The sequence below is a fragment of the Larus michahellis genome, chromosome 14, assembly GCF_964199755.1.
Source record: "Larus michahellis chromosome 14, bLarMic1.1, whole genome shotgun sequence".
Classification (NCBI taxonomy): domain Eukaryota; kingdom Metazoa; phylum Chordata; class Aves; order Charadriiformes; family Laridae; genus Larus; species Larus michahellis.
The window spans coordinates 12,204,730-12,276,818 of NC_133909.1; the positions used below are offsets into that span (position 1 = coordinate 12,204,730).

The following is a 72,089-nucleotide window of genomic DNA, read 5'->3' on the forward strand; positions in this document are numbered from 1 at the left end:
TGTTTGCATGTTTCGCTTCTTTGATCCCAAAGTCCATGGCTGCCCAAATATGCACTTCCATGCGGAGGAACGGCATTCCCCGTCCAAGTCAGCCCGGTGGGAAAACAAACAGTGAGGGAGCAAAACAAACCTATAGCATCAAAAAACATCAATCACCAAAGGTGTCAACTGCAGAGGCATTTGTACTCGCACCATCAAAGCCAAGCAATTGTTTTCCATCCAGCAAAGTTGGAAGGGTTATTTGTTTTACCATATAATTTAAGCAAATGTGGTTGTGAGACAGGGCTACTATGACGTAGATTTATCTTTTAAACATCTTGAGAATCCCACAACTCTGCTGCTAAATATTTAGAGAAGATAAGGAAACGGGCACAGAACACACAAGCGCTTCTGGTGGGGAGGGGGAGCTTGTTAACAGCTGCGTGTTGGAGCACAAGAAACTTGCAGGTGCACACATAAGTTTAAAAGAAGGAGAGATGGGTCCCTTCAAGATTGTAACTGCACAGGGAGATGCTCAGAGTCTGGAGGAATCACTCTCCAGTAACGAAGTTGATTCAGTAACTAGAATCTGCTTTTAAAGCACTGCTGTCACAGGGAAAGAAGCTAAACTCAAGCCCTCTCAAGGGCTGAGACACTACGAAATCTTCAAGATATCCATTTAAAAATCAGTGTGCTGAACTCCTGATATCTGCCTCTTGAATGAGACAGTATCTGCTCTGCAAGAAGATTTCCTTCAGGGGCTCAGATCCCGGGGTCGCTTCCATGGCCAAGGCCATGCCAAGGCTTTCAAAGACGTTGTGTCTGGGGTACTGTTTGCTTAAATGCTGCTGAGGGATTTCAGATCAATGGCCTTGGAGAATAAAATGGGGAAAGTAGGAATTTTTACACTGAGCAGCCAATAGGCCACAGGCTGGAGGGGATGCTGAACGCTGGGAAAGCAGTTTTAGTGAGGGCTCAGTGGGGGGAAAAAACCCCACAAACCTCACCCCTATTTCCCTGTCCTTTCTGGGTTTTCTATTTCCCATCACTTTTGGGACAGGTCCAATTTTCTTAGATTTTTTTATGATTCCCTCAGGTGAAAACTGCAAAGGAGAGCTTGAGGACGTGCAGCCATCTTCCGAAAGCAGCAGGATGATCCAGAGACCTGCTGGAGGCCACAGCCCCTGTCCCAGGTCACCTCCTCAGCCACCGAGACCCATGTCAGTTCGGGTAAGGGACAGGGTGAGGAAGCTTTCCTTTCACTATGGTTACATTTGAGACTGAAGAAATCATTTATTCAGGAAAGTTTGTTTTTTCATTTTAGAGTAATGGCTAACATGCGGTAGTTACCAGTAGTTGGTACTTAGTTCGTACTTTCTTCCCATCGTTTTATAATGGGAGACTGGGAGTTCCCACCCTTCTAAACCCTGTTGCTTTTGATCAACACGATTTCCTCCTCTTGGAATTTCCTCACTTGTCAAATACTGTTTAAAGACCTAATCATGCCATGAAAGTACTGCAAGACCGTTAGGGCGGAAGGAGCATCGTCACTGCAAAATCATATCAGTTCTATTATTTAGGATACGATGGCCAAAGCTGTGGTTATCGGATCACATCAGAGCAGACAACTCTTTTCTGAGCAGCACAACTCCCAGCGCGGGTGGGAATACATCGTATTCAAACCATCCTGAGCTCCCGTATCTCTCAGCGCTTTGCAGTCCCACGAGGACCTGCATCGTGTCGCCTTGTGGAGCGAGGAGGGATGAGGAGCTCCCACCTGCTGGACCGTGAACAAGGGGATGTCCCTGCTACCAGCCGATGCCCAGGAGAAGAACATTTCCAGATTACACTCAAGGGAGAGGCTAGGAAGGAAGGGATATTGTTTGTTTCTCTTACATCTCCCTCCTGCACTAGAAATTTTAAATTGGTTTATATGAGTTGCAGGCTAAGCTAAACATTTTAACTTGTCAATCAACCTATGTTTGTTGACCTAAGATTGGCAGATATGGGAGACAGTTATTAGGAAAAAAAATGAGCACAGTGGAAAAATCTTTTCTTGGGCTTTGTTTCAGCTATATCATCTTGGCATCAACTCTGAGTCTCCTTTCCTTACTCAGTTAAATAATGCTGTAAAAATAAACACACACAATCAGTTCATCTCCTTAAAGAGACACGTGTGTGTTTAATAGCGTTTAACTTGTTTACTGCAAGGAACTCACAACTCCTCACTTTATTTCACTGATTAAACCCTTCTTTGGAGGCAGTGAAAGTTAAGGAGGTTTGACATCTGCATTTTGCTGTGCCTTTAGCATACCCCAGAGCAAAACATCTTTTCTTTGGGGGAAGGGAGCCGGCAGCTACTGCTGGGGAGCTCTTTGCAGTCGCTTTGCAGGAGGTTTGTGTATACCCCCCCTTCCATTTTGCCTCAGGAAGGTTTGACGTAAGTTTCAGGAAGGAGCAGATTAAAGCAAGTGGAACCTCAGTACTTGCGTTCGTCTTTCCCGATCAGCTGCTGACTTGAAGTCCATAGGATCTGCTGGTCCTCAGCATTAGGGAAAGTCAGACACCAAATCAGACACCTTCACATCAGGACCACCCGTCGGTCACCCATCCAGTGCATTTACTGGCCACTCAACACGTATTTCTCTAAGCTGCTCACAAGCCTCTGCAAGCGTTGACTAAGCAAGCATGGGTGACCACGCATGATGGTCCACTGCAGTCCCTGAGGCCACATTACACAACGCAGAGAAGTTCCCCTCACTCTGATTATTCTGCCTGCCAGCATGATGGCTTCTTGTGGTCCAGCCTTGTATTACAGAAGAGAATGGGAATAAAGCCCGGGGGAAGCGGTGGTAACCAAACAGGCTGACTCTGCTTGGGTGAGGGTGCGGAACGACACGGGGTATCATCATTTTTGGGGGACTGCACAGAAATGTTGGGGAGTTGCTATTCCCCGGAATACAACACTGCTGGTCCTCAGTTTTTGAAGCAAAAGGATGGGACAGAACCGCCAAAGCCATGTAAAATTGATGTAAATAAGAGCACAACATTCCCAACAGCCCTTTTCTCCTTAAAAATGAATTTAAACTACCCTCTGCAGTTTATTTTAACCCTGGGCCACCAGCAGAGCTGGTGTAGACCAGTGTGGTTCTCTTGAAGTCAATAAGGTTTATATCAGCTGAAGATTCCCTCCCTCGATCCTTAATTTCCAAATATTATTTCTTCTTCTAGCAGGCATTAAAATTGCATCATAGTCAGATGAAAATTGACTTTAAGGTCTCAGACAGGCAATTCCCACAGGCCGGAGGTGTCATAAATGTGGTTGAATATTTAGCAAAGGGCCACCGCTGGCAGCAGGCTTAGAAACGCCTTTCATACTTGGACACATACTGTACATAAGTAGAAGATGACTCTACAGTTCGTGGTAACCTACCTCCACTGCATTCCTTCCATGAGATTTAGCAGCAGGTCAGTTCTGAAAAATCTCATAGCACTGGCAAAGAGACCGGGTCTGACCCACCTCTGCCATCAAACTTCTGTCGCGGATACCTGTGAAAAATATTTCCAGAGGAGAACAGCTGTGTATTAAAGATCACTGACACCACTGTAAATGATTGCAGTAGATACCAGGCGGTGGAGGGTTAGGCTAAAGGTTTTGGTGTCAAGGAGAGCCTGAAGGTCACCTCATAGGGAGTGGCGATGTGTTAAAACAAAACACAGAGAAAGAAAACGGTAATCAAGTCTGCTTCTTGCAAACAGGCGTTTCCAGCTCCCTGGCAGTGAGAAAGGGTGTTCGGCTCCTATCCCCAGCCACCGCAGGAAGGGCAGGGTGTCAGCCCCTGCTACAGCAGAGGAAATGCACGTTACGGATGAGGATTTTAGCTCCAAAATAATGGGCTGCGTGTTGCAGCAGCAAGGTCCCCTCCTTGGGAGGTTTATGTGAGCTAATTAGGGTCGTAAACATTTAGGATCTGATTGAGCTCCAGCCACCGTCTGAGTCAGGAGACAAATGCCTTTGCTGCACCGCTTTCCTCATCTATAAGAGGGGACAACAGCGCTTAGGGCAAACCTGTCCCACCTACCCCAGGAGATGCATCACCCCAGGGGATGGGACACGCAGCTGTATTTGTTGTATGTTGGACCAAGGAAAGGAGTGCTCTCAGTTTGCTTCTGTGTCACACGTGCACCCCGGAGCTGGATCTGGAGGCGGTGGGTAGAGACACCTCCTTGGCCCCTGGAGTTTGGCCAGAAATATGAACAAGAACATCTCCTCCCTCCAGGTATTTGTCCTGCTAAGGTTTAGCTACTGGAACGTGCTCACTCTGGAGGCTGCTGAGATCCTCCAGCTGACAGAGGGAGATGCCTATTCCTTTAAAGCTGCCCATGGTAGAGAACATATTCTTCCTATTATCCCGGCACTGCATGCATTTCCAGTTGGTGTTCAGGTGTTTATGTGGATCTATAAAATCCCACATAGTTTGGCTTCTGAAATCTTAGGCATGTTCTGCAGACAACGTTGCATTCACATAACTCCAGCCATGCCTTTAAACTTGCGTAATTAACTACGGGATGCACACACATACACACACACACACACACACACGGAGCTCAAACTTGTATTTTGCTGGCTTGATCTGCACCAAAAGAGCCGTAAGGCACAGCTGAAATAGAGATACAACATTCTGTCATCCTTGCTGGTGCCTGTTGAAATTGTTGCTCTGATTCCTCCCCAATTACAGTTAATGTTACTGAGCTTAGACTTCAATGAAAGCGTAAACGAGCGAACACAGCTGAATATACTGCTCTTGAAGTAATATTTGTGCATGTGCCCAAAGGCTTAGGGACAAGCACATTTTAGATATTGTAAAGATAAAATAATACAAGCCTCGGAAAAAATGTTTGAAAAGTTTAGGGGAAATATGTGTTATTTCACATGGGGCATAATACTGCAGTCAGCAGCGAGATAAGATTTCTTTAAAGAATAGCGTTCAAAAGCATTTCAGACATACATTTACCCTGACTTAAATACTCATCCAAGGTGCTGAAATTTTGGTCCAGGGAGACAAGAACTGGCTGATTTCATATCGGACACATGATTTCTGTAGGTCTGAGCTGAATTAGGTGCAGGTAAAGATGTGGCTGAAATAGCCGGCCAAGAAGACCTTTTGATGCACCACCAGGAACTACTTTTGGTCCTTTGTTAATCGAAGTGCCATGATGTGAGAAGATCGGATAAGATGTCAGATAAGATGTTTCCTTCGCTTCAGGATGCTTCTTCCAAGAGAGGGGAGGGGAGAAGGGAGATGGCAAATTACAGTACAGTCCCAGCAAGGAAAGGAGACCAAGGGCAAGGCATTTCAGTGGAACTACCTTAAGTTCTGATGAACTCCAACAAGCGTCCCCCTTTCCGCTCAAATAGCCAAAGGACCCGAGGTGCTGTAATTACCCTGCAAACCCGTGTGTCATTTGCTGGACCACAATATTTTTCTTGCTCACTGTGCTCTCTTTCTTAGAGACAAATTTGCTCTGTTGATGAAGACATGAATTATCCTGGTAGAGGCTTTCCAAAAAAACATTTTATTTTAAAATGGCTGGGGAAAAACCTAAACGATGCCAATGCAATCTATTTATTTTGTTTTAGAGAGGTGGTGTCCTTCCTCTTTATGCCAGTGACATTTAACTGCAATATGTATATGAGGAGCCTGATGAAAGCCTCCATGTGTGAGGAGGAAGGTCACAAGGGAGATGAGTTTGCAGTCATTAGCCCTGGCCGCAATTGCAAATCTACCTCAGAGCTTAACACACCTTGTTACAGTGGGTTTTCAGAAGATGGACTGTAGGATTGAGTAACCCCTGGGTGGTCCTTCAGGGTCAGATGAAGGGGTATTTCCACTAGCTATATGTCAGGAGGGCTGCTTTTAAAAGGGCTTCAGTTTCCAGCAATTCGGCACCGAGGCTGCTCGCCTTGCCGGCAAGCTGGCACCCACCGGGTGACTGCAGAGACAGGTTACAGCCCCGCGGGACCCAGCACCCCCCGGAACAGCCCTCGAGGGGCTCACGGCATGTCCAAACCCGGTGGGTTCTCTGCAGCTCTGTGCCCAGCTGAGCCCAGGAGGGACGGCAGTGGCCTTCTGGCTACCAGGAGCTGAGAGAGCGGGGAGAGAGGAGGTGAATGGGGGCTGGAAACTGGCCCAATTAAGAGGGACAGCAGCCCTCTGTGTAAAAAGCAAGAGAATAACAAAAGGAAGAGAGACAGATAGTGCGTTTGCCTGTGCAAACGAGAGTGAGGAGTGAAGGGCAAGTTCTGGGCAGTGTTTCCACCTTGGGTCAGCTCAGGCTGTCGATGCAGCTTCCCCTTCAGTGGCTTGTCACCCATGCAGCCACCAGAACCTGCTTCCCCGCCAGACACACACCACAGCCGCTGGGATTCAACCGTTACGAGAAAGGTCTCCTCCTCCCGGCATCTCCCGCCGCGGCTCAGAGCGTGGTGGGTTTGGGTCAGGAAACCAGCAGCAGCCGGGGAGGGAAAGGGGTGCCTGTGGGCTCCGATGTCTCCTCCAACAATTACTGGACTTCTTTTGGCTTTGTGTCTCAGAAACAAGAGGTTTGAGGCTCTCTCTTGAGCCTTCCAAGCCCTCACAGGATGATGCTTCCCGCCTCCTCCTCGCTCCCTGGAGCTTTACTCTCTCTTTTCTAGGAACCAAAGCATCAGCCCAGCTCCCCACTCGGCATCCCCTGGGAGAACAACCAAAACCACCCTGGGAAAGCCTCTGCAGCGCACTCAGGTGTGTGCAGGGCCGGGGTGCGCAGCTGAGTGTTGGCAAAGGCTGGATCTGCTGCCTTGGTCCCGCCAGCCCGCCGATCGTGGAGCTGCGGCGGCTGCCCGAACCTCACGCCTGCAGCAAGGAGGAGCCCTTCTTACCAGGAAGGATAAGAGGAAAGGGAAAGGAACTCTGGAGCTGGGACATAACGTCCTGCAAAGCCAGGATGGTGAGTGTGGATCACAGGGTCTGCCTTGCTGTGCTCTTCTTCCCACCGGCGAAACGCCGCTGCTCCTGCTGAGCTCTGGACCTGCTATGAAGAAAATTGCAGCCACTGTTGTGTCCCCAGGGAGACAGACGGCCGCTCCAGGGTTTTGCTTCACTTCCAGCACTGCTTGCACAGGAGACTTGTTTTCACCCATGGGAGGAGGAACCATCTCTGGAAGCGAGAAGACAGTGAAGCCCTGCCCGCGGCTTCGCCTCCCGTGCTTGTCACCGCAGCCTGCGCGTTCGTCCCACGCTGGCAAACCGTTGTGTGGCTTTTTGCAAAGGGTTGGAGTGTGCTGACTTGGCAGCTCCCCTTGGTTCCCTGGAGTACTGGGTCGTCGAGCAGATCACAGGCAAATATTTAGACACCAGCGCACACAAACGGGCATTCTCTCAGCTCTTTCACACAGGGATACAATATTTAATCAAGCCCTGGGCAGAAATCAGCAGCTCTGCATTGAAGAATCATTATATAAAAGACTCTGCTGGCTGCTGGCTACGGAAAGGAAAGCGGCTGCTGTATCACGCAAACATTTCCAGCCTATTTCTGGGTGTAGGTCTTCTGGGGCTTCCTTATTTTCTGTCTCCCCTAAATTTTCCCATGTCACCACTTGCAAAACTCAGCTGACACAACTGTAATGGCCTCTTCTGGTCTTAAGAGCAAGACTCTTCTCCATTATTTTTTTTTAAAGCTCTATGAAGTCAGAAGGGTCCTGAATGGGAGAGGATGCCTGTTGTCCTCTTAGCGTCTTACTGAAGTGCTAACTGTAATTGACACGAAATCTCCCGTAACAGTTCTTCTTGTTCTGCAAATGTTATAGGGACAAAACAAACGAAAAAATGGCATTACTACTGCCGAGAGCCAAGCAGCAACATTCTTAGACTCAGCACAAATATTGGCGGATATAGTCAGCCCTAACTGCAGCCGAACGAGCAGGCGAGAACTGCAGACTGTTGAGAAGTTAAAAAAGAGTTGAAATAGAGGTAGGACTTGCCCCTGTCCCTCACTCAGACACAAACAGCTTGTCATCGAGGTTTGGGATTTTTGGTAACACATACACAGCTTGCCCTGATGAAGAATACGATGGCTGTGGCACTGCTGCGGAGCCTGTTCCCTCGCCAGGTCTCCGCTCCCCTGGCAGATGTTTTCATGTCGCTGCTGGAAATGCAGCTTCGGCCGCCCCGGCCCCTCAGCGAGAGCATCTCCTCTGGGATACAGAGCAGAAGGTTGGAGGCTTCTGGGCCTGAATCAATACAAAACTGGAGGTCTGTGGAGATGATAACTTGTACAACTGTACTTTGGTTTGAAACGACTCAGTCTGCTCTTTGCACTGCTTGCCAGCAAAGGAGGGCCGTCTCCAGGAGGTCTGTCTTGGCTCGGCCATGCCACGTTTGCTTGTGCATCGCCCTGTTTCTAAGTGGCGTGTCCCCAGCTGGGCCACTTGGCCAAAGTGCTTCATTTCTGAAGGTAGGGGCTGAAAGCACCTCGGTCCCCCGCACCCATTCCAGAGGCACCTGCAGCTCTGACTTCATGTCCTGCTACACGTTGCAGCTTTTTTGCCTTTTCTTTTCCTGCAGCCGACGGGGCGATGCCTGATGCTCAGTAAATCACTAGTGAAGCAGCTTGTTTACAGGCAGCACCAGCTCATGTGTGACCCGAAGAGCTGGTCTGATTCAGCTCTGCCTGGAAAAAACACGCAGGGCAGACGTCAGGTGGGAGCGCGGTCCATCCGGACGCTCCCCTTCGGCAGCAGTGGATGAAGATCAAATAAACTTGGCACGAGGTCAGGTGGAGAGGCCGTAAATCTCCAGGGTTTCTTAGAAACTGCCCTTCTTTGTTTGCTTTCTTCGTTTGTCTTCTTGATCCCTCTTTAGCCATGTTTGATTTAAAGGAGCAGCTCGAAAAGTCCCACCTCAGCCTGGGTGCTCGACCGGCACAAACAGGAAACTCGAGCTGCTGGCAGCGAGAAGCATTCCCAGCGATGAGCATATTTTCCAATCTACAGAGCGCTCTGCTGGTACCTGCCCATGCTTCACGTCAGACAGCCTTGACTGACAGCCATAGACTCTACGATGAAGTTACTTTGGGAAACAGTTGGTGGCTCAGGTCCCCCTCTCTCGAGCTAACAGACCCTCGGATGAACATGGCGATGCTGTGAGTTCACACGCGGGTCCTGGAGCGGCGGTGTCAGGGCTGAGGGTCACGCTCAGGCTCGTCCTGCAGCTGGAGGGAGTTTGTGTGAGCCCGTTCGCACGACGCAGCCGGGGGCACATTCTCTGGGCTGCAGGACAGCACTGCCGTGGATCAATTCTGCTAATGGATCTGTCAGTTGATGCCAAAATTACTCACCGATAGATGGACTCTATTGGGTAACATCTAGTTAATGCTAATTAGCATCTAATAACAGTGACTCATACAGCCTTTAGATTGCTTTTAAACCATACAGAACCAAGAGGTGTGGGGTTTTTTAACCCTCAAACTGATTTTTGCCTCTGAAACTTGCATCATGAACAGATGTGGAATAAACTGACGTCATGTTTTTCCTCTCAAATTAGTTATCAGCTGCTTTCGGTCCATGTTTTACGGGCATACCAGGCTTCCCTCCACCTTCCCTGAATCACAGCGAGCCCGTGGGATGTACGGCCGTAACGCAACTGGGCTGCCCACGGGTGCAGAACCCGTGACCCAGCAGCACCCCCAGGGAGAACACCAGGCTGTCAATTAGAAAGTAGAAATTCTCCTTTCTAAAAGCCGAGCAGAAAGGCAGGAGGTGTTCACAGCTTAACTGTGCAAGGAGGAGGGAGAAATAATCGCTAGTGTGCGACAGCCCGAAGCAGAGAGGATGCAGAACAGCCGGAGCCAGTAAAAGCGCTCTGAATGTGACAACTTAAAGTGCGTTAAACTCTGTGACCTGGGAGTACCCAAATCAGGCTTTTTTCTGTACACTTTCACAGATTGACTTTTGCTTGTGTTAACTTTGTAGAAGAGAAATCTGGCTGAAGGACACAGGGCAGAAATGGGAAAAACTGTCATTATTCCTGCTGCCGTTGTTTTGTCTTGACACAGGGAGGATCCCGGGTCATAAATTAAACATCCAGGCTTTCTGGACGAATGGTGTAAACAAGCTATTTTACTGAGAAATTACAACAGGGTTTAATCTGACGTTATTTTCTAAACGTACTGGCAATTTGTTAGTATAATTAAAAAACTTTCCTTATTACAACAAGCACTGGTGGAAGCTCTGCACAAGATATGGAAATTTACTGCCTGGTACGGTGTTTGCTGTCCGTCTCACAGCAAATGTAAGATCAGCCCTTTAAGAAGAGAAGGAACCTGTTTGAAAGAGCCCTCCGCTTAGTTCAGAAACTAGTTTCTTGAAAGGAAAACCTCAAATTGCCCTTAGATTTTATTTCTCCTCTTAGATAAAGATATGTCCAGGAAATTATTTCAGAAAGGGACTATTAAATAATAAAAATATTTGGGAAATTGCACAGTGCAGCCCCTTATAGCCTGAGCTGCAAAAAGCTACTTCCACGAACATTTCTCTTCCGCAGCTATCTCAAACCACCTGCAGTTTGCAATACATTTTCTATTTCTGTTCAAAAGCTTTGTTCAATCCCAACGCTCACCGTACAGACGTGCACACAGCTCAGGGTTTCTCTGCCTCACCACGTCTTGCGAAAGCACTTTGCCTCTGAAAATATCTCAACCGAGAAGGTTTCATTCAGGACTGACTTCACAGCGCGTTTCCGCTTAGGAACCTGTAAAAAAAATTGGAACAAAATGAAATCCAGCCCTCGTTTTCTTATCATTCATCACGGTCACTGATGTAACGTTACGGTCAGTTCTGTAGTGTGATGTTTGTCTACCTCACTTTTTCCCGCTCAGAGACCTGGGTAACTCGGTGCAGCGAGATCTGCTATTGCCAATGGCTAATTACTGCTGTGTCCTCGTCGGTGCTGCCGTGAACACCCAGCGCCTGGTGGCAGGGGGGGCTGGGGGCTCCCCAGAGCCTGGGCAGCGCAGGGTTCCCCAGCCCTAAAGAACGCCAGCTGAGATGGCTCTCCAGAAAGGAGAACTCAGCCAAAGAAAAAAGAAAGAGCATCTGAAACGTGAAGGAATTTACATCTGAGGAGTGTTTTGAATGTCTGGGCATAAAACCACCATTAAGTGCAGAGCTACAAAGGAAGAAAAGTTAAGGACAATTCCGGTAAAGAGCCACAGGGACTCGTGAAGTCCTGTAGCTTTAGACACTTGGTGAAGGCACCTCAGAAGAGCGGTCTGAAGGCCGAGCAGGGGGTGTATGGTAGGTCTGGTCTCCATCTCTCCCACCCCTCAGAAATGAGCTGCAGGACAGAGCACCCAGCTGGAAAGCTGGTTTGCCTCTTCCAAACCCCGGGGGCTGTTCCCAGACTTCTAACTGACCATTCCCCTGGCCGGGACAGTAACTCACGCTGCTGAGCTGCTCCCTCTTCCGATCGCAGAGGGATTCATCCTTCCACAATGTCAAACATGGGTATGATCAAAGTCCTCTGGGACCACCGTGTATTTCTGCCAGATGAGCAAGGAGACTTCTTTCCCCTGGCTGCTTGTGGCTCCTAAGCTCCCGTTGTGCAGGAGAAGACAGGGACATGCCCAGGACCCAGTATACCTCGTTGCTCTCTCTGGTGGTAGTGGGACTCTCCCAAACACCTACATCTGACCCTAAACCAGAGCGAGGACTTCTAGGACCTTGCCTAGACAGATACTTACCTTTATCTCACTTTGATTCGAAACAAATCTGCCCACAACCTAAATGCTTTTAGCTAAGAGAGGTGAGCTTTTTTTAAGGTCAAACTATCCATATCCATTCCTCTGAATTCCCTACCCAAGCCTGCCATCTCACTAGACTTAACAAAAAAATACAACTTTATTTTGGCTGCAGAGCTTTCCTGCCCTTTGGGGACGGGGAGAGAAATTGTACTGTGTAGCCATTGTTTCTGACAGTTCATTTACTCGAATGAAACAATCCATTCATCACCGGGAGTCCATCAAACAGAAACTGTCTTCAGCTTTGGCTTGCACAATAAATATACAGTATTTCAGCACTATGGATTTACATTCAGCAGCGGGTATCCAATACAACACGCATTTGCCTTAGATCCCTGGATAATATATTCATGGCATTGCCGGTTTTGCTACTGTACCAGCCCTTGAGCGGCTGCTCATTCAGCTCGAAGCTGCCCTCTCCTCGCCTCTTGGTCATACAATATCCCGTTTATCAGAACCAATTGCACTCTCCTGTTCTGTTAAAAAAACGTTAGAGAAAATTGATAGCAACATTTTTTTTTCCCCTCTCAAACACAATTTCATCAGGTATCATTTTAATTCCAGCCTCCCTTGCACGGGTGAGACAGACTCCATCATATTTTTCGCTCGCTGAACGTTAGGAGTTTAGTCTAAAACAGTCATCTCCGGTTGTTCCACAGCCAGTGGGGAGAGCGAGGGATCTCCGGAGCGTGGCTCAGCCTGTGTTAAATGGCTGAAGCACGCTGAGATGAAATATTGCTACATGAAAGGAATGAGGGAAAAGGAATTCAAACAGATAGGTGGTTATCTGGGTGTTTTTCTAGTTCTTGTATTATTTTTTTTTTTTAACAGTGAAAATTCATTCCTATTTGCAAGGTTAAACTGCCTAACATTTGAATATTTTGATGAGAAGAAGAATTAAATCCAGTATAATGAAATGAAAAAAAAAAATTAAATTATGGGGGAAGAATCTCAGGATGCACTGCTGAAAAAGAAACCTATAAACTAAAAAAAAAAATCACCAAAGAACAATCAGATCTCGGTTTGAGCATTACCGCTGATGGCTCCGTTAGAATGATGACCTGTAATCACAACACTGATCTCAATATTACATTTTGGTTTGAAGGACTAAAATATGGTTTAACTGACAGACCATCAGTATCTACTCCAATAGGAAAACCACCTGTTTTATTTTCTGGTGTAGGAAGTAGAGGAATTTTTTGTATTTTTTTTTTTTGAAAGGTGGTATGGAAAATTTAAAATGAGACTTCAATGAAAGAAGACGACAAGACTAGAAGACAGAAGAGATTTTTTTTTCCCCTCTTTTTTTAGCCCTGGTTTATTCCTGTCCACTTCTAAGTCAAATCAAGAGAAAAGTACACAGTAACATATTTCTTTTCCCTGGCAGGGCAGTTACCTGGCAATAGAGAAAAATGTTAAATCCCAGAAAGAATTGCAATCCCTCTCCTAGACTGCTGCCTTACAGCAGGAATGTTGCCTCGGGGCTGGGCTTCCAAATCACTGCCCTCCGGCTCATTTCTGAGGGCTCACTGCTGCCTCCGCTCGAGATAAGTTATCTGCTCGTGCGTGTGGATTTGAAAAATGGGCACGCAGGCCAAAAAAAAATCCCAGCACAACAACAAACGGTTCCCTCAAAAGTCTTACTGTGTTCGTCAAAGTCCTTTTTGATGTGCTTACATTTCAAAAATTATTACTGAGCATGGAACCGGTTTCCTGAGAGACACGTCCTGCTGGGGTGGGTGGGTGGATGGGGGATTTGGAAGAAAAAAAAACCCCAAGAACAAAAAGGTCCTGAAATTGAAATTAAGTTGCTTTGCAAGCCAAGATGAGAATGCCAAACTGCGGAGGAAGTGTGGTGGGATCAAACTGCGATGAGGCTGGACATTTAATTAAGAAAGAACAAATTGATCATTATAGGAGGGGGGCTTGTTCCTTTTCTTTCATCTTTCTGGGCTGTGCTCTTCTGTAGCATGAGAACGCAGTCAGCCAGTGACTCTTCTCCAGCCCTGAAGCAATGACATTCACCCAACACCCACACGTTTGTGCTTAGTAGTGTCTCCTCCGTCAAGCATCCAGTCAGCCGGTGAACTTTAATCAACATTTTAGCTCTGAGAGGACATGCGAGCTTTGGTTATCTTGCTCCGGGCCAACTGTGTCCTCCTAACAATCAGCCACACACACGCACAGAAGCAACATGAAACGGGCTTCAGGTTCCAGAAACAACAGCAGGTAGAGGGGCACTCCAGCAGCAGACAGCGGGACGGGTGTCCCAGAACACCACAAATAATCACTGTTGTTCTTGTGTTGCCTCCAACTCCCTCAAAATGCGGGCCATTAAGGGGAGAGGCAGAGGTAGGGAAAAGCTGCCTCACAAATCACTCCAATGAGACCCTGGAGTGAAAATGGAGTCTGCCTACAATTGCTAATGAGGTGTCAAGCAATTTGTTTCTTCTTCTACTGTATGTTTTATTTCAGGAGGAGATAAGTTCTGACTAGAGACTATTTTGCTTGATCGAATTTAGTGGGGTTTTGAGCCTTGGGCACCAGACTTGACCACTGCCAGCTTTTGCTCTTTTGTTGACAGTCTATTCTGCTGAAAAGGGAAGGTGGCAGTTTGGAGACATTTGTCCCTGGTCTCCATGGGACTCTGAGAGCCCATACAGTGGAGCTGCAGTGTCCATTTCTCCAGGGGAGCCTTCATCCCTGAGCTTCCTAGAAGCTTGGGACAGCTGGACGTGGTGCTGGAAGACATCGCTGGATTCTTGAGGATCCGTGCATGGAGAGTAGAAAACATTTTTGGTCTCAGCAGGTTTTCTTTATTGAGCTTGAAAAAAGAAACATCAGCTTGTTCTTAAAGAGTCCTCCTCAAACCACATGGAGTTTCAGTTCACTTCAGATAAGTTTGATGCTTATCCAAATAGTAAAAACCTTGGAGGCCGGAAAACTCAACTACACACCTCTCGTGAGATCGGGCTGGCCAGTGCCTCCAGAGAGAACAAGCCCAGGAGCAGCAAAACCTGATATACTTTGGCACTTTTGCTTCCAATTGCAGCAAAACAAGCAGACTACTAGAAGATTTTAGAGCCCATCAATGCTGGTGGGAGCTTTTACTCAAATCTTTGTAGGAAGTGCAAAATACAACTTGCAGCCATAGCAATGCCCATTTCACCAAGGTTTGCAAGACACGTGGAAAAGCTCGCAGCCAGTCTTCTCAATTCCTGGTGGCATTCACTATCTTAGGACTTTCAGACCCCTGTTTAGCTTTTAAACTCACAAACCCCCCCAGCGTTAGGCAGCACTGCTGAGGGGAGGGAGGGGGAAGGCGGGCAGAGCTGGGCATCCCGTGGGGACGGGACGGAGCTCCCTGGAAGGAGCTGGAGGCACTGCGAGGCTCAGGAGGGAGGGAAGACCAAAAGAACGAGACTGATTTAGAGCTGAGCTTGCAAGTTGTTAACAAATAGGAAACGTGCCTTTGTGACGCTGCTTAACAGCAGCAGCCCTGCCTTTGACTGAGAAACACCCAGCGCAGACAATGAGCTTTTGAAATAGAAAAATGGGACGACAAATGAAGATGTACAATAAATCTGACTTTTTAAAAAATAATCTAAAAGCAAGTCCTTCCGGCATGTTCTTCCCTTTCAGTCGCACGGAGTGAAATGGAACAAAGGTGAGGAAAAGTCTTAATCCTGAACCTGGAATGAAAGATATGAGCTAGAATAACATTACTTTCATGCAGAACCAAAATAACGGGTTTTAAACCTGAAGACCCTGGCCAATGCAAGCACGAGGCTCGCTCCAAGAGTCAAACACGCTTATGCTTTGGGGTGTTTGGATCAAAGCCTTTGCTATCATTGATGATGGCAGAGGTCATGAATCCAGGAGCCTGGTACAACCGTGCTGACATAAAGGAAAAACAGCCTTTGACCAGCTGCACTGTCACACGGAATCCAGGAGGATTCTGTAGCTCTTGGACACTCCAGCACTTGAGAGCATGATTAGACCAAACCCTGCTGCCCTTTCACAAGCACAGGCAAGAAACGCGGTCCCATGCGTCCTTCTCTTTCCAAATAGCCTGATCTGGATCTTGAGTGCTGGAGAGAAGAGGGAGACAGGGAAGGGGGAGAAAGAGTGGGAGTGGTGGGAATTTAAAAATGCCAACTCTTTGCCATGCAGCACACTGGGAAGTTTAAAAAAAAAAAAAGAAAAGAGAAAAAAAAAGAAAGATTTAAGAAGTGACACTTTTGAAATCTCGCCAAAGCCAAACCATCAAAATGGGACACTGTCTCTTTAAGTGCAAGGCTGCACAAACGAAGGGAAATTAATTAAGTAGGGGAGGCTGGTGTGGCGCCGCAGAGAAAATGCACAATCTGGGACCCGCATGCCAAAGCTGGGATGGAAAGGAAGGTGATCTGTCATTTTCTGCTGTTTTTTTAAGACAGAAAATATATTTTTGAGAATTGACTAAGCAATTACCCAAATTAAAGAAACTGGAAAAGCAAACAGCGGTAAAAACGCTCTAATTTTTTTTTTTTTTTTTTTTAGAAAAGGGGGTGAAAGACACGAGGATAGATTGGGCCTGTTGCTTCAAGGTGCTCCTTATTAATATGATGCACAGGAAAATAAAACAGCAGCTCACAACAACAGCTATTAACCCTTTCACAGCCCTGTGCTGCCAGGAAGGACTTCTCCATCCCATTCCCGCGTGATCTCCTCCTTGCTTTTGGAGGATGAGGCTGAAACCGGAGAGATGTTTTGCCGGGAGACACTTCCCTGCCACCCCGCAGCACCTCCCTCCCATGCCAGCATCCCCCTTGGGCTGGTGTCCATCCAGCGGGCCCCCACCGCAGCATCCACCCCACGGCCTGACTCCAGCTTTGGGCAGGGGGGGAAGCAGAGGGAGATTTGGCTCTCACCTCCCTGGCGCACACCGGCTGCCAACTGGCCCCTGGGCCTGTCGCCTGGAGCCGGGGCCAACTCCCGGTGCCAGCGGCGGTGCCGGAGCGCAGCTGAGCAGCTGCAGCCGGGGGCACACGTCGGTGCTGCACCGGGGAGCAAAGGCCACAAGCGAATTGCTGTGGAAAAGGTGGATTTTCATGCTGGTGGGGCCTAAAGTTTTCTGCAGCCACCCTGCAGGACACGTGCGTGCGCATGGAGGTGCTGGATGGAGCCGCGGCTGGCGAGAGCCTAGTGCTGCTTCCCCCCAGGCTTCGGGCTGGTGTCCGGCACATGACTCCCAGACACGGAGGGAGGCGATTCTCCCCCTCTACTCCCCTCTCGTGAGACCCCACCTGGAGTACTGCATCCAGTTCTGGAGCCCCTACTACAGGAAAGATATGGACGTGCTGGAACGTGTCCAGAGAAGGGCCCCGAGGATGATCCGAGGGCTGGAGCACCTCTCCTGTGAGGACAGACTGAGAGAGTGGGCATTGCTCAGTCTGGAGAAAAGAAGGCTCCGCAGAGACCTTCTAGTGGCCTACCAGAAAGCTGGGGAGGGACTTTTAAGGATGTCGGGTAACGGTAGGACTAGAGGGAATGGATTAAAACTAGAGACGGGTCGATTCAGACTGGACGTTGGGAAGAAGTTCTTCACCATGAGGGTGGTGAGACACTGGAACAGGTTGCCCAGAGAGGTGGTGGAAGCCCCATCCCTGGAGGGGTTCAAGGCCAGGCTGGACGGGGCTCTGAGCAACCTGATCTAGTGGGAGGTGTCCCTGCCCAGGGCAGGGGGGTTGGAACGAGATGATCTTTAAAGTCCCTTCCAACCCTGACAATTCTATGATTCTGTGATCCCTGGGAACACCATCCTGCTGCCACAACCAAGTCCAAGAAATTCCTAAAGTTTGAAGAGGAAAAGCATAGGGATGGTGGGAAGCCAGGGCTCTGCTCAGCTTTAGCACATGCGGTTTGACAACATCCAAACAGGACACTCTCGCACCGGGGCTGTGGGATACTGAGTCCTCTCCCGTCTGCCCTAAAGGGGGTTTATCCCTTTCTGCTGCTGAAAATTTAAACTTAAGGCATCCGATGTGTTGTTGGGTTGTCACTGAGGAGAGATTCTAGCTCTAACGAGACAGGAGAAAATAGTCGCAGCATTAATTTCTTCTTTTTCTCTAAGCCCATTTCACAAGCTGGGTTTAAAATACTCCCATGAACACCAGTACACAGCCTTCCCAAATCTTACTGCCTTTTTTTTCTTTTTCAGTTTTGTTTTCTTCCTTATGTGCAGGACATTCTTCAAAAACCAGCTTTAAAGTCCTAAACTAGGGCCTGCTCACACAAGGAGGGCAGCGTTCAGCATTCTAAAACTCAGACATTTGTTTAAAAACACACTCATCGTTTATAAACCTCTGCAGCAGAAAAAAAGCTGCCTTTTTTCTTTTATGGACAGGTGACTGCTTCCACAGATTAATGTTAATGCTGATTCCAGGACACGCGTTTCAATGTTGCGTTTAGTTTTGTTTTGCTTGTCTCAAGTTTGTCATTCCCAAGTGCTTTTTCCTCCATTGCTTTTCAGCCTCACCGATTGCGGTGATGTCCCGCCCGTCCACGGGTTTTTACACCTTTTCAAATAACTTCCCCCGCTGCTCTAAGAAGGAGAGGCGTATTTTTATTCCTATGGAATAAAATGGTTGATTCGAAGGTGCAAATACGATTTTAGGCTATAAAACAATTTTTAAGATGGTTTTATAATGTCTCTGGACTTCTAGGGGTTTTCAGTCAAGTTTTTATTTTTCTCCCTGTATTGACTGCACAGCCATCCAGGTTATCCTTTCTCTTAATAATAATTGTTTAAAAGCACCACGTTAGTTTAAGATCCGAATCCTGTGCAGGACAGAGCCCTCTGGAGTCAGTGGGAACTGGGAGAACTTGGCCCTTGAGAGGATCAGAAGCTGAGTTTTATTTTAAGATTTGTTTATAAAACACCCAAATCATTGTAAACTGAGTTCATTTTTTTTGTACTTCTGACAAATAAAAAAAATAACGGGTTACCCTAACAGGGATTTGAGTTTAGGACTCAAGGAATACAGTGTATTCTAATTATATTCCCAAACCAGTAAAATTTTTAAGGTCATTTTACACAAGTAAATCCATGCTAATATTCAAGGTTCAAGTAACGTTTTCTTGCAGTAAACGTAGGATCCGGGGGAAAACCTTCACTCAAGAATTATTTGCCTTTTGTTAAGCCAAGCTGAGCCAGACCAGTGTGAACTCCTTGTCGGCTCATCCTTATGTCTGAGGCTGCATCTGCCACAGCAGGGCTTTCCCCCACGCTACAGTTATCCCCTCTCTCTTGCTGTAAGCATCTTAAAGCAGAATGTTTCTCCCCCTGTGTAGCCTTGGCAGTAAGAAAAGTTTCTAATGAGTTACAGAACTGCGTCCAGCGATAACCAGAAGCCCATGAAAGCCAGCACACCTGCAAACAGATAGGCAAGAGCAGAGAGCCAGCAGAAAATCCTGCCGTGGTGACGGATCAGGAGAGGACTTAATTCACCCAACAGCAGCAGCGCTTTTGCCTCGGCCACTCCGGCTTCCCCGTCTCTTGCCGATCTGTATTTAACAATGGGCTAATCCAGGAAAAGCCAGATCGATACAGCTTGAGCACAGATGAGCTCAGGCTGGGCTCTGGAAACACGACTCGCAATCCAGCGAGGATGAGAATATTTTACAGACCACGTCGTATGCATGGGAGGATAACGCTCGGGACAAAATGAGCTTTTTTGCCTGTGGCTTTCCAGTTCAGTTCTCCCTCAATATGTACACGGGAGCAGAGAGGATTTCCAGCTCCTCTGCAAGGAAGACACTCGTGGGAGGGACCTAGCAGAAAAAAGTACTGAAACTTCTCTCCCAGAGCTCCCTCCTCCTCCCCTCCAGCTGAAGGGTGATGGGAAGGGAGAGCTGAGAGCTCAGACCACAGCCCGAGATCTCCAGGAGCTCAGAAATTTTGGTCCTCGGGTGAAGATGCTGCCTGGGAAATGTCTCCTTAGCCTGCCGTGCTCAGGGACTCCCAGCGGCAGAGGATGGCAGCTGCTGTACACGGGAGATTTCACGCGCAAAGCACATAGGGGCTTCCCCTCCACAGAACACAAAATTACTATTAAAGAGAAAAGGGGGGATGGGGGAAAGCTGTGATTTTTGTCTTTGGCCCTCTTGGCTGGTGCCGAGAGCAGCACACGGGAGCAGCCTGACACAGCAGAGCCGTGTAACGCGCTCCCAGAGCCGAGCCCTCACCCTCCTTCTGCAAATGCCCCGTTTCCCCTGAGCTTCTGTCGAGCCAACGCGAGGAACCCTGGGGGCAGGGGATAAAGGCGGCTTTGCAGCAAAGCACCATTTGCAGGCTTCAGAGGTGTTTTTAAGCCATGAGCTGAGCAGCAGGGGCTTTGCTTTTCCTTGGGGAGGAAAAGTTCAGGACAGAAACATGAAGAGAGTCCCCTTCATACCCGCTCTGGTCCTGTTGCCTCTACAAAAAAAAAATTTTAACTGCATTGTGCTGTAATGAGCCATGCCCAAACTACTGTTTTCTGGCCCTGTGTTTATTTTATTTCCTTATTGTAATGAAACTCAGATGGCTGTTGTTTACACTAGCACGGCACAGCAAGAGTGTGCTTGACTCAGTTTTAATTAGCTGCAAGTCAGTTTTGGAATTAAGGCAGAGGAAAGAACAAATTTTTAGTAACTACTTTAAATTGAAGCCCTCATTTATTTTCATTACGGCTAGACAAAAGCAATATAATGTTTCCTAGCCCTTTCCATGCACAGCTTTTGCTTTGCTGCACAGGGCTGTGTTTTGCTCGAGAGCATCCGTCCCCGGTCCACGGATGGGGAGGCTCCGCTGCTCCTCGAGACCATGGATGAGGAGCTCAGGCAGCAGCACAGGAGCCTCAAAGCTCCCAGTCCTCGACCACACAAGGGAAACAGGATGAAAACTGGTGCTGTCACCAGCTGCTCGAGTGCTTTGTCCATCCCACACCATGGCTGGTGCTTAGGTCACCTCCGTCCTGCGACAGCAGCAGTTTCTGTTTGCAAGGCAAACGCCTGGGAGCTGCGAGGTGTAGGTTCTGTTTCTAATTCACCCTCGGATGGATCCAGCTCCTGATGAAATCCACGGAAAGTCTCCCATCGACTTCAAGCCCTGGACAACACTGGATAAGTTGCATGAAGTTTCTGAACTCTACAGGCTGTGGATCACATCACATTTATTCGTGAGGTGCAGGTACCTGGGGGTGACCCCAGCAGAGCCCTCAGGCTGGGCTGGCAGCCCTGTGCTTGATCCCTGTGCATGGACTGTACTGCATCCAGCTCTGGGGCCACCAACAGCAGAAGGACACGGAGCTGTTGGAGCGGGGCCAGAGGAGGCCACGGAGATGATCCAAGGGCTGGAGCCCCTCTGCTGTGGGAACAGGCTGAGAGAGTTGGGGGGGTTCAGCCTGGAGGAGAGAAGGCTCCGGGGAGACCTTCCAGCCCCTTCCAGTCCCTAAAGGGGCTCCAGGAAAGCTGGGGAGGGACGACTCGGGATCAGGGAGGGGAGCCATGGGATGAGGGGGAACGGTTTTAAACTGAAAGAGGGGAGATTGAGATGAGATCTGGGGAAGAAATTCTTGGCTGTGAGGGTGGTGAGCCCCTGGCCCAGGTTGCCCAGAGAAGCTGTGGCTGCCCCATCCCTGGAGGGGTTCAAGGCCAGGTTGGACGGGGCTTGGAGCAACCTGGTCTGGTGGGAGGTGTCCCTGCCCAGGGCAGGGGGTGGCACTGGGTGGGCTTTAAGGTCCCTTCCAACCCAAAGCATTATAGGATCCTATGACTGCCCTGCAGCAATGGTGTCAAACCAAAATTAGTATTGGTACTACAGCAGCGTGAGGCATTTGGGTAATGATGAAGTTAAAGGCATTTGTAGCTGTTAAAGATTTTTGGAGTAATTTTCTCTATGATTTAGCAACTGTTCACGTTGTTGGTTTATTGTGCTGCCCATGTCTTGCTTAAGGTAATGATCAAAACGCCATTTTCGCCCTGCCTTCAGAATGTGCCCTGCCAGAACAGTACTTCCAGAGCGACAAATTCATGGATGTGCCTGATGATCAAAAAAAAAAATAATCATGCTGTATTTAGAGCTTGACAAGGAATTGTTACAAACTGCAGTAAGCACTGAGGCAGCAACGACAGAAACACCTTCACCGCACTTTGAGAAGCATCCTGTGATCCCCACCAGGCCAGTGGCTGGAATTGAAAAGGAAGCTCACAGGGAAAGATCCTGTTCCCCCTTCCCCACCGCCGGCTCTTTCTGCTACAAATCTTATCATCTAGGTGATTTTTAGACTAGTTTTTCCAGCTACTAAATACCACCACAGCCACAGAAATATGGAATATAAGATAACAGCAATGGGTTTTCTGTATCAGATTCACCAACTCCAGTATTACAACCCTCTATTAGATAGAATACAAATAGATTTTGACTGTCTTCGATAAAGTGCCACCTCAGCTCGTACATAAACCTAAACGGCACGTAATAATGCCCACAGCTAAGGAGTCACACACGCACAAGCGATTTCTCTTTATACAAACCAGCTCCTGATTGAAATGCAAATAACTACCACTGACCAAAAAAAGATCAAGATCCTCCACCTATACAGGATACGAGCACTAGATTATTTGAGTTACATGTTACTACAGCAGAAGATGTATAAAATAGTCAAACCACTCCAACGCCAGAAAAAGGTATCCTCACAAGAGTCCTGTTGAGAAACATTCAGAGAAGGTGGCTACTTTTTTTTTTTTTTAAATATAGCTTTTCAGATACTGAAATCATCTTTCCAGGTCAAATAGCTTTTTAAAAAATATATTAGGTAACACATTTGTTAAAACTACTTTGAGCTAAAGCACGCTCAGATTAAGCTGCAATATATATTATTTACAATAGATCTATTTTCCAAAAGGGTTCCTGTGTGTTGGATGCAGTGTTGCCAACTGTCAGTAAATTTACGAACAGCTTGTAAATTTAAGTGCTTTCCAGAGAGCTATTGGTATGTGTGTAAAATACTCATTTTGTTCCTAAAACATGGCAAGACGTTTTTTTTTTTTCTATGCTTGAAAAATAAGGAAAAAACCCTCATAAATAATATCATTGAAGCGATGACGTATCAGTCTCTAAGAAGAAGAAACTGAAGTAACTCACTTGCTGAGCCAAAGTATCAGCTTTTTCTTGCCTTCAGTGGCTCAGGAGATACTAACACCTCCATTCACTTCCGAGGCAAGAGTCTGCACAAAACCCAAGGGTGCCTTCATTCCTCCCAGGAAGGTGCGTGCCCTTGGGGTGAAGAAAATTTGACAACAGTAGTAAGGAAGACAGTAACTCACTGAGCCCCATTATTTAAGTTGACACTTGGATTTGGAAAGGCTTCAGTCAAAAATGGTGGCTTGATGCAAAAATAGTTGCAAGAAATAGAGGTAAAGGTCAGAAAAAGGAAGGTTTGTCATGCCCAAACCCAGAGCTGAAAATAATAATTTTAATGTCAAGAAAAATAGGTGCCAAGCCTGGATGCTCCACTACAACACCAACAGACGGGAGCCCTCTTCAGCAGCTCCCCTGCAGAACCCACCCGAGCATGCCTTCCTGAGCATGACTCCTCAATCCGAGCAGGAAAAACTCCTCTTCCTGACGCAAAAACCACTGCAGATTGTTTCCTACAGGCTTATATAGCCTGTTGGCAGACTTTGGACCCACAGTCAACGGGAGTATCGCCTTCCTCCTACAGAGCACCTACGAAGTTACCCTCGGTTAGTACATTAAAGGTGTTTGCAGGTGTTTAAGGTGGAGGTGCCAAGATCCTCGAGAAACAGCCTGGTTTTTTTAGCTTTGCAGATCTATCAACTGGGTGGGGAAACAGACCTTTACACAGACTTGAGCGAGGGTAAAGGACAGGATTTTGCTACCTTCTACTGCCAGGATGCAAAGTCTGGTCCCTGCTTTATTCCTGGAACAGCTGATAACAGGGCTATTAACTCTTAAATAATTGCAAGCACCTTTAGATATTTGGAGTTTTATTAGCCACGTTAGGGGAAACTCAGAGGCCCGAGCTCAGCGTCTGCTCGTAGAACAAGTGGGAAACTATTTGCAGCTCTCAGTTTGAAACACATTTGTGCTTAAGCTTTTATTCTATGCACCAGGCCAAACCCAGCCAGAGTGAATTGGATTTGGGTGGGAAAACACATGGACTCTGGATGATCTAAGTTAAGCAGAAGTTAAATTTTGGTGGTTTACCCTCATTTTCTTTCCTTTTTTTTTTTTCCATTAAAGAAAACAATCCAGGCTCCCCTTTGAGGTCCTTCAAGGAGTGTGTGACTACCTTTCCAGGCAGTGACCAGGAGAGGGGATGGAGGGAGGCTGGACCGGCTTGCAGCTGCCCGGCAGCATCCCTCTCCCCAGCCACAGGGTCTGCAGCCCTGGACCACACCGCCTGGGCTGGTTTTACAGCTGGCTGAGAGCCCTGTTACGATTCCCTAAACTATACATCCTGCTGCAACAGGCACAGCACCTCAGCTCTATAGAGGGGTCCTGTAATGCACTGTATAATACCAATAAACATGATTGTTATAAAAAGATAAGGTTACAGAACATTACACTTTGCCAAACTCCAGTTGACTGTAACTTTAAGTTTTGGCTGAGCAAAGAGCCAGAGAGATTTTAAAATTCAGCAGTAGTAGCTATTCAGAGGGTTGTTCTAGTACTCCTGCCAGGAAAAACTTCGAGTGAAAGGTCTGATTTATCACACGATGGGGTTGCAAACCTGTGCTCCGGGTACCGAGGCAATTGCCCGTCAGGTTTCAAAAAAAAAAAAAGTCTGGAGGAATCCCTGGGTTCGGAAGTGGTGAGAATTCCAGTTTGCTGTTCTGAGCAAGCAGCGTTGCAGCAAGAGGAGTGTGCCCTGCCCGCACACACAAAAAGGATGGATTTGTCCCTGTTGCTTTGGCATCCTCCCCCCACAAAACACAGAACAGCCCAGTTTTGAGGCAAAGATCACATTGTAATAATGGGATTTTTCCATACAAAAATCTGGTATGGTGGTCGCCGGTATTGTCACAAAGGGAAAACGTTGCTGGGGAGAACACGACTCCCAAATCCCATGAAATTCCTATATATTGAAATATTTAAATTGGGACTTTTATTTTTTTCATCTATTTATGTACATTTCCTTTTCTCTCTCTAGTTATCTCCTTTTTTTAAACACAGGAGGACTGCTCCGAGTTTCTTTTGACAGTAGCTTTTCCTCTTGTCATGTTTCTTTTCATCTGTCTGTGAATATAAAGCTTTTCTGAACCACTTCAGACATGACATTTGGATAGGAACGTCAATATACGCCTTACCCTTTAAATCTGAGGAGCCGTTGCAAAACACATGGATATCACTGAAAAAAAGCTTTTCAATTCCAACGGGATTGAGATTAAGTACATAAAACCTGTTTATTTTGAACATCATAAACATCCCCTAATGTGACAGAACTGCTCATCTCGGAGATGAGGGAAAACGTGAAAGATCTGGCCTGCGTGAGCGACGCAGGGCGGTTCCTGCGCAGAGGTCCCTACCAGCCGGGAACTTTGTGCCTATCGATGAACAATAACAAAACCCAACTGCTAAAAATCAACCTGCGGAAGGGCTGACAGACCCAAACCCTACTTTTTTCACTTTTCCAGTCCCTTTTCCAATGACCATATGAAAGACGCTACCTCCTGCGCAAGCCCTTCCCGACTGCAGGCGGGCACGGCTCCCCCTTCCCACTGACCCACAGCACCCCACGTGCCACCCGGCCACGGTGGCTGTCACCTCTCTGCCTCCACCCGGGCCACATTTCAGCAGTTGAAGTGACAATAACAGGCAACACTGCAAGAAGTCTGCAGCGCAGTTTGGGATGGAAGGTGCAATGTCAGAGTTATTACGTTCCAGTTTCCCGCCTCCATTGGGCTGGAGACATCTGAGGTGACAATACCACACCAGTCCTTGGCTGGGACTCACCAAGGACACGGCTTTGCACACACATGCGCACTTTCTTTTCCCTCTCTCTCCTTCTCCAGCTGGAGAGGGAAGGTGTGTTTACAGAAGACAGGCTAAACACCTAAGGCTTAAGCAAAGCTGGTGGAATGCAGGCTGTCCTTTTAATCTTCTTGAGATCATAAGACAGAAAATAATGGCAAGTCACACCCATCAGTTTCCAGGAAAGTAAAGTCTTCAGACTCAGCCACAAAGGAATTAAAAAAAAAAAAGAGGAAGAGAATTGCAGATTTTCCCCTGCCATTTCTCACTGAAGGATCAATTTAAAGAACAACCAGCAGCACAGGCCTAGGCAAACCTCTTCACCACAAAGATCACGCAAAAAAACTTCTGACCAACAGTCAGTTTCTGGATAGAAACAGAGAACTGCAGGGGCAAAAATGGAGAGAGAAGAAAAACAAAAATTAAGTTAGCGCAACCATGAATGAGACTTTTTGAGTCTCAGAAGAGACACGTTCTCTCCGAAGTTGGAGGAACATTCCACTGGGCAAGTAAAGCTCCCTCCCTGCTGCCCACTCCTCAGCCCAGACCTGCTGGGACCACTGTTAATGCCCGCTGCCTCTGTAGCCCATTCAGCCCTGGCTCGTTCAGCTGAGATTGCCAACAGGGGTGCTAATTAGCAGCAGTTGCGGCAGACAGCATTTTGCTGATGTGGGCAAGCATCCACTGGGAATGTGCTGGAGACCACCAACCCAATTCGCAGAGATATTTTTATTTTAATGTTTTTGCTATCCTGGATACCTTGAGCTGTTTAGTTAAAGGAATCCTCCTAGGAGTTGTGTGGGAATATATGCATACCTATAGAAAAACCCAGGCATTATGCACACCAAATGCATATCACAGGCTAATTATAATTTCTCTGCAGATGCCAATCAGAAGAACAAGTTAAAGCCATTGAGAGGGGGAGAAAAAAAATGCATCTGTGGTTTGCAAGGTAGGTGTACTTGACATGTCCTTTTATTAATTCTAATTATAGAGATTCCACAAATGGATGTCAAACATTTTCAGGGTGTTTTGCTAAAAAATTTCTGTGATGGAAAAAGGAAGAACTCCACCCCAGCAGATCATTTCTTCTTGTTTGTTTTACTATTTTCACTGTTTTCTTACTTTTAGGGCAACCAAGAAAGACAGAAAGCAAAAAGAAAAAAAAAATCCCTTCTGGCCTGGGTTCAGTTGCTGTATGTCCCTCAGCTGAAGCAGAAAGCAAACATTCCCAGAATGTGTTAATTCAAACAAATGAACTGGCCAGCACCAGGCTGAGAGAAAGAGTTAAATGGGAGCACAAGGAATAATTCCAGTGGCTGGACAGATGAGTCCTTACATCTTCTCTGCAGCACGGCTCACGTCTCCGGTCCCTCCCATTGGATCTAAGGGCCATACTCCTACTCAGATTCTGCCCCACAAGCCTTTTCCTGACCAAAAGTTAAAGTTCGTGATCCCCCAGGGTCCCAGTGCAGCCAACCACCCTTATTCAGCAGATGAATCACAGACTGGTTTGGGTGGGAAGGGACCTTAAAGGCCACCCAGTGCCACCCCCTGCCCTGGGCAGGGACACCTCCCACCAGCCCAGGTTGCTCCAAGCCCCGTCCAATCTGGCCTTGAACCCCTCCAGGGATGGGGCAGCCACAGCTTCTCTGGGCACCCTGGGCCAGGGGCTCACAGCCAAGAATTTCTTCCAAATATCCAATCTAAGTCTCCCCTCTTTCAGTTTGAAACCTTTAGCCCTCGTCCTGTCGTTACACTCCCCAAGAAAGAGTTCTCCATCTCTCCTGTAAGCCCCCTTTAGGCACTGGAAGGCTGCTATAAGGTCTCCCCTTATGAAACATAAGCTTAAATATTTGCCCAGGTTCCACTGGGTTCGATCAGACCAACGCAGGGGCTGGAAGTTCATAGGGATGAAAAGCATCTGACTGTCCCACTTCTCCCTTTCCAAAAAGGAAGGTTTGCTTAATCTCCGCTTGTAAAGAACCAGATAGAGCCACCGCCTTTCCACATCACTCCGTGGATTTGTACTAACAGACCCGGAATTGGAAAAATCTCTTTTGTATTAAGCCCTGAGCTCTATCACAATGGGACATTACAACGGCACCTATTTGTGTTCACATCTAGGTCACTCCTGTAAAGGCTGAACCCCCATTTTTTTGGCAGGATTTCTCAGCTCTTGCAGCTGCTGCGATGCACCGTGCTGTACTGCCAGCAGAGCCCCAGTTTGCCCACAGCACACTCTTCTTTCTAACCCCCGACATACAACCGGCTGCTTTCCTCCCGGGCTCAGCCTCTCCGACCAGGGTCGGTTCCCACCCAACACACTCCCAACAGGCCATTTTACAGGTACGACAAACCTGGGTGACTTGAAAAGGAGGACAAAGGCTGATGGCAGCCTGTTGATTTAGAAATTAAGAGTTTGATTCGCAGCAGGTGTAAATGGAGATTAATTCCGCAGAGCTGTGCGCAGCCTGCTAAGAACTGGTCCATACGTGAAACACAAAGAAGGGGATATTTTAATTACAGAATCAAATGGATTGGGGATGGCTTATTAATTGCCCTCACAGAGCTGTCACCTACTGCCAGAGGTTTAACTAGACCACGTGAACAAACTACTCACTAAACCCTTTGCCCTCTCTCTCTCGCCTCCATCACCCACTCGCCACAGACACACGCTTCCCTACAGAGGGAATTCCGCAGCCTTGTCCAAATCTGGATACACTAGAACCCAAGCCCTTCCTTTTCCTTCAAAAAAGCATCTATAAACGGAATCATCGGCTCCATCCATGGCCCTGACCACACGCTCGAGTAAATGGATCAAACTTCACCGAGCACAACACGGCCACGTGCGCTCACAGTGGCGGAGAATTTGGGCTGAGGCCCAGATCCTCAAAGGGACAGAGCTGCCTCATTTCCATTGAAATAACTTGGGGTCAGACACCTAAATACTTCTGAAAAAGCCAGCTCCAATTTCTTTTTTTTTTTTTTTTAAATTAACTAACATAGTCCAGACAAAATTAGTATTAAAAAAAAAAAGAGATCTCAATGAGCTATTCTGAAGTAGTACACTTGAGAGTTATTGCTCTTGACTGGCTAATAAATTATATTTTTATTTGCCAATAAAACAATAAGAATAATTTTGGTTATTCTACTTTCAAAAAAGTTATTTCTTCCCTCGTGAGTGTTGGCAAATGATAAAAACCACTATAGAATACCAGATGACTCATGTATAAACAAAGAAATAGTGGAAAAATACCTTAAGCAAACAAAAGAAGCAATAATGAGTTGTAATCTGCATCTCTGAAATTCATTGTGTTACAGGTCGCCACCAGGGAATAACCTGTTAGAGACGGTCTCAAAAGAATGAGTATTTGCTGGACTACGTGGTAGGTGGGATTTACTGTATGAAGCCAGGAGAGAAACAGCTGTAGGAATGTAAGAGTTTTGGCTTTGTCGTAGGTAGTTAAGAGAAATGTTTTAGCAAACTATACGAAACTTTGGAATAATAAACGATGCCTTCTGGTAAGGTCACCCAGACCAATCTGTCACCCATCTGCTTTTGCAAGCAACAGCAGTTACACCCTGCGCAATGAGAAAATGCAATAAAACTGTAAAAAACTAGTCATTGATGCAAGATGGTCCAGGCAACCTTTTCCACATGGCGCCAAAGTGCCACTTCACGTGCAGTCGGCAGCAGTGCCGAGGGGCGAGCTCCCAGGGAGGGCTCTTAAAATTCATGTTTCCCCCCACAGTGTGAATTAAAGGCAATAACCCTGAGCTCCCCAAGACTAACACTCCCCTTCTGCAACAAGCGAAGGCAGAATTATCCTTCACTATCCAAGGCTGTTTTCAACAAAAAGAGAATTTTTCCAGACCTGGCATAGATGCAGATACCAACTTTTGGAAAGAATGAGAGCAAAGGAACAAAAGAACATAAATATTACATCTGACCATAACAGGAAAGAGTTGGCATCACAAAGCATATAATTTTTTGTCACAATATTACATTGCTATTCAAGATGACATTCCCTGACTTCTCAATTAATAATCATCATCAGCTGGCTCCAGTGAAAATAATATTTATACTGAGGCAGTGACTTTCCCCTCAACTTGGTAAACTGACTCAAGGGGAAAACTCAAACATTTTACCAAGAATTAGGGTTCAGAAATCATTTACTGCAGGTACCAGTAAACTCATCTTTGCCCCACTTGATCCTATAAGCCATCTAGGGAAACTTTAGCTTTCCTTATGTCAAGTCACTTCCCCCAGAGCCCCCACTTCTACAGTCCTGCCTGCTCAATCCAGACAGTGGGGATCTTCACACGGGAGTTTAAGCAGCTCCTGAGATAAAGCCACCTCCAAAGCAATCTGAACACACACACACACACCAAACAGGGATTATTTTTATTCAGACTGAGGTAAGTTTGTAGGAGGGCTCTTGGCAAGCTGGAAGGAATGGCCAGAATCACATCTCAAAGCGTGTTATATCCACGGCCACAAGCCAACACACACCAAAACTGAAAAACCTTCTCCGTGTTCGCACCTCCAAGCTGCACAGAGAGCAAACAGTCTTTATCAGAGAGACGGAATTGGGACAGGGAGACAGAACAGCACACATTGCCTCTTACCTTCTACCCATAGCACAAACCGCAACACTCCAGGGCAAAATCCGCTCCTTCACCACCCAAACTCAGACCGGGGCGGGGGGGGTGTTGCTTGCAGCCTGACTTTTAGCACTGCACCCTTCGCCCACCTTGGCCCGTTTAATTTCCTGCAAACTCTGTTTAGTTTCAAACACCTGGCAGGAGGACTCAGCCCAGAGTAACACAGCTGCCAGCAATCACAGGATCTTCCATTCACTACCAGCTGGGAAGGGGTTGCGTTACTGACACTAGAGCACTGTTAGAATTAGGAAGTCTTTCTCTTTTTTAATTTTTTTTCCCTCTGCAAGCAATGACAATTTCTTGGATCTTCAGTCATGACCCAAAAGTAGCACGTTATACCTAGGAAGGATAAAAAAAATAAATAAAATACGTTTGGAGAATTCCTGCTGGCATCACCTGCAAAATGAGCAATCCCAGGCCGAGAAATTAGATTTAACAACTCCATTCTGGACAGGAGTGTTGGGGGTATCAGTATTTCAGCACCTTCCAATGGTGATAACCGACTAATCTGCTGAAAATAAGCTAATTATGTTCATCGTAATGAAGTTTGGTATTAGAAACTGCTTTTCCTCGGAGTACATGAGCTAGTCAACACAACATACAACTGCAAGTCCCTCTGACTCTCTATAGATTTTGTAGACGTGGATTTCCCATCACTTGGAGATTGTGTTAGGGCTGAGGTTTCCCTCACAAATTTGCTTTCTTTTTCCTTCAGGGATTTTAAAGAGGGAGGAGGGAATATCTTTTCCCCCCTCTCATAGTGTGTTTTCTTGATGAATTTAGAGTCATACATAGATTTAAGACCATAAGATTAAACTTTTCTCTACTGCATTACATAAATGTGTTTCTGATAATTACAACCATAAGCCTGATTGTTTGGGCTTTTGTGATCATGTTATCCGGTGAAAAACTATATGCTCACAAAGGTGTACTAAAATCCGTATTTAAGTAACCACAAAATAAGTTACCTTGAAAAAAGTTCATGAGGTTGGTTCTCCGTTCCTCCTTCCCTTGCACAGTCATTTATACCAATAGAAAGTGAGTTCAGAGTGGTTACAAAATCGTACTGCTCTCGTTTAGCCGCATTTTGAGACCCATCTTGAAATGAGGAGGATGAAAAGATGCAGCGCAAGAAAACAGAAGATGTCACGAGAGAGGTGATTTGATCGTTTCCGTATATTATACTAATTAATCTCCTCCGTGGACTTTGGCAGAGCTATTGTAGCATAGCAGTGGGAAATACCAGGTTCCCGATCTACCTTCCATACCCATCTTCAGGAAGTGAAGCACACGAACAAGGCATTATGGAGGAACATGGCGCGGGTCAGCAAATCCATGTACAGATTGACACTCTGCACGAGTTGGTGCACGGTATTTCCTTACTCCACAATCAGTTGGGATGCCCAAGCTCTGCGTTGCCAAATACAACCAATGTCGAAAGCTCTGGAATTGCCCAGAGATCTGACTGTTTTGCTGCATAGTGACTCATCTGTTGGTCTGACCTTCCTTCCTTCTTTCTTTCCTATTTTATGCCCAGTAGCAAAAGTGTACGTTTACAGCTCTCTTGGAAACACGTTTAGAGAAAATGGTAGTAAATGATACTGCAGCAGCTATAAATGGTTCCAGAAAGACGGTAACACATGCCACAGAGTATTTTGGCTAAAAATATATATGGAACCAGATTGTCATTCGGTGGATTGGCATGGTTCAAAGGATGTCACCGAAATGGTGCCAATTCATGCCAACTGAGGAACTGATACCAGTATTTTTGTTGGTAACTAGGTAAAATAGAGCCAAACGGGATATTTTATGTCCTGGCATTTTTAATTTTATCTTGAGGTTCTGGGGACAGGAAAAATAAAAAAAGCACTTCTCTCATGAGGTTTATGTTTGTTCAAGAAATGCTTAATATAAAGAGAGACTCATATCATAGGCGCAGAAACTCCCCGAGCTCTTTTGAATCTAGAAAGTACACACACACGGTACCCACCGAGCCAGGCTGCAACACTTATGGGCTTGTTCTATCAACCTTCTCTAATTAGCTGAATTTAACAAATATGTTGTCGCCAGAGCAAGGATAAGGATAAAGAAATTCACCCGAACTTTTTGGCACTGATTTCTAACCCTGCTGTTCCCATGCTGGTACACACTGTTTCAGAACAGCTTGTTACCTGACACCTAATGAAGGAAAATAGGCACATATAGGTGGTTATTCAAAGCCACAAACCTAAAACTAGAAGAGAACAGGCTGGGATTATGAAATTGCATCCAGTTTAGAGAAAAACCCAAGGGTGTCAGACACTTTTTCAAGCTCTCTTGGGAGCCTGTTGTCTGGCCCAAAATATGGGAGGTATTCTCAGTTGGTTCCTTGGAGCCGTGAAAGCTCTCATTTCCTTCCAAGAATTTCGGGTTTCATTCTTGCATCTACAAGACAGCACCAAATCTGTGGACAGACGGAGCAAAACATGCACCCAGCCTTCAGATTGGAGAGGCGAGGGCAGAGAACACTCCCATGCATCAGTTGGGATTAGAATACAGATTTCACCATAATTTCAAAATAAATCTTGAATTGTAATTGGCTGAAACAAATTTATCCCGTCATCGGTAAACCCCGACCCATAGCTGATGCTCTGGCCGTACTGTCTTCAAACCCAGCATACCTTCTCGATCACCAGGGCTAGGATTTAAAATATACCATTCAAAGTGGCCCTTTTCCTTCTTTTTCATTTTATTCCTATATTTATTCCTATATTCCTGCACATTTCTAGTAGGACTGACAACTGCATTGGCATCGGTGCCTTGGGATGGAGTCACTTGCCTCAAGGTCCTCGACAATGTTTTGTGGCCAAAAGCCAGCAGAGTAGCCGCTACCTTTCTGTGGTACCAAATACCACCTGTATTTGGGCTTCCTTTTCCAACACGTCTTTTAATCTCCGGTTTCTCACTGCCCTCTACCAGCTCTCTGTGCCCACAGTATCACAGGCTGCAGAAGAGCTGCAGAATGGATTTAATTTGGCACAGAACAGCAGCTGTCCTGCGCCAGAGCCCAGTGTGGGCTCCTTTTCCGAAGACAAACGTAGGTGGGAGAATTTCATGGCAGATCAGGAATTCGCTGATCAAGAAAGCAAAGATCTTGCATGGGGAGGCTAGTTCATTCAAAAGCTACATGACCTGGCAGCCCAAGGAGCCTTTTTCTTGCATGCTTGTCAGTTCTGCTGGCACCACGCGGGTAGTCCGAGCTTGTGCTTCATGGATTTCAGAGCCCCTGGATGGCTTTGTACTGTGTGCCAAATGGGGAACAACAGCCTAAGAAAACAAAGCCTGTGCTATCATGCAACCTGGGAGGGATTTAGCCTTCATGTAAATGTTTCCAACCAGCAATTGTGTGAAGGTCACAATTTACATTACAGTGATTGCCCACTGCAGGAGGCACCAGCGTGGTTAACCTCCTTCTCCGTGTGCATCATACCAGCAGAAGTGGGATGGATTAGTGTAACATTGTCACTCTGCTCTTTGGGGATCCTGGTTTACATTTCAGTTCTGGCTGGCAAACAATATTCTTGATTCTTCCATGTGAGAACCCAGACGACCATTTCAAACCAGGCGAGGAACAAAGCACTTGCATTTCCAAGTGTGGGGGGGACTATTTCTAGTGGATCCTCTCTATCCTTAGCAGCTCGGGGAATGCTCTTTGCTATAGATCTTTTGTTGAACCCCTTTCAAGTACTCCTAGTGCAAAGTGTGAGAGCTCACCGTTGAGAGTGACCTTTCCTGTCCACATTGAGAAACGTGTCCCTCTCCCATCACGTTCCTCAGCCCATGGAGCAGCAGGTTGCAGAGGCAAAGTGCAGAATGCCATCTTGTGGTTTCTGACCTTCGAAGACCCTTTTGGAAAAAAGTGTTTTTTCAGCAGGTGAGTTTTAAGAAGCAGTTCCCCAGCAGAACAACCATCAGCTTGCAGCAGCCACGTTCTTCCTTGCTGATCTTTGCCTTTGTTTCTGTAATACCTTTGCATGCAGGAGCTGGCTGTATCGCAGAGATGTCCTTAGTTTTGAAATCTTTGGCTCTTTGAAGTGTTTTATTTTGTAGGAGCGGGCCTCTGGAAAGCAATTAGACAATTCCAGAGAAAAACTGCATTAGGTCAGAAGGCTTATGTGGCGGATCTTCCGCATTACCTTTCTTCCCAGCCACACCATCCCTTTTCCTTCCCTTCCGAAAGGACCATTTCAACATGTGCTATATTAGGCTCATCACCTTTGCAGCCCTGGTAAACATGTCTTGCTACCAGTGGTGTGGTCTGAGTTGACTTTTGAAGGAGATGGTGAAATGCGTTGTGTTTGGCTCAGCCTGAAGAGCTTCCCGGCAGTGACCTTTGCAGGGAGCAGCGAGGATACCTCCCGCCGGGAGCACACATCACCCAAACACCGCAGCGAAGGGGACGTTACTCACAGTCGTTGGTACCGGGGGTTGTGCAGGGTGGCACTCACGCTGGAAGCTCTTTGAGACAGGGACAACTTTTTTTTTGTTTGCTGTGTTTGCTAAGAGCCTGGCGTCATGTCTGCTCACGGACAGGACTGCTAGACCATAAACAAATACATACAAATAGTAGTGGTCAGTTGAAGAATCAAGTTGCCAGTCGGTCCAGCAAATGAAATGTCTGTGCAGTTGTTAATTAGCCTCATTCTGTCCCTCACACTACACTGGAGATTATGCAATTTGCCGTTTGTCTCCAAAAGCACAACTGGATTTCATTGCTGCCGTGTTATCATTACTCCATCAGCTGGGACTGGCTCTGCATTAACTGGCAATTCCACCAAAGCCCTGGGGAGACCTTCATACACCCCTGAAGCAAAATGTACCTAACCAGGCGAGGCGGGTGAAATGAGGGTTAGTGACACGTGTGGGTATCCGAGGCAGATTGAGATTGACAGGGAAGCAGTGAGTGGCAAGGGCTGGAAGAGAGATCCAGTGTAACTCTGCAATTGCCGGGGCTGACATTTAAATTGCAGGCAGCCATGGGCTCATTCCAGGAGCCGCTTGCGGTTGGATGCAGTTTTGATCATTTAGAGAAGAAGCAGGGGAAAAAAAGGGGGGAAAAAAGAAAAATCAAATTGTTCTCGGAAATCATGTTTAATGTAGAAATCTGGTTAATATTAAATTGTAATCTGCAGTTTTCAAGTATACTATTCCTCGAGGAAAATGTTTCCTGTTTGAGGGCCGCGAGTATTAAGGGTTCCCTTATTACATCACTTCCTATGTCAGACCCAACAAGCCTTCAACATGCATTAGCGTATTGATAATGGTAATTTCAAAATGATCGTTTGGAAAAAAAATATCTGGGCAACGCTCCAATCATATGGATCAATTTAGGTTTAGAATAATGGGGCCAAGCTGGTATTTCTGACACGGTATCCAAATAGTGCTTTCGCAAGAGCAGAAATACTGGAGGTGTTCTCCGCTGCAATTCCGTTTCAGGAGCATGTAGTGTTTGGCCATCAATTACAGCACCAGGTCGATTTATTCACTGCTAAACTGAGTTTGCAGGCAGAATTCCCCTTAATCCCGCACAAATTGCAAATTGATAACTGCGCATGGAATGGAATGCACATTATGCACCCAAGTGTAATAATTTATAATAATAATAATAACAACCCACAAAATATCTGGACACTTTTACAAAAACACAGCAAAAACATATATTACCAAAGAAAAGCAACCACTAACAACCAATTCTGCCAGCAAATAGTACACACACAGCCCAGCAAGCCTCACAAATTACGAGGAAGGAATTTTTGCAGGAAGACACCACTTATGCTTTCTATAAAATACTGATGCAAAGAGCTTTCCAGAACTGTTGACAGGAACAGAAGAAGGCCAGAACTCTACTGTTAACTCTATCAGGCTTAAAGACTATCAGTGGTTTAACATTTTAGTTATCATAACATGATCCATGAGTCTTGGGCAGAAATGTTCACAGGTCGCTCGTGGTGTCGTGGTTATTTAAAGACTAACTGGTTCAGAAACATTGGTTGAAGGTGTTCACGGGAAACATCAGCTAAATACATTTCTCATGGTGAAAAAATAGAAATTATTGAAAATTTCATTTTGACATTTCTTTACAAGTCCAAAATAGTTTTTCATTTGGGAAAAAAACATAAATATCAAACCACAGAACAAGAAAGTAAAACTCAAAATGTTTCTAAGCAATCTAACTGAAATGTTCTAGTTAACTGCAGTATATACTGACTGGAAAAAGTTCTTATATTATCTGATGACAATGAATTCCTGGGTGGTGTATACCTGGCTGCTCTCGGAATGACAATGATTTGCTCCCAGCATCATCTTTCGGCACAAGAATCACAGCTCGCTTCGATAAGGAAGTTCTCTCCTAAACCGTAGCCCCTGTTGCAAATGCGCTTCTGTGTAAACCGAGTCAGATGACTTTTTAATAAGTTTTTTCTTCCTAGAAAATGTTCACGTCAGCTGTTCTGATTGTATTAGATGATTATTCGTTTTGATAGGTAATTTAATTCTCTATGAAACCCTTTAGATCTTAAAGTATCTTCTAATAGGACTATTGTCTCTTTGAGTGGACATTTGTACTACTAGATGAAAAATAATTTTCTTTCAAAATCTAAATATAGCTTATTTGCATCACCTGATCCTAAATTCTGATTTTTTTTTTTTTTTAAAAAGAACATTAACCTGCTATTGGAGCTGCCATTGGGTGAGGTGTGACGGGGGTGAGGTGCCTTCAGCAGGATTCCCGTGGGCACACGCACAAGCCCTGCCCTTCCCAAAGAACAGCACTGAACGTCAGATGTGCCGAGATACACGTTCACCAGTGCTAAATCCAAACAGTACTAAAGAACTGGCGTTTATTTAACATGTAAAGATAATCTTAGTGAAATAAGTGATAAAATCAACTAGAATACCTGTAGTTCCAGCAAAATGTAACATACACCCCAAATTTGTAGTCAAATTCTTTTTCTTAGCAAAGAACGCAGCATTTGTATTTCTTACATATTGAAAAGTGTCTAAACCGTGGGCTACATATCAGAAAACTGATCTATTTTATACTGTTCAAGATACGTGGCACTACGCATTATATTTTAATGTGTCACCATAACATGTGATTCAAATGCAATGAAAATTGATCACTTGTCACACTATGAATATGCTGCACTTTACATATATTATCCTCCTTTATTTACCTGTATATGTAAAGAAAGGGTATAAAAAATTTACACATATTCTTTCCCCTCTACTAATATTGAAAAAATAATATCCTGATTTCTTTAGAGGAGATAAGGAAAGATGTAAAGCAAAAAAATTATCCTTTCTCTAAGCTTTGTCCCCTGATGGAATTCTTTGGAAAGGAATGGCTGGTTACCCAGCTGATGAAAACAATGCTTTTGTATTGAAAACAAGCTGAGAGTGAAAATCGCTTTTCCTTTTACTTATACCGGCTAAATACAGAAAATTAGTTCAGAGCAATGGGTCAATTTTTCTGCTGAAATAACTTTATTGGCTTCACAAGTTGGCTCTGCAGGATCTGCCCTTCCTCCTCTCCAACTAACGCAAAATCTGCAATAACTACAGAGGCAAAACCGGACTCGATTCCCCCGATTCTCCTATCAAGGCACACGGCAAGATTTATCCTTCTGGAGTCAAGGGAACTGGACCAGAGCGAGAACCCCTCGCGGTGGGATCAGGGTCTGCCCTCTGCATTTCACACAAATACTCCAGATTTAGATGAGCCTGAAGTTAACTGGGGACCAGTGACTAAACCGGTGCGAATTGCGGTACTCCCATTGAATTCTGCACTGGAGATTTGGCTCTTGGCCCAGGTGCGGATATTTATACCGGGCTAACAGAAAGCAGACTCCATCCTTCCCGCCACCCTTCTGTTTGTCCGTCTCCCCCCTGCTAAGGCCGGACAGCCCCGCGGAGTAAATCCCGCTGCCGGCCCGGCCTCCGGAGCTGCAGCTTGTAAAGAGGCTTTTGCAGACTGGCGGAGTCGTGCCCTAGAACAACAAAACCCATTGGCAATGGGAGCAGAGAGAACGCGGCTCATTTTTCAAGGGCTTTCCAGCCTGCTTTCTGCTTCGGCTCCATGCAGGAGCCAGCCTTACAGACTCACCAATATTTTCATAATTAGCCGACCAGAATTTTCATAATTTGTAAACACAGTAAAATAGCTTTGAGACACAGGGTGTGCAGTCAGAGGGAGTGTGTGTGTGTGTGATGGGGGAACGGTGCCGGGGTGAGGGGCAGCAGGGGGACGTTTCCTCAGGCAATTTACATTCGACTCAGGAAATCTGGGAGGGTGCCCGCTGCAGTTAAGTGATCAGGCTCACGACTCAAAGCGATTTTTCTTGAAGTGTCACTGCAACACACAACCACCATGTGTTCTTTCTTGGCTCGGCTTTCTGCACCGATGCTCCAAACTTGGACGGGCTGCTCCAGCCTGCCCCGTTTTCATCCATTCGCTCCGGCGGGGCAGAGGACAAAACTGCGTTTTGATGCCTGTGCGACCGCTCCCCCAGCCCTCCTCCCCCTCTCACTTCCACACGGAGGGGCCCTCCTGATTTTTGGGATTTGGACAGAACTGCTAGGAATTGATGGACAACCAGGTCTAGGATGTGTGTCTCTGTACAGGAGACAGAGGCTATGCGAGGAACAGGAATAAAAATTTTCAGAAGCAATTCAAATGGCATTTGCCAGACTCAGCCACCTCCTCTGACCTGCCGGCACTGAAATAAACCCAACAGACCCGACCCTGTCCCATTCTGCCCTTGGGCTCATCCCTCACACCGGTGCTCAATGGGTGCAAAATGCTCCAGCTCTGGGTCCATGCTTCCATTTCTGGGTCCAGAGCTGGACCCACACCGGGACCCCTGGGCTTGCGAAAAGCATAACGGGATTCCCGGGGCTGGGAGCGATGGGAGCACGGGCAGAGCATCGTGTCTGAAGGCTGTAAGTAACTGTCTGTCCCAGCGTGCCAAAAGAGGACACTAATTTGGTGCTGTTTCACGGGGATGATTTAATCCTTACCACCATCTGGATTCTAGCTGGAGGCCACCCACCCAAGCACTGACCAGCTCATATGTCTTAGCTTGGATGATTTGATGTGATCGCAACCTGAGGCTGTATAGCTGTCATAGGGGAAGAAATAAAAACCAGCTTCGTTTACAGAATTGAGTTCAGTTTCAACTCCCAGTGAGAAAAAATAAAACAAAACCCCGAAGGAATTAAAAATATCATGATTTTGAGAATTGCAAAATCTCCTGTGGCTGACAGCAGTTTCTGCAGGGCACACGGTAGTGATTTACATCTTGAAAAAGGCTGAAATCAGAGCCACGGCTATCCTGACCACTACCGTCGCAGCACTGCCAAGCCAGCATGCCACCGACGCGCCAGGTCCCCACACATCTGTCGCCTTCCTTTTCTCCATCTTGGGTTTCTCCTCTTGGCGGCCCTCAGCATGGCTGCAACACCGTGTTATGGCAAAGATGGATGCTGGATACGCTTGGCAGCCGCAAATGATTGAACTGGCCACGGACACAGCTCAGCTCAGGCCATGGAGTGGGGGTGAGGTGCTGGAGGCAGCGGTAAGTAGAAAATGACACTTACTGACCTTACTGCGAGGAGAAACGTCTCTGACGAGGCCAAGAACCAGCCAGCACATGCTTATGGATGGAAGGAAGGATCATGCAACACTGACTCTTCTGCTATGGCTTTTCTGGTTTTTTTAAAGGATATTGTTTTTCTAGGCATGATAAAGCAGGACAGCCTCAAGTCAGTGATACGGTAGACTTGTTGCGGTACATCTTAACTCATCTGTTGCCAAACTCTAACATTCCCCTGGTGCTGTGTCCTCTGTGTTTCCCCTGTGAATCCAGGAGTTCACCTGTACTTCTCTTAGTCCAGCCTTGCAGGAAAACCCCTTATTTCCTTTTTTGGGTCTCAACTAGATCTCACGAATGCACCTATCCCTGACTTGCAGAAGTTCTCTCCTTTTGCAGTGCTAAGATCCGTACAGCTCAGCTAATGCATGTTCTTCTTCACCTACAGCGCTTTTGCTCGCTCTCAGGCTGGTGCGCGATCTTGGACTCCTGATCCGCGGCAGGCGTCATATCCCCACCCAAGCTGCCGTTACCACCAACCCTCTGAGCTGCCTCCCCTCTGCCTGCTGCTGGCTTTCACTTAAGCAGACCTGCGAAAATGAGATGCCTCGACTGAGCATGGCAGTGTAGGGCCGTTTGGAGGACCATGTGTAAAGATAAAGGAGAATGCAGTCTCCAAACCCACCTTGCTTTTGGATCACCTTGACACGTTCCTTCCCAACAGCCTGCTGACCTGCAGTGACTAGTCTCCTAATTGAGCTCTCTAAATTAGGTGTATAACATTCCATGGCGTAAGTAAGCCTCTGAGTAATCAGCCTGGGTGGTAATGGCTCTAACAATGTCAGAGTGAAAGGGCATGCCTACATGCTCTCCAAGCTGGCCGGATAGGAGCCAGCTCCAGCCTAGCTGCCTTCTAACTGCATTAACGTGGCACCTCGCCCAAACTAATACATCCCGTGGAGAGGCGCCATGTTAACATGGCCATAAAGCTTCCAGATTGGAACAGCTTCATGGGCAGGTCTGCCGAGGAGCCTGGGTCTGTCAGCACGGGGAGAGGTAGACCTCGGGTTTGTTGCTGTTCCTCATTTTTGAATCCAACTTCAGCTGGGGCAGAAGACCTCCCAGCTCAGGTATGGCCCTTAGCATTGGGCAAAGGTGCTGCCTTGTAGCATTCTCCAGCACAAACCGTTAGATGTCGGGCGGTTTGACTTCCTTCCTCCCGTACAAAGTCCTGCATGTGCCTGTGTGCACAGGCACACGTGGACACACACAAGTTTCGGTCTGATTTTTTCAGTTTTGAAAGCAACCTGGAATGATTTGGCCAAATTATAGAAAGGAACGCCGTGTCCTGTTTTCTTGTGATTTTTTTTTTTTTTGCCTTTCATTAAATGAAAGATAAATGGCAGATAATGACTCACTCATCTTGATCCACCTTATAAGCCCCACAATCAAATCTTATTGCACAGGCATCTAAGGTATGTAGTGCTGAAGAAAAGTGCTTGTCAGGAGGGATAGAGAACAAAGGGTACCTGGAGGTTAGTAAATGTTTTTCATGGGTTCTGTAAGCTGTGGTTTCCTCTATTGGGGGTGTTATATACTTTCAGCTTTCTAGCTCCTCTGTCAGACACCCAGCCAAACAAGGGAGTGATTAGCAGAGCTCCCTTGTTGAGGCTATTGTTGTAGGTATGGTTTTAATACACCCACAGTTCTTGGCACTGACATTAATTTTCTGACTCCAGGAAATCTTGAACTGTTTATTGATTCAAAGGCAAGAAATAGAACATTGAGATGGAGCTAATTGGCCGGAGACATAATCTGCAAGTCACCCAAATAAATATTTCCATTAATTGAGACCCAGTTTTGTGGGAAGAAAAAGTAGCCTGCTTTAATAGCGATAATTTCTTGCAAATCTACATTTTATTAGTTTGTTTTTCCATGGACAGACCCTTAAGTGCAGGCTTAGCTGAAGATACACTGATGTCACAATACAAGACCCAGGTGCCCACAGTTTGCTGCTCTGGCGCTGATGAAGGCAGGCTGGCCAGCTCTGCAGAAGGGTGCTTAGTTTGCCTGCGACATTTCAGCGTTTGCACAGGGAAGTGGCCTGCAGAGACCTCTGGCCCTGGCAACCAGGATGCTTTTTTCTGCCTATGAATGCTCTTTGGTGATGGGATGGGATACCTCAGACACCTACACTGGGTGTTCACTCTCCCGATGCGAGATTCACGCAAGCCTGCACCGATCCCTAAAGAACGTTCTCTGCTACGCTGGACTCTCTTTGGCCTTTTGCATTTTTGCTCTTCCGTGCTTAGAAACATCCATGGGCGGCTGCTTTGCTTTCATCAAAATGTTGCAAGAGGCAGACATGGGGAAAAAAGGAGCCCGTGCTTTAAACGGCATGTTGTATGACATGGGAACACATGCTGCAGAAAGTGATGTTAGTGGGAACGAACAGTCCCTCTCTCCTCTGTCTGCGTCCTCCAGTCACTGGCACCTGATGGAAGGAGAGGCTTTGGCCCTCTGTTCCTCTTTCCCCTCAGTGTTCACTTGTCAGGCCATCAGGAGGACGGCAGTGATCCAAAGTACTCGGAAGAGAAATAGGAATAAAGACAGACGAGAGCGCAATATTTATAATGTTTCATTCTTTGGAACGGCAAGGGCTGGGTTATACGCATGAAAGCTCTCGCACTGGATAGAAACACTGTGCTGGCTAAAGTATCGCTGCAACCCTTTTTCTAATTAAAAAGGACTCCTCTCTTCCCTGCCTCTCATTTTACAGCAAATTAGATATGAAATCAGATCTGCTTTCTCTGCTTCTCTGAACTCTAATGACAGCTTACCATTGAGAAACATTTTGTTTGGGCCTCGGAGAGAGGGCAGAAGCCAAGAACAGTCTTCGCAGTTTGAAATACACTGAGAAATGTTCAAGAGACTCCCTTGCTGCTGCAGCAACAAGCGCAATGCATGCCACAGTCTGAGAGCAGAGCCTCAGGCCAAGGAGGAAGGCAAAAGCGCTGGGGATTGAGAGGGGAACCGTGACTTCTGCAGACTACGGTGTGCAGGGTACAGTCACGGGTACATTCAGGCAACCAGAATTTACCTAGTTCTAGTCTGGACAATAACAGATTTACATCTTGCTGCTTGTCATGGAATATCAAGCAGGGAGATAAAGCCCTTCATAATTAATATCCTACTGGAAAGCAAAGAAAATGAAAATCTTCACTATCTGTGCAAAGAGGCGGCTCTTCTGAGGGTACAGACCCCCAGGCCTGCTCTAATGTAACAGGAGCAACCTCAAATCCTCATCTTCCCTAGAGAAATGGTGTGAGTGACCCCAGAGTAAATGCAGCCTGGTAATTCTACAGAGAAACCTTGTCAGAATTAAAAAATGAGCCCATCTCCAGGTATGTTATGAACAGGATAAAAAAACCATTACTGCATCTTTTCAGGACCCCTGGTAAAGTGCCAGTGCTGGAAAAAAATCTTGGATTCAATCAGTTCATGGAATAGAAGGATGAAAAAGCCCTTTCCTCCCTGCCTACGCTGCTGCTGGATGTGATGCAGGACACAGTCTTCTGCATCGTGTCACAGCGTGAGGAGACCATGGCTGTGGGCTCCCCTGGACATCACATCTAGTGACACTTTCTATTAGGTTCAGTCCCTTGCGGATCTGCTCCACCAACCACGCTCCCGAGTTCACTCACTCAATTCTACTGGAGAAATCCCTTAAGGTACATAAACCTATCTTCACCATAAAGAATAAAAACAGCCCTGGAATGCAATGGCCTGTCTAATCCTGTTATTTTATTTTTTCCCGAGTGCGGAAGTCCTCTATTGTTTATCAATGTTTGATAAGCTCATACTGTAATTTGCCAATCACAAAGGACTGGCAGAAAGGGAAAGGATTTGACTGACTCTGAAAAACCAAGGAGTGCCTCCGTTAATCTCTCTGCCATTCTTCCGGCATCCCTGAAAGGCAAATACTGGTGGCTGGCGATGACTGATGGGCGGCGGGCGATGGCAAGACGCCCCTGAGCCAATCAGCAGCCCAAAGGCTCAGCTACACCTCTGAAAGTTAAGCAATCTCACTAAACTGTGTGTGATAAAATTCTAATCTGTTGGCTATAAAAACCTGGTCAAGGGAATGTTTTGGCGCAGTTGTTGAGTAAGAAGATACACAAGATTGGAAGTGACGGGGAAGTTTCTTGTGTAGCTTCTAATGACTTTTTCCCCTCAAGGTTTATTTAATTCCAAGTCCAGTCTGATGAAAGACATTTCTTTTGTACGTTAAAGTCCCCCAGTCGCATTGCTGAATATCAAACCAGAGAGCCTGAAACTAAGTGCAGGGATAAAGGCGTATGTGCACGAGCACACGCATGCACACACACACGCACACACAAGAGCTGCTAATTTTTTTTTCAGTTGAGAGCTCTGCGGAGTCAGGCTTTCACCAAGAAACCAAATGTTCCAGTAGATGCACCAACACACCGGCAATTTCAACACCCCCTGGCATCATTCTCCCTTTGGATGCCTATGCACCCGCTGTGGTTGGTCCCCAACCACCAACTGCATCTGGAGCTACTGCCACAGGAGAAGAGCTACGGCACTTCTCGGGAATGCACACCATGCCAAGGCCTTCAGCAGCGTGGGCAGGGAGCAGAGTGAAAGGCGGGCTGGGGGAACTGGAGGGTAAGAGGGTAGAACCCCTTTGAGCCCCTCCATTGCACTGTTATCCACCTGAGAAGCTGCTTCAGGACTCAGGTGAAGGATGTGATCCTGCTGTGCGCCCCTTGAGTCCACCCCACGATTGCTGCCAGCATGAGAGCCTTGATGTTACCATTCCTTCTGCAAACCTGTTGCCTTGCAAAGGGACAAAAGTCATTCTCTTTTGCTCCTTCTTCCCGCCGTGATCTGCTGAGCAACCACGCTGGGTTCCTGCACGTCACATTGAAATCTCATGAGGGTACTGCTGAATCACAGAAACATGCCAAAATCAAATAACGGCAATAACAGAAACAATAACAAACATCCATTTGTATGCTCTAGGGTAAGAAGTCCCCAAATGCCTTAACAGAAATAACTAAAAATCAAAATTACAATAAACAAAGGCAATATGCTTATAAAAAAAAATATCCCACTTCGAGCACTCCTACCACTTAATCCCATCTGTCAATAACACAGCTGCACTGCAGGGACTGTTCAGCATCTTTCTTTATTTTTCTAGGCATCCTGGCTGCATGTAGCACATTAAATGACTCAGAGTTCCAACAGGCGATTTTGAAAGTCACTCTCTGTGGCTGCTACATGTTTGCTTTTCTCTTGACCTCACCACTCATATCTTGCTGTTGTTGCAAAAGCAATTCATGGGCTGGATCCAAAAAAATGGAAACTGCACTCCCTTCAGATTCTTGCATTTCTGAAAAAGTCCTTCCTGCTTCCTGTTTGCACTCTCGGCAGTGTTTCCAAAACAAAATTTCCACTGCCTTTGAAAAACACAGAGCCATGCTGAGCAGGAATGCAAGCTCCAAGTCAGTGGCACATCCAGGACAACCCAAGAGAGTGATGTGCTCGTAGAAACATCTGAAGGCCAAAATTTAATTTTTATCCATAAAAAAAAGAGTCTTCAGGCTTCCAGTGTCTTTTGGATGCAGGTGATAGGTGGAGCTCACTGGGCTGTGGCACCTACCAAACCTCTACACCAGGGTGACTGCCATGAACGCCTGCTATTTGGCTACACATGAGTTAGACAGATGTGAACCTTTCAACCCTTTGGTAGCGAGTGTTCGGATCAAAGTTAACGGCAGTGCAAGCTTGCCCCATAGCGTGTACGACAGCAGGTTTTAAGCAGAAGCTTGAGGATCAGCTGGTTTCTGCAACCCATTTACAAGTGGCCTTTGCTGAGATGGGCAGTACAGACTGATGGGCGTTGCTGATAAACGAACAGGATGACTCTCTGAGCCCCAAAAGGAGCCAGCCTGAACCTAACAGAGTAATCTTTAGAGGAACCGGACAGCAGACTACCTGGAAAGAAAATTATCCATGGCTCAGCTATCCCTTTTACCCTTTTGATAGTCCTGTAAAGTCCAGACAGCTGCTCCCAACAGATGGGTTGAAGGAAACCATAGCGGGGAAAGAGGCTATGACTGTCCCCATCTCTCTCACCCTTTTGGCAGTAAGAAGCCTGAGTTTTTGGAGCTCTCCCCCCCCAGTTCATTGTCCTGATTTTTTTTCCCCAATGATCCTTTTCCTTTTGAAGGCTGGGACAATCTGGGCTTGTTTCTGGGACAGAAAAATGTAAATCTCCTTGAGCTGCTGAGAAGCCTTCAGCTGGCTCTGGATTCCCCTCCTTGGTGCCTCTGTTTTCTTACCGATCTTTTATCATTCATTAGATGAGAATCTGGTGAGTCTTTAACTCAATTGGCAGAAAGATGTCGAGATTATTACACAGAGTATCACTACCGCCATCTCCGCAGGTATGAAGCAAGTCAGTTGAAACTGGCTGGGGGTTTTGAGTGGATCAGGGAATGGAAATTGCAGACACCTGGGCTGTGCAAATTATGCATAAACTTGTTTTACAGCTTCCGTTGATGCCAGATGAAAGTTACTTGGACGCGCTAGAGATTTGCAGGTGATGGTTTATAATGGCAATAGAATTAGTGGGGCTAGAAGAAAACACGATTACACTTCAAACGTCCAGTTAGGTCTTTACTTTCTTAATATTGTGGCAGCTTATTTGGAACACCTTATTCTGTAAATTCAGGAAGAAGGTGGTGACTAATTTTAATGTTTTTCTGTTTTGTTTTCCCGCTATCCATTTTTCTTTGTTAAAACTCAAATATCTCTTTCACAACTAGGGATCTTCTGCAATTACAGTGTCAGTCATCATTATCCATATTACCGAGATTTCGTAATTTGTGCCTGGCACCTGGACTATATTTGAAAAATGTCATTTTATATTTGCTCAAATACTCACAGAAATGTATTCTGTGATAGATACCAGTCATACAGTGGCTGCAAACAAGTCTGGTCTAAACTATGTGTTTGTTTTTATGAAAAAAAGTTGAAACAAAACCTTGCAACTTTTAAAACATTTCTCCACGTTAACTCCGTAAAGAAGGGAACCCTTTTGCCTGTACTGTAGAGAGAGATTTAGTCACTTTACTCAAGTCCCATGGAAAGTTTGTAACTGAATTTGGATCTACCATGTCCAGCGCTGCTGCCCTTCCTGCACCAGTAACCCCCTTCCTGGAAGAAGAGGGGTCCCAAAAGTTCACCTTTCTGTCCTTGTCATTTTAAAATCTTTTTTTCTACTTATAGTATCATCAGCTTTCCGAGGGCGGCCACTAACCTGGTGAGAATAAGGTCTGCATGGACCGCGCTGCTCGGAGCGAGCTGCCAGCCCAGCCAGGCCATGGCAGACTGGTTGTGTTGTGTGAGTGGGCAGTACCCGGAAACGTCAGGGTATTTATACCTTTATAGCAGCTCTAGTGTGTACAGGCATATTTCAGTGCAGTTGTTTTACCTTTGCTTTAAAGGAACCGCACTTCCATCGTGTTCTTATCATAGCCGTGCACAAACCCAATTCCTCCTCTGCCTTCACACTTTGACATGTGTCCTCAAAGTGGTGTGGCAGAACTGGGGAGTGAAGGGCAGGAGAGCAGTGTGGGCAGAAGCTGTTGCACACAGGAGGCAGAACATCTCCAATAAACAAGGAGATCTCAGAGTTACACATGGATTTTCTGGGCCAAAGGAGTTTTGAGGGACCCATTCCCTAAGGCTATTTATAGCACTGCTGAGCGTTTTTCTCCTCACAGTAGGCACGTGGTATTCGATTTTGCAATTCCTTGGCCATCTGTGATTTGAGATTAAGCATCATTACAATAATTCACTATCTTCTGTGCAATCAGTCGACTTTTTTTTTCCTCATTCTTTTACGTCTACCTCGCTGCACCAAGTTCCCCACAAAACCCTTATCACAGCTGGGTTATACATTTTATCGGTGGGTTCAGACTTCACGGCTGTCACAGACTATGGCAATGTACTCAGGAGGGTCATTACCCTGTTACACGTCTGCCCTTCGTATGTTGGGCAACACCACGGAAAAACAGCTCAATAACACAGCAACGAGTGGCATCTAAACGCAAATAGTCAGACAGGAGACGCAGAGTCAGCATATAGGGAGTCCTCTAAGAGTTATAGAATGGGTACAGGTATTATAGATCGGTCATAAATCCATATCTTTTCTTTGAAGTTGAGTGTTAACAGTCGGCTTCATGCCAGCGGTGGTGGCAGGTCTCAGACATACTTCCCGCAACCCCCAGCCTGTGACCTTCTGTGGCGTTAACCATTATTTCTGGTAGATGCCACTGCGTGTTGTTGCACAACCCCACCAGGATCACTCGCACCAATAAAGGAACGGGAACTGGCTGTTAAGTAACTGTTAGCCCTGTCCTCTTTTAACCTGCTGTAAATTTCTCACCACGCCACACTGAATTCACACCCCTACGAAGGCTAACATGAAACATGAAGATTAAGCTATTTCTCTTCTCTTTCTTGCCCAAAGATGATCAAAGAATTACAATACACTTTCCAATGTCACTCTACTTTTATCTGTGTGAGGTAAGTTATTATCTACCCTGATGAATTTACAAGTTTTCCCTTTCATTTTTGAAAGTCAATTATGAATGACCCGAGAATTTCACTTTCAATGGAGGTGTTCTATGCAGCAAAAAGAGGATCGTTTTAATTTACACCAAGGAGCTGAAGTCATGCTGACGTGTGGGGTTATCTGCCTCGTCCTGTCTTCTACAACCGGACTTACGCTGTCACCCACTGGGTTCCTGAACACAACCCTTTTCTCATCACCAAATACTCTCATTTTGGAGCATCTCCCTTGGCCAAAGGGAAACACTTTGGTTGTTGCCGGCCCTGAAGACTCCACCTTGCTGCAAGCTCTGGTAGTGATGTGCCTGTGACCCAGAGCTTCCTTGTGCCCTGTCTGAATTCAGACGAGAGCCCGTTCCGCAGTACCCCATGCCCTTAGTCATGTAGTCACCACGTGTATTAATGTTGAGTCAAAGAGAAAAGCAGAGATTCAATCCATGTTTATTTTGAAATAATCTCTGGAAACAGAACATGATAGCAACTCAAGTAACTCCTTTCCTTTTGGCAGTTGCAGCTCTTCTTGAAATAAACAGGTAAGTTACAAGCCTCCGGGGGATTTTAAAAACCACTTGTCCCTCAATCATTTTTCCACTTTCCAGCTACTACACAGTACAAAAAGACTTAAATGATATTTATGTTCCTGTAGACTTGGCAGCGTGGTTCTGTGTTCATAATGGGCTATGTTTTTGGGACTTGGGGAAGGGGGGAGAAATTTCCATTCATTTTGTGTAATTATGATATAGAAAATATTTGTAGATCATGTTTTCGGACCGTAACTAATGTGCTGTTCAGTCCTGCCTCCTACGTGAGCCTGACACGTTTGCCCTAACAGGGTCTGCGGGGTGCGCAGAGGGGGATATTTACACCCTGGTGGCTTTTTCAGTGACATCATTGAGCAGACTCAAGAAGTTGCAGCTTCGGGGCTGTTCTTCATCACCCGCTTTGTTTGGAATTCCCTCTGCCACAAACAAAACAAACCACCAAGGAAAGAAACACCCCCAAAATTCCTCAGCTCACCCACGTGCAGGTTTTTGTGGGCTTTTTTTCATTTTGTCCTGGTTTCTGTTTTCTGGTGTGTGGGGCAGCCAATGGTGAAAATCACCAGGGAAAAAGAATGCATGGTACCTGGAGTGGCCATATTTCAGTAAATTTAACATCTTGCTGAGTGTGCAGCTTGGGTGTACGGTTCTGGTGACTTTGCTGCTGCTGCATTTTCCTACGTCTTGGACCGTATACGTCTGTCAGTGCAACAGGGAAAAATACAGTGTCCTGTGTTACAGGGCTCAGGATTATAGGATTCATTATTTGGCATCTAGAAAGAGTTTCAAAGGGAAAGGCCAAGTCCTGGGAATTACTAAACAGTTCTCCTGCCCTCTCAGGACACACTTTTCACGGGCTACTCCAGGCTGAGCGTCATTCTGGAAGTCCTGATGCCACGAGGCCATTGCTAGCCCTTAGTCACCATGGGGCAGGGTACACAGACGCAGAGCAGACGCAGGCGGGCAGCTGAATCCCGGGCAGACTGAAGACTCCCCTCCAAAATAAAGCACCTTTTTTTAAAAAAAATTTGTATACATCTCCCAAGGCCTGTCAGCCCTACATAGGCTATGTGAAATTACAGAATTGCTTTTCTTCTGACTCCCAAACACGAAGAGAAAAGAAATGGAGAGCTTCGAGGCAAAGTAGACAGCTTTCTCAGTTTTCTCCATTCAATTAGCATTGCCCACAAATCCCGTCCATCTGATTAAATCCATAAAAATAATATCTTCCCACCCCACCAGCTCACCATGCCCCCAAAAGCCCTAAATTAAAATAAACAGTTCCAGGCTCGACTTTTTTTTGTTCATTGTAATCATCCTAAATCGGTGGCTCCAGCCTCTCTCACTGGCTTCTGTAAAAATAGTTCTCCTTTACTGCTAAACCAAGGCTTCTTTATACAGCCTCCGAGTGCACAAATGCTGCTCTTATTTACATAGAGAAATTACAAACAGGCTCTTGATTCTTTGATCCTGTGTATTCAAACAGCCCCAGGCTTCTGCTGATTCTGGCTACAGGAATCAGGTGCGTGGTAGTGGGTTTTGCCCTTATTATGGTGCAAAAAGCTGCGATTTTAACAGTCACAGCGCCAATTTGGGCGTAAAACCTTGGGAAGGAGAAAAGCTCTCTGTCCTTCTCCTGCTTCAGTGCTCTGAGGACACTGAACATTGTTGACTTATTTTGGCACCCAAAAATGGATCTGTTCCTCTTGGCCTTCAGTCGCAGAACTGCGCCTGGTTCTTGGCTGATCTGGGAGGCAAAGGAGTTTTTTGGGATGCATCTCACCTGTAACTGGTTTATTTAACTTAGGCACGGGTATAACCAGTGCTACCTTGAGCACTGAATAACGGTATTCAATGGTTCACTGGCAGCTTAGAAATCCCACAGCCACAGCGCAGCGTTAAAGGGAAGGCAAGTCTCGCTGTTCATTGAATGTGCAGCACAGAGATGAGGAGCGGGATGGTTAACGGGCTCAAGAGCAGGCTCTGCACTGATGGGAGTCCTCGGTTTCTGCTACAGCATTGGGATGATGGGATCATCACAAGCTGTCAGTAAAACAGCAAAGGGAGCCCTGGGAAAGAGAACCGTAAGAAAAAGAGCCCTCCAGAAAGAGCTGAGCAGATGCTTTTGCTTTTCTACAGAACTCTTGAAAATTTCATTTTGGTTTACACTTGAAATATTGCCGGAAAACTTAAAACAAAACAAAACAAAACACCAAAATGGAAAAGAAAAAGGAGAGGGGACTGCCATTCTTTGCTATTTTATCTCTACTTTTTACTCTTTCAAAATGTATTTTCAGCGTCAAAGACTGGAGGAGGAAACCAGGATAAGAAGAATTATTCTCTTAACTCCTTCTGTTTTTTTCCCAAACTTTACTCCAGGAAAAAGGCCCTTAGAGTATGTTCCCCAATCTGAAAATGTAGAGGCATCTTTTTTAATTTCTAAATCCCAAAATGGATGCAAATACCTCATCAAAATGAAATTTTCAGTTGTTGCATCAAAACTATTTTTTTCTGCTTAACCTCCACCTCTACAAACCAGACACTTAATCAAGAGCCAGAATTTTCCTTAAGAATAGGGAAAATTGTGATCACAGGGAAATTTTCTACATGTTTGCCTGGACATATTTCAACGGAGGCGCTGCAGCGTTCTCATCCCACCGCGGTGTGGTGGAGGCGTGGGGCCAGGCTGCTCAGCCCCGCTGGGGTCTCCTCCCGCAGAGGCACCTCTGAGAGCATCGCACAAGGTCTGTCTGTGCCGGAATACTAGAATCAGAATAACATCAAGTTGTCCTGACTCTTAGCTGGGCTAGCTAAGCCCAGAAGAAAACATGAGATCATGCTGCTAAGAAAAGGTGAGGCAGAACAATAAGTGATGAAAAAGTCACTAAGATCCATGAAGTCCTTCCCTGTGGGTTGTTCCTGCCCTGGCTTTCTTGCTTTGCTGTCCCTTTTGCTGGGAATTTTGCCGATAGCAGCCCCGCCGTGAGTTTTGCCCGAGAGTGGGAGGACAGCCCAGCAAGCAGCGCTCTGCAAAAATGTTCCTTTGCAAGGTTTGGTTCTGATCTGGCTGCATTTTGCAGGCGGCGTGAGCTCTTGTCACCCGGCTTTGACATCTCCAACCTCTGCTTGGGCAAGGGTTAGAAGTAGGGAATATGCTCTTTCAAGTCCTTCCTGGACAGATTGCCAGGCAAGACTTGACTTTGTGCACAGTCTTGCAGGCTACTGATTTTGCAAGTATTTCATGGGGCTTTTTATTGTCACTAATATTACTTAGCTGCATGCGAGATATTGGGCCAAATCCTGTGTTAATGCTGGCCTTAGCCAGCAATAATCCCCGTCAATTTTATGTGAGTTTGCTACTAAGGAAGGCCAGAGAAAAAGTGAGTGGGAACCTTTGGGTTTTCTCCCTGAGCCTAAGTCACTGCAACCAAATGGAAAGACCTCCCTCCACAAGGGGAGCTCCAGGTTCGGGCACTGAGCAGAGCCCAAGAGCTTCCTGATTTTGTCATCCTCTAATTCCATCTGTGGGCACAATGTGTATACGTGCCTCTGTGCAAGAGAGATGAACAGATAAAATCCTTATTCCTCATGAAGACTGTGACTAATTCATAATGCCCCAACCAGGATAAATAATTCTCTACTTTTTCCTGAGTCCCCTATCTGATAACCCTCATTCATCTCCCTTTACTCACACCCTGCCAAACCTCCGGGCTTTAGAGAACAGGAGGACCCTGCACAGCTAGATCACATTTTATCTTGGTTCATGGATCGCTCCTTATTTATTTAAACCTCCACTGCCTCCAGCTTCAGTAACGATGCTGCTGCCCTCAGCATCACTGCCTCTGCCAATAACAACAAGCTCCATTTAGTCTGCTACAGCTTCCTACGGAGAATTGTTTTCTCACTTTACTCCTGCTCCTCAACCCTTTAAAAATAGGCAAAGCCTAAAAATTATCCCCAACAGACTTTTGCATTCATCCACTTTGAAACAAAGCCTTTACACATGTTTGTTCTACGAGGTCCCACTGATTTTTCCCCTTACAAACTCTTCTCCCATTGCTTTTTCAAATCCCAGCCTTTTCCTTCAAGGGCTTTTATATATGAATGTGAAAGGCTGGAAGGAGAGAGGGAAAAAAAAAAAAGGAAGAAAAAATTAAATGTATTTCTTTTATTTGATTACTGGTTCCTTATTTATGCATCTACACACATACAAGGGCAGATGCTGTGTTTTAATCCTACAATAATTGGCTTTGGAAAAACAGTAGCTCATAATAATAATATTGTGAGTGGCCAGAATAAAAAGAGCTACTTGAATGATGGGGCAATTAATCATGCGTGCGTAGGCTAGCGTAGCAGTGCCAACCAGCCACTGAGGGAAAAATCATCTCCCCTACGTCTCCTCCTGTCTTCAGACCCACCTAATTGGTAGTCAAAACAGACTATCTCACTTCTAAATTTATCTGCCCCTTCCACACAGGCAGAGCTAAAGGTCCCATTAGGTCTGCGGTAGCGGGTGCTCTGGTGAACATGCAGTGTTTATACATAAACCGTATATGAATAGCTAATTCCTGGCACTGCTGCTTTCCTCAACAGCAACCTGGCAACTGAGCAGCATCAGGAGACGGAGGCCGTGGTTTCAAGGATGCGAAGTGCTCAGCAGCAAGACCGGCCTCCTGTGCCGCGTCTGCTGCCTGCTGTGATGGGGCTGTCCCTGGCCTGGAGCAGGGAACTCAGAGCTGTCTAAAAACCCCAAGCAACTTTGTGTCTCTTTGGTTTTGGTAGTCTTTCTTCCTAACCCCGGATCTGTTTCCTGATCCGACTCATGGTTCAACCTCCAAGTAAGGGAGCGGACATGGCTGTCTTCACCGCTGATTTTCTTCTCTGCTTAGTCCTGCTGTGAAGCCACTGCTCTGCCCTCGTGATACCGCCATGTACAACTATGGGAAATCACTGTTCCGGCAATACTAAGCTTTGTATTCCTACGCAGATCTAAGCACATAAGGTGAGATGTTGGGCTGCATAAAGCTTGCACACCTGAGCCTTCTCTTCACATCCTCTGATCACTCCTCAGACAGGAACCAGAACTCACAAGCTATATGAGCAGTTAGCTGATGCAGGCATAAAACACGGGTGAACCAAACCTGGCCCTCGCTTTCATAAGGCAATGTCCTGAACAGCCAAGCTGGTATGTGGTGAGTTTGATTTAGTCTTGATTTATAGGGGCTGGAAGGAACCTGTGCTTTTCCCATCTTGGGTACGTCAGGCTCTTGAGTGGGTGCTACTAAGTCTACAAACCTAGTTTTTCTTAAAGATATTTTAAAAAACCATTTCACACCACAATTTCCCAGTTCACATGCAGAGTTGTCATGTGGATGCAAGAATCCATAAAGAGAGCAATCTCTTTGGAGAGTTCAGTTGACAAAATGTTGTGGGACAGACCTTTCTCCTCAGTTACGCTGTAGAAACATAAGGCTGAGCTGGAGCAATTCAGAGGAGAATCGGTCTCTGGTCTTCACACATTACATGTTGAAAAGTTTGCTCCAGTATGAAAGTTCTTTAAAAATACAGGCTGTATATCCGAAGTGAGCCCACCAGAAAAGAAAAATAATAAAGAAAGTAGCTTTGAAAGACTGGGCAAAGGTCTGGAGGAGCCACAGTTTTCCTTCCCTGCAGTAAAGCGTGGCTAAAACAACACAAACTCCTATGGCTTACTAATTTTTCAACCCAATATTTTCATATAATTTGTGTGCTTTATAAGCCTTGGAAAACCCACAAGAGGCCACACATTTCTGATGTAATCGTCTTTGAATTCAACAAAGACCATTACCATGTCAATGAGGGGGATGGTTTCAAAGAGCAGAGGGTGGTTTGCAGAGCACCCAGAGGGGATTTTCACTGCAGCTACTGAAATAATAAACTCCTCTTTCCCCCTCCCTTGTCCCCTTCCAAATTTTGGCTCCAGCTGGAGACATTTCAATAGTTTAGTTCTAATCACAGATAATTCTTTTTTTATTGTGTCATTTTGGATGCTGTTATTATACATAACAAACGTTGCTATGTTACTAGACCATAAAGTCTAAGCTTTAGCTTAAGTCAGTTTGAGCACAAACTCTTTGCATTTTGGCCCTTAAAGATGTTGTAGGTTTGGGGTGGAGGTTGCCTTTGTTTCGCGGGGCTACTTCAAGAAATGGCTTTTTTCTTCTGAGTTTATCCCAGTTTTTATGCTGTCTGTGAGCTGTGCTGAGGGTAATCACTTATGCTTCAAACTGTCAAACATTTCTGCATGGGAATATTTTTATGCATGAGAAGTCACACTGGCTTGCACTGAGCTGTTTATGATGCAAAATATTTTATAAATTTTGCAAGTTTGGGACCTCAAGTGTGCCCTTCTAGGAAGCTGAGGTAAAAGGAAAGGCGGGAGGTAGGAATACCATGATCAGGCAAAACGCATCACAAACTACAACTGTAGAAAAAAAAAAAAAAGAGCAACAAAAGAAAACAAAGTTTTGCTGCAAACTATCACCTTACGTACAGCCCCTTGCAAATGCATTTTGATGAAATATTCGAAAAGTACTTACAAGTGCAAAAGTTGCAAGTTGAAAATAATAGTTCAGGGTGAAAGAGTTGAAGAGTTGGATATCTAGCTACCAAAAAGAAGCCTAAAAACGAGCATCAAGAGTACCTTGGCACTAAGATATATTCCTTTATGAAGAAATGAATCTATTACAGTACTTCCCCCGTTGCTCACAGAACACTGGTCTCTCTCCTGTGTCTAGTGGCCCTTGAAGGGACCATGGTGATGAGAGTCTGAATGCCTTTGTGAGTGACCTCACCCTGTTCCCTCTGCAAGCACTCCCTGAAGCTACAAACTCAGTGAAGTTCCAGATCACAAGGAGTTTCCAAACAGATGACCAAATGCCTTGGAGAGAGGGGATAAATTATCAGCAGTCCCAACTCTTTCTATTGGCTGTGGAAGGAGCCAAGTCACCCAACTTAGTCTAGACGCTGAGGGCAGGATTCGGTTGCCGAAACATAGATGTTTATTGCTCTTTGAGAGCCCCGTGGTAACCCAGATATCTGTGTGGGATGGCTGATATGATCTAGGAGGTCCTCTGATCCCTATGATTTCACTGGAGATTCTAGAACTTTCCAAAGTGGCTGGAGAGCATGAGGGATACCCCAGCAATGACATCCCACCCCATCTTATAGATGGTTGAGCAGAAGTACTTGGGCCAGGACCAAGTCACAGAGAGACAAAACTTGGGGGGGCTTTAGGGGAGAGAAGAACGTTTTCCTCCCATTTTAAGAAGACGCCACTTGCAGAGTTGAAAAAATTGCAGCTCACCAGAGCATAACCATTAAGGGTTTATTACAATTGAGTTTTATAACATGCGTTCTAATAAGTCCTTAAAGAATGTGGCTGTATGCAGTAATCATTTCATAAATATTAATACAGCATTTAGAAATGGGGCCTTAATTTAAAGTGTTACCTTTTTATTAGCAAGTGCACAGTTTAATTACTGCAGTAAAAATATAGATTAGTTAAGCTTTGCTGCTGTTCTATTACCTGGGAACCAGCACCAGCCTAAGCTTTAATAAGCAGCTTCTGAGGAGGTGAAAGAAATTCCTCTGGCCAGAGAGACTGAGGGGGGAAGGTTTGCCGCTGGAAACTAACTGTATTCTTTAACAAGGCTAGACTGTGGAATGACTTCTTCTTGCTGTCTGCATTTTTGTGTGCGTGTGTGTTAATTCACACACGTCTCCAGTTATTTCCATTAGGGATTGACAGGCTGTTAGGAACAAACAAACAAAAATAAAGCACTAGGACATGCAACCGGCATTAAAGCTAAACTCGAAAGGGTTTGATTTCTTTTTGGTTTTGTTTTAAGAACAAATTCTGAAAAAATATTTGTTAGTTTTTCCATAAAATGATTATTTTCATTTGCTGCTGCATTCTCGGGTTGGAAGCTCCTTTTTCTTCCTCTATCATTTTGTGTTCAGCCGATAGAGTGGTGGGGAGGAGGCAGGACACCAAGTTTCCATCCCGAACTGTGCAACCGATGTGCTCAGTTGGAGGGAACAAGTCAACCTTTGTATATCAGTTTCCCAATGCATTAGATAAAAATAACAACCGTGGAGTAATTTATCCTGGTATTGTTGGGAATATGGGCCTCGGGAAGAGACAAGGGAGGCCTCAGCAGTAGTTGCATTTTGAGCCAGTGCATTAGATGACCTGATTTAATTACCACCTACTTTGGAGCAGGGGAAGATACCCCACTGCCTAAAATCCCAAAGAACTGCAAGCACCAACTTCCCTCTAAAACCAGATACTGCTCAGAGGCACCAGATGTGCAGACACTTGCAAGACACCGCCTTTTAGCAAAGAAAGGATAATTCAAGCAGATGGGATGGGAAAGGGGAAGGAGAGACTGTATCCCTACTTTGTAGGAGCAGATTCAAGAGCAGCCCGCTCAATAACTTGTCTGAGATCATTCAAGAGGTCTGTGGCTATGCCAAAAGCTGAACTCATGTCCGTTTGGTCCCTGTCTAGTAAGATAAGACAAGTCGTTCTGTGAAAAAGTCCAATGGGTGAAGACAGCTATGTAAAAGCAAGGCATTCGTAGTTTCTCCTGCTATTTGCAACCCCCTTAGTCTTGTGATTTATTATGACTCTTGTTTTGCAGACCCAATGTCTTCTGGCCAATACAGATTTAAACATTTGGAGCCATATGCAAGTCACACCCTATCTCGGAAACATTTGTGATCACAAACCCTAAGTTGTCTTCCTACACGCATGTGAGTGTGTGTGTGCTTTTGGCAAGCAGAGAGCTGGGAAGACAACAACCACCTACAGCTGGAGACCTGAGGGAATTCTCAAACGTGGTTTCTGGAAACAAGGGCAAAAAACTCTTTGAATCACATGATTGCAGCAAAAAACAGAGGAAAATGAAAGCTAACAGAGGAGAGAAATTAGGACTGAAGGTAACCGGAAAAGTGGAATCTGAAGAGGAGATGTGACTGATGGAGATGGAGGAAGAGCGATCTTCTGAGCTGTCTTGTGCATCCTTCTCCTATTGAAGGAACAATTAGCTCTTCCTGTGCTCTGCAAAGCCTTCTGGATGAGGACCAGCACCCAATTACTGGAGGTGTCTACATGGCTGCATTAATTTCCTCTGGTAATACAGCGGTTTAGGACTGAATACCTGGTGGTCTGCGAGCCAGAGATGACTTGCAGGATGTCTCTCCTGATCTCCAACCCTTTTGAAGGTTTCCTTATGCACATGCTCAAATGTTTACTTCAGCCAGCTGCTAACGGCACACCCCTGTGAGTCCAGCTAGCCACGCCGCTTGCCAGGAATGAGAGGGTAGAGCCTTCTGCTATCGTGGAATGTCACAGTTTGGTTTCTTATGGTGAGAAATCATAAAGGGAAAAGGAGGACAAGTAGCAATAGCAAGAGACCGGTGCTGGATCCAGGGCAAATACCGAGCATTCGTAGACTCCCCTGTCTGGATGCGAACGGGGAATCCGAGTCCTGTAACTATCCAGCTCTTTTGCACCTTACTCGGCCAAGCTGAGCAGCATTCCCAGCTGTGACACATGGATCATTATGGTATGTTGCCATGGTTGATTTCACAATTAAAAACAAATACAGCTTATGCTGCAGCCGATGTTATAAAAATAAATGGAGCTACTTTGCATAACAGCATAATTAGGGCCTAATTTCCAGCTGGTCTGTTAAACCATAAATGAAAACAAACAGGGCTATAAATTAAATTATTAGAATGATATTATGGCTTGGGGAGATATTACACCATGAGAGCTTATTTTGAGGATCCCATTGTAAACAGAGCAAACCCAATCGGTGCAGAGGCTAAGCAGCCCCTTCCCCAGTCGTCTTTCTCATAACCCTGGGGATCATTCAAACAATTCGTCATCATCTTCTTTCCACTTGAGATCATCAGTGCATGCTCTGCACAGGAGAACACCACAAAAGACAGACGTTACTTTTCAGTGTGAAGAGATGCAGCAAATGAAATCACATGGAAAGACGCAGATACGGAAAACGAATACATATTTTTATATCTTTACTTATTTCTGAAAGAGGGACTGGGGGTTGGGAGTGGAACTGGACCCAGAGTTTTCCTGGAAACTTTACCTTACGCTAAAACATGATCCATCATTAAAGACGATTTAAATTTTCAGCATTCATATTTCTGCCTTACTGTTTTCTGCTGGTGTGGTTTGCTTTTGAGTGAACAGTTGGACTTACAGAGACAGTCCGAGTGTACCCATACGACATAGTGCTGGCCAACCAAGGAATGATGCTGAGTATTATCTCTAATAGCACCTTGTCTATAAGTTATTTGCGTACATGCACAGACACAGGACACACTGCAGTGCTATTAGGATGAGAATTTAGCCTCTGCTATTAGTGTAAATTAAACTTTCTGTAAATATACCTTAAAGCTTGACACATACTAAGCTTTTCCATTTCTACCTGGCTCTTTCCCTCACATTCTCCCTTCAGGATGAGCTTGTCTGAGTATTTCTATTAGAAGCAATAAAGCTAGTAAAGAAGAAAAGCCTGTCCTGTCAGGCAGCTGTTAAAAATGAACTTACTCGGGGCAATAACAAATTCAGGACAAGAGCTGTTGAAAACAAAGCATAAAACATCTGTTGAAATGTAACAGTAGAGATAAAAGTTCATAGGCCACAGGTGTGCCCACAGATGTCCTACATACACCTCTGCTGATGGAGTTTTACTTGCAAATGTTGTGATAAGAGGGACAGGGAAAAGCCAACCCAACGGAAAGTCGGTGGGTTAGAAATGCTCAGCAGCGGGAGCTCAATCTTTAACAAACTCCCATCCTTCCCATGGCTCCACATGGGTTTTGACAAGATAACTTACCCTCGTTTCACAGTGTAATTCAACTAAATAACATAAACTGAAACAAGCAACAACCCAAGGGTCCTTAGGACCCCCGAGGGAGTTGATGAACCTGAGGTAACAGCAGTTGTCATACTGGAGAGGATTTTCCAGCTCTACAATTGAGGATAGTATTACAATGCGGCTGGCAGGGTATTGTTCTGCCAGGAGACGTGTCATGAATAGACAGCTGAAGCTCCTATTGAACACATGTGTTGTATTAGCGGTAATAATCAAACTTCCCTTGATGACATTAGACACAAGGGCAGGTTCAGGATCTGGCTTTGCCATTTCCTGAAGTCTCTTCAACAATTAGGGTAGCAATTGGGTGGGGAAACAGATTCCAGACAAAGGGATTCTGAGCAAAAGGGAAAAGAAATCACAAATATTTGAGGCGGCCCTGGTGGCATCGATCCGCAGCGACCTGTCTGTCATTTCATGGCCATTGCATTTGCTGAGCTTGTTCGCTTAGATGTTTTGCATTTCTGCAGCGCATTTCACTGGAAAATTTCAAATCCCTCCCGAACAGTGGGTCAAATGGTGTGTTAGTTCCATTAACAACAGTTGGGCCTTTGGCTGAATGTGGAGCACGGCGTTTGGCCCATGGAGTCCCCTCTAAGGCATATCCAGGCAGCCCTTTGCTAGCGCAGGTGAGGCACCTCTGAGATGTGGCACGATAACTGCTCCGCAGCACACAGGAACATCAAGTAATGTTCTGCAAGGAGACCTGGCTAATAATACCAGATTCAGCTCACCACGTCGAGGGGAGTTTTAGGTAATTTAGCCAAAGCTGGAGTTCAGCCAGACTACCCTGCCCCTCGGCAGGCCCGTTAGCATGGACGCGTGGGTCTCCTGTTCCACGTGCTCCTCCAGCAACACGAGGCCCCAGTCCCCCACCTGGGTGTTAACTCCGAGGACTGCCCGGCAAATCGCCCTCCTCAAATCACCCACACACCATCTGCTGAGAGAGCCTCCCCGTGCCGGGAGTCCCTTCTCCTTCCCCTACCCTGGCCGGGCTCTCAGCCCCGGGCTGAAGATGAAATAAAAAACTTCTCTAAACACAGAAGTAGCCGTCCCCTAACACCCCAAGCTCTGTTTTTTTTTTTCCCTCCAGAAACTTCCACGAGTCTCAGTGATTCCCGATTTTGGCTCCACCGAGGAGCAGGAATGCGTGGCTGCGATTGTTGCCGTTGTGGAAAGGAGAGCAGGGAGAGACCCGCCAGCTTTGGGAGCAGATCGTTATTGCCATAAGTTACGCCGTGCTCACAGAACCCACTTTGTCAGGCAGCCACAGGGCTGGCAGCCTCTTCCTCCTCTTTGTCCCGTGCCAAGCCAAGGGGCAGCCCGCGGAGATAGGCCATTTGATTTACTTCACAGTTATTTCTTGCAGGGTGAAGGAAAACTAGAGAAAGGAAATTAAAAGCAGACTTGGATCACTGAGTCAGCACAGAGACACATGCTTGCTGCCTGCTGGGTCATTGGTTGGCACTGGCAGAGCTCCACTGGGTGGAAGTTTATAGACTGCATCATAAAGCCTTTCGCCTGGAGTGGTTATCATGAGAAACGCAGGAGCAAATGAATCCAGGCAGGATGGGAAGAATGCTGCGAGGATTATGGAGCCCTTTGTGTCACCTTTTAACTACTGCTTGTTATTTATAACAAAGGAAAATATCTCGGGCCAGAACCTGGTGTAACTCAGCGTAACTTTCCTCACCCTCCCCTGCTTTCTGCAAGTGCTAAACATGCAGCTCTGCTCACCCGGGCTGTTATTTCATGCCCCGGCATCTTGTCAGCCCTGCGTTTCACGGCCCCTCTGCAGGGCGGGGGACCGGCTCCCCAAAGCCCAGGCACGGAGCAGGGTCCATGGGAGGGTGTCGTTCCCTGCCGAAAGAATGACAACTTTGTGGAGGACGGATTCCACATGCAAACTGCTGTCTGGTGTCCAGTGCGCGGAGCCAGCTGAGCATCTTCCAGGGCAGCAAGGTTTAAGGACTGGGTTTTAAAGAACATTTTGTATGAGCAGAGTAGCAGGAGGAGGGAGGTGGTGGTAGCTTATTTAATATATACCAAATGTACGTCTGACATAGCAATATCACCACCCCACGTTCTTTCCCCACAGTCCCCCCCCACTTCTTTTTCCTTTTTCCCTTAAGCAACAGATCTTCCTGGAGTCGGTTAAACCGATTATTGAACTGGTACTCGCCGTGTTTTCCCTTTGCTTAGAGCTACATCCATCTGCCTGGGGATGATCTAATCGCCTTGTTTTCAGGACTTCCAGGCAACAAACTTTTCCCGTGGATCAATACTATTTGTACGTGAGTCTTTTTGAGACGTATTTTACTCAGACCAGGAAGCATTCCCACATTTGTACTAGGCACTTTCTTAAGAGACATATTGCCATTCACGTTTGTTTTCTGTTCTCTTTGGCTGCCTCTCGTTGCTTTCCTCCAGAGCTGCGCGTCAGCGGTTCTGGCAGAAGTGGATAACTAATGACTTTGGAAGGTCCTATTTCATGTAAAGTTTATCTCCTCCTGACTGACAGCGAAGTGGACCCTTTCCAAAAGCTTCAGGTTAGTTTCCCTGGTTCCTGATGTCCTCTTATGTCAGACACAAGATTTATTCTCCTGCCAATACCCAGAAGGTTTGAATCACAGAATACGTCTGTCATGCTTTGCCTCTCCATCGGCTTTGATGGGCATATGGGATATTAAATGGACACTTTCTTCCTTGGGAAAAAAGGGACTTTATTTTAACATGTTTGCTCCTCACTTAGCGGCATCCGTGAGAAGGGAGCAAGAGAAATATAGGTGGGAAGAAGTGAAAGAAAGATGTGGAAAACGAGCAAAATTAAAGGCAAAGAAAATGAATAAAGGATTAATAAATGTGACTAAAAAGAGGAAAAACAGTTGGAGAACTTGAAATACCCCATGGTAGAACTACAGACACCAAACCCTGCTGATGAAAAGCGATTTAAAATTGTGACCATCCCAGGAAGGAAAGGAAACCCCTCAGCTCAGTGAGCTGCAGAGGAGTTTAGGGAATACAGAAGAACATAGAGAGAGGAGGTGACCTCTAAGGGATCTATGTGATACGTGACATTTGTGCCTGTGGTGATCCTGCTGCTGATTTCAGGCGCCAGGCTCACGTCTGGTCTTACACGGCTCAGGTAGGGACGGGCACCCACACAAGTCGCAGAAGAGCCAAGTCTGCGTATGGGGCTGCTCCCAGAGCGGGGGAACAGCTGAAGAACAAGACGGGTAAATCCTCCTGTTGTCATTCAGCCACCGTGAGTTTCATGGACGAGCAGTCGCAAACACAGAGAATAAGCTGAAGACACCGAGTGCTCGTTCCACTGTCGAATCAGAAGAAATCCAGAAAAATCTGCGGTTCCTAAAGCACCCCTTGTAAGGGTAACACAATAAAACAAGATAATGGCGAGCGCCAAGACAAACAGAACATGCCTACACATTTCAACATTTATTCATATATATTTTTTTAGAAAAAGAAAATACCGACTAAGCACATAAATGGACAAGACTTACTTAGCTAAGTCATTTTTTTCCCTCCCATTCACCACTTTGGAAAATAAATAGTTTTAAAAAATTTAGTTTTTTTTTATTTTTTTAAAATCCAAGGCCCGTATGTACAGTAACAGCAAACCTTTAAGAGCTACATTTTTTCCTTTTTTTCCTGCTGTAATTATGGTCTCATTAAGATTCCAATAAAAAAATAGTCAAGAAAACCGTTTTTTTCTTCTTTTTTTTTTTAGAGAAAACAGAAGTGCCCACAGTGTCTCTCTACATGTTACGCTTTTAAAATATTTGCATTTGAAATTCCTCACTGCAAATAATTCCAAGCCAAATGTAAATATAACACTTAGATTACTCCCAGAAGAACATTCTTTTGACCATTAATCCCTCCAATTCGGAATAAAATTTTTCCCTCTCTCTCCTCTTTTTTTTTTCTTTTTTTTTTCTTCCCCAGGACTGTAATTTCACTGTATTGACTGGATCCTGCAATTTGACAAGCAATGTGTGCTAGAAAAAAAAAAAATATGTGTGTCTTCGAACCCACTGGAGCTCACTTCGTCTCCTCTGCTTGCTTTTTGTCAGGCTCTCTGTCAACTCTTGCTGCTCTTACACAGCCCGTGGGGGAAGAGGTCTGTTTGTTATGACAGAATGACTGGGATGAGGTTCTTGGCAGGATGATGAGTGGATTATGAGCTTCCAGGCATGAGAGACAAGGTGCATTAACACGCCGAGCTCTAGCAGGGAAGCAGAGCACGACACTGAGCTACAAGCAGGTAGGAACATTATCGCTTTTGCTTCTCACCTACATTTTCCTCGAATAGAGATATAAGAGGCAGGAGGAACCGTCCAAACCCTCTAGGCAAACCTCCGGCGGGATACAGGCCAAAGGATTTCACCCAAGAATTTGTCTGAGCAAATCTTTTAAAAACAGACCAAATCCTGCAGTAAGGACACCAAGTGTTGGAGCTTCCACCATCTTTCTAGTTAATTTGTGCCAACATTTCTCCTCTTCACCTTTCAAAATGAATGTGTCATGACAGACTGCCCCCAGCACTTCTCCTGGAGTTGATGGCAAGTAGGCTCCTAGCTCCGGTGGCATGAACCCATGCCTTTGTGCTTCTCTGAGCAAGAATCAGTACGAAAGGCTTTGCCTCCCCCTTCCACAGTCAGCTTCCAGCTTTGCGCTCACATGGACCAGGAAGAAATGGGGCTGACTCCTCGTTCTTTTGTGGTTTTCTCTCTCAGGCATGATGCACTTACTTTCACGTTAACATTCTGAATATGATCTTCTCTGCTACTCTTCTCTAGTGAATAAAAAAAACAAAAAAAAGCAATAGAGTAGTGATGATGACAGCCCTTAGTGCGCTGCAGAGATCCCTCGAGACAAGGGTGAGCCATCATTCAATGTATTTTATCAACCACCTCAACTATCATGTCACTGCACTTTCTAAGGTGTAAGAAAAGTGTTCTCTGACATTTGAGATGAGAAGTGATACAAAATTAGCTGTCCAGATCTTTTATTTGGGTTATTTTTCCCTTTTCCTTTTTTCCTCCAATTGCATTGCATCTTGTAGGACCATTTCATGAGCCACCACATACAATTAATTGGTTTTCAGAGACACCATATCCAGAAGACCATGGAAAGATCACCTTATAAAATCACAATACAGTCTCTAACTAAGGCAGGAGGTAGCAGAGAACCAGGAACTTTCCTATGGTGCCCAAAGGCTGCCAATATAATAATTTACCTCAATGTTTTTGACAGTTTTTCCCTCCCCTTCTGTAAAACGATACAAACTGCAGCTCCAAGTCCAGCCCTGCCTCAGCGTGACCACGGTGTACATGCATGTGCATGTGTCCACATCACTCTGTATAAAATCTTACTTTTTGGACCCATTGGCCACTTTGAACCTGATCTCTCAGAAAAATGGTGGCTCCTATGGATCTTACGAAAACAGTAATTGAGGGAAAACACTGATTTTACGTTGGCTAATATAGGCTTACAAGGAAACAGACCACAAGACATAAGAATGACCAATGCCTGATCCCATCATGGGCTCCTCTGAGACACAACCCATCACGGATGGAAGAAAGAATATAAGCAACATGGCAAGTATAGAGCAACTATATCCACTTTTATATCCGTCTGGCACGGCAGATGGGGAACGAGGTTTTGTTTGCTCTACTCTTTGCAAAAGAGTGGTTTGACCTGAGGTGTGGAGCTGTCTCAGCTGTGCTTGGACAGGGTTGGTCAGAAAACTGGGGTACCTTCTCCCACTCAAACGATGGCGATGCCAAGGGGCGTTTGGCAGCTGAATTTGAATCTGGGTCTGTTACCGGTGGAGAGAAATGACAGACCTGATCCAGAGACTTGTACGCAACATGTTTATTAGTATTTGCGTAGTGTTTTGGTCATAGCCCTGTCCAGCGGGGGATTTGAATATTTGAACAGAGCACTTACCCAAACAGCAGCTGGCTCCTATAGCCAGCAGCGTCAGAGCCTTACAGACAATGCACTTCTATGCTACGCTGCCCTGCATTCGCAGGCTTCCCTCTTCCAGCCCCCCTCCCCTCCTGCTCCCCAGGAAGATGGTTTATGAACTGTGTACAAATGTTTTCATTCAATGGGAGGAATGTTGTTTTCCTAAAATCAGGAATTAGGACTGGGGCTCATTTCAGGAATTAAGGTGTTAAGCCTCAGGAATCCAGCTGCAAAGACACACAGCATCCAAGGTACAGAAATGCCAACCGGCAGGAATCTGGGTGCAGGAATCTGGGTGCGGAGACTCTGCAATGTTAATTGGCTTTTTTTTTTTTTAAAGATAGGTTTGTCCTGGTTAGCAGCAGGCATTTTGTGCACTCTCCTTGAAGCAGCACTTGGAAAAAGGCCCTGGGGGACTTCTTTCCAGACCTTGTATTCATTGGAAGCAATTGGGTTGTATCATCCTACTTTATCCATGGTTTTTTCCCTTGTGGGAATTGAGTGTGGTGGTGTTGGCACACAGCTGCCTCCCACCTCTGTGCCTGGGGTGGAATGCAGGGAGCACAGACAGATCATCCCAGGAATGCGGTGGGTGTTTCCTTGGGCCTTGTTTCTATGTTTTAATTGCTTTAAAAATAATAGCAAGCATGATTAAAAGAAAAAAAAAGAAAAGATAAAAAGTTGTGAAGTGAAGGGGAAATTAATTTGTAAGACAATGGAGCAGATTGCATTGCCTTGAGCCAGGCAAAGTGAGACCAGAGTAGCTTTCTCCACCTCCCCTGCTTTGCATTTGGCCTGATGTCTATCTCCCAGCTGAACCTGCCCATCTCTGCTGACAAACCTCAGTCCGAACCTCCATCTCCCACCCTTGCTCTCATTATGGACCATTTGATGACAGGCTGAGGCACCTTCAGTCTGGACCTGTTGTTTCAGACTGACATGGCATTGCTAACATGGTTCGGTCCTGAACCACGCACAACTTCCCCTGTCAGTGATTTCCATGAACAGAAGCTGTCAGTCAGGATTTTAATTTATCTATGATGCATTTTGCATAAAATACATAAAAATAGAATAAACATCTTTAAGAGCATTCTTATTGTTTGTTTTTCTTTCAGGTCTCCACTGTACCACAAACTGTTCATTAAAATGAATTCCAGTATACAAATAATCAGCTAAGCTCAGGAGCACAATTTAAATACATTTAAAAATGCTGAAAATACTGCTAAATGAGCCCAGCATTTCTCAGAAATGCTGCTCAGTCAGGATTTTAGGCTGTCTGTTTTCTTCTCTATGAAAAGGAAACATATCAGCCTCTGTCCTTGACATGAGGGGAGACAGGATCTCAGGAGACTCCCTGCACCGGAGCGAAATCAAAGCCATTTGATTTGCCTCTTCTTGGGAGACACTCATTTCTGCGTTGCGTTTCAGATACAATTGCAACATTTTCCACGGAAAGTTGCTTGGAAAAGATAAACTTTACAGTTTCCCCACCACTACAAAATGTATTTATTTATTGTCAGCAGCAAAGATTACTCCTGTACATGGAGTCCAAAACATTCTCTCTGGTTTTAACCCCCAACTGGGGCTTTCCCACCATCCGTGCAGCTGGGCTTTCTGCTCAACTGAGCCTTTTCCTTTGCTTTGTGTATTTTATTCTGGACCCCTTATAGTTGCACTGAGATATAATCTAAGGGTGTCGCAGGTAAATTTGCTCTGTGGATCTCCACAAGAGATCTGCAAAGGGTGAGAGGATCGGCAAGAATGAAATGAAATGAAGAAAAGTAGAACTTAAGGCAAACGCCAAGAAAAAAAAATGTGAGCACTAGGATTTCCATAGCATAAAGAATAATTTGAAAGCAGAGACAGCAGCAATCCCTCAGAATTTACTGCAATGGCAATTGTGGGATAACTTTATCTAACATCACGCTATGAGGACATGTCCCAGTCCAGCCCAACACTGAGCACAGCACATGTACTAAGCTTGAAGCACATTGGGGATCCCAGCAAAGCTGATAGATCTTGTGGACATGCTTGAAATAAAGCAGGTGTATGAACACTTTGCTGGAGCAAGGTCATCAGATTGGTCCCTGAAGGCTTCATCAAAGCCCACGGCTGCCTGGGGGAGTTTGGCTCTAGATGTCAATCAGTGGAACAAGGATAAGCAACCACATAAATATAACTGTGGCCAGTGCAGTGTAGTTAGCTCTGTAGTAAGAAAGTCTTGTGCATTTGTGTCCTGTAGCCTTTGAGCTCATTGCCAAAATTTCCCTTTCCAAAATAATTCCGAAGGAGGGGGCTGGGAGGTACGGCAGGAGCGCCGCAGGGAGGCAGCCCCAGTACTCCCTAGAGCCAAGCCCTGGCCGGGCAGAGTAGCTGTTTCGCAGGGGCAGGAGTGGGGAATATGGGTCCGGCTTTTGACGGAGATGGAGAGCTGGAAACCTGAGCTGTCAATCAGACCTTCCGAAGTCTTGAAATATCTCTTCCCCAGCACAACCCTTTCCCCCTGCCTTTTTAGCAGTAAGGAAGGCCACGAAACTTTAAGGCCCAGGATTCCCCTGGGAGAAAGGTGGGAGAGAGCTTACTAGTTTTATCATCACCCCAAGCAAAGGCTGGTGGACAGAAGGAGGCTCCTCACCAGGGGAGCAGAGACTGTAAATCCAGTCCGTTTCCAGAGTTTACTCAACAGTGCAAACAAAAATAAACGGGTGTCAGCTCGCCTGCTTAAAGAGGCCATGAAAGGTGACACTGTGTCACTAATCCCTTGTTGCCATTCATTAAATACATCCTCTAGGCTGTTAATCTTCACACCTTCCTTTGGGGGCCACCAGGCAACAAGCTGGGAGGTCTTGACCATGGCAGAGGATGGCAGGAGATGCCTAAGGTCAGCCTGAATAAGCAAAAACAAGAGCACTGTAATCGTAATAAGATCATGTGTGAAGAATGCATGCTAAATATGATCAAATTAGCTGTGCTATGAGAAGCAACTAGCAGCCCAGCAAAGTCGACAGAGGATATCCCAGAATGCCCAGAGAAACTTGATAAGCCCTGATCGCTGCCGCTTCCCAGATGTGGTATTTCTATCAAAGCATGAGAGCACACATCCTTGGCCATGTTGGGGACAACAGCAGAGGTGGGGAAACTTTTGAGGCTAGCGAGAGACACGTTCACAATGAGAGCAGACCTCTCTGGCCTGCCTGCAACACCAAACATCCAAAGAAAAGAAATAAACGTGGATGGCTTCCCACAGAAAGCAGAGCAGCTGGAGTGACATTTCGGGCTGTACCTCAGACAGCCCTGCATCTACAGACCAGCCAGACTGCCGCAGCGTGACAGGACAAGAGTGGACACAGGGACCTCGTATGTCCTTCAGGGGCAGGACAAAGGCACTCTTCACCTTGCCTGAGGTTACATCTGGATCAGAATTAGTCTCATGTATCTCCTCTTTTCCAGAGCAAATCTGTTGGCAGATCTTTCTTATTTGTGTCGCATCAGAAATGCAGTAGAGCAATCACATCCCATGGCAATAAACCAAGCATGGCTGCCTGCATGGCAACCTAGGGTGGGATGAGTTGGTCAAACCCAGCAGCCTGGGCAGAGTCCTGGCCTTTGGGGGCCAGACAGGGTTAGAAAAGGCGATGGTGTGTGTTGTATACTGAGATACTGCATACAACTGGTCTTGTCTTAGCAGCTTTCATGTTGGGACCTCTATGGGCTGTGCAGGCCCTTGGTGCCACATGTGTCTACGTGTGCTATTTTTTTCCCCACCAGGCTGTCCATCCAAACAAACATGTTGTAGATATTCACCACAAATGCGTGCTGTTCTGGGCTCAGCTAATCTGGCTTATGCAAAACCAACAACCCAACAAACAGACAGTGGGATTCGGGAGCCTGGCTGCTGCGGTGGCCTGCCCATGCAATACTTGCGCCCAGCTCTCAGGAATGTAATGCATCTCAGGCAGGACAAAACGGCCTTTATTCAAGCATCAGCTTATCAACCCCATTCTCCCTCCTGACCTCTCTAAATATAGGTGTCTTGGGCTTTCCTGGGCTTGTGCATGGAAAGGAGGTGAATATTTGGGACTACAAAGTTTCTTCCTTTAGTAGATAAATTTAGCAACATGTCTGCAATGAGGTTCAAAGGGATGAGAGCAAATCTGCAAGGCTTGATATTCAGCCCAAATTCTTTACAGTGTTGCATCACCATATAATTCTCTACAGGTGTTGTTATTATTGTTTCATGATAAACAATCCAAACAAGTGGACGTTTTATTATAAAAATATCTCATTGGCACATATACACACTTATTATTCCCTGGCTTTCTGTGCTACTGTTGAAATACACCAGCTTTTTAGTATGCAATAGCACTGCCCTTGTCTGGAAATGAGAGCTCAGGCTTTACCACCAGACACACAGAAAATAAGAGTGACACCTGGCAAAAAAGAAATAATTCAGCCTGTCTCGTCAGCCAGCCATGAGTCTGTGCATATTTTCCCAGTTTTCCTTAGGTGCACTGAGGTGTCGGGGTGACTTTGTTGGGCGAGAAACAGATGGACGAACTACTGACTCCCTGCCCCTTTGTGTCCCATGGAATTACTCTCCTCTGAAAGAGCTGCCATGGTATCCTTGAACTAAAAGGAAATCTCTCATTTGGCTCAAAACGATGACAGTCAAAGAAGAATTGGCACAGAGGAAAAACACACCTTTTTTTGTCACATTAAATTGACAGGAAATAAGATATTTAGAAAAATTAGCTTATAGAGATCAAGCTGCACAAGGGGGAGATGGGCAGAGAGGCCACTGCAGCTGGTGGCGGCTCAGAGTGACCCTGTGGTGAAAGACGGGGAACTTTGCCTGCAGTCTTCAGCGTCACTTCAACAGAGCAATGAAAGAGCATCTCCCCCTCCCCTTCCTCGGCGCAGGAGCCAGCGCTGGGACGCAGACCCCCCGAGCCCTCCGTTAGAAGCAGGAGCTGCTCTGCCAGAGGGCAATGTAGCTGCTAGGTTTTGCACAGAGCATGTTTGTCCATGTGCTTTGCCACCAAAATGTATTTGTGTTCATTTACAAAAAACCAACACCCAACACACAAGCCCCGTCCTCGCAAACCAACGACCCTGTTGCATGCAGCCCTATTTACTATTTATCTTTGCGAAGAACATATGGTTCCACTTTCTTAGGCTGTTGGTCTCCAGGGTTAATGACATATGACCATATGGCCCAGAGCAAAGAGTGATGGGACCAACGTGCAGGACAATTAATCTGGGGGGGAAAAAAGAAAAATAAAAAAAGAATACTGAAATGTTCTCCTTCACACAGAAAATGTCAGATCCTTGGGCTGACATCTAGACAGATGTTGTTAACATCTGGGAAGATGTTAAGTGTAGGCTTTCTTTTTCCTTTTTACATTTAAATGTTCCAAATGTAAATATTATACATAAAAACATTTATAAATGATACTGTCTTTTTTACCCTGCTGAGGCCATGGTTGTCTCCACACCACTTACATCTTGGCTTTTAAAGGTTTTCCAGTGACATACTCTCAATGTGTCCAGTGACAAATGATGTAACGTGTTATTAGACCATTGGTGCTGTTTCAGGGGAGCCCTGGGTTTCATTAAAGTTAGCACGCAACATTTCTTTCTAACTAGCTCTGCAGAACAACAACACCTCCATACACACAACGTGATGTGAAGTCACTTCTAGGTATTAACAAACTGACGAAAGCAAATAGCCAGAAGTGTCTTTCATACCATCCTTTTCTCATGTGCCCTCTCTGGGGACTTTAGCCTTTCTGTCAGCAGGGGAATGGGAGACATT

The 72,089-nt window shown here is 45.9% G+C and overlaps 1 long non-coding RNA gene across 1 annotated transcript; it reads right to left on the bottom strand.

Moving 5' to 3' along the window:
- Positions 1-4,298: 4,298 nt before the first annotated feature.
- LOC141751191 (uncharacterized) lies at positions 4,299-30,538 on the bottom strand. Its single transcript, XR_012589901.1, has 3 exons — positions 30,467-30,538; positions 10,638-10,769; positions 4,299-9,330 (listed from the first exon to the last, which is right to left on the bottom strand). It is a non-coding gene; the product is annotated as an uncharacterized LOC141751191 (long non-coding RNA).
- Positions 30,539-72,089: the final 41,551 nt, after the last annotated feature.